This window comes from Colletotrichum navitas, assembly GCF_030913465.1.
Source record: "Colletotrichum navitas strain CBS 125086 chromosome Unknown LY79scaffold_150, whole genome shotgun sequence".
Lineage (NCBI taxonomy): Eukaryota > Fungi > Ascomycota > Sordariomycetes > Glomerellales > Glomerellaceae > Colletotrichum > Colletotrichum navitas.
This window is the reverse complement of record NW_026850696.1, coordinates 1-66046: the sequence shown is the minus strand read 5'-3', so window position 1 is coordinate 66046 and position 66046 is coordinate 1. Positions and strand designations below refer to the sequence as shown.

At 38.1% G+C, this 66046-nt stretch overlaps 13 protein-coding genes across 13 annotated transcripts; 9 read left to right on the top strand and 4 right to left on the bottom strand.

Annotated features, from left to right (window-relative positions):
* The first annotated feature begins 12389 nt into the window (after positions 1-12389).
* LY79DRAFT_572392 (uncharacterized protein) lies at positions 12390-13346 on the top strand. Its single transcript, XM_060559355.1, has one exon. The coding sequence runs from the start codon at positions 12607-12609 to the stop codon at positions 13159-13161; it is 555 nt and encodes a 184-aa protein (XP_060407456.1). The 5' UTR covers positions 12390-12606; the 3' UTR covers positions 13162-13346.
* A 376-nt stretch (positions 13347-13722) lies between these two features.
* On the top strand, positions 13723-15043 carry LY79DRAFT_529133 (uncharacterized protein; the record flags this gene model as incomplete). The annotated part of the gene is made up of 3 exons (XM_060556089.1): positions 13723-14133; positions 14198-14427; positions 14491-15043. 3 exons carry the CDS (start codon positions 13723-13725, stop codon positions 15041-15043), a joined length of 1194 nt encoding a protein of 397 aa, XP_060407455.1.
* Positions 15044-15275: 232 nt separating this feature from the next.
* LY79DRAFT_572383 (uncharacterized protein) lies at positions 15276-16057 on the bottom strand (the record flags this gene model as incomplete). Its single annotated transcript, XM_060559354.1, has 2 exons — positions 15473-16057; positions 15276-15393 (listed from the first exon to the last, which is right to left on the bottom strand). Coding segments are annotated over exons 1-2 (368 nt in total), but the record flags the coding sequence as incomplete, so codon positions are not given.
* Positions 15568-16348, bottom strand: LY79DRAFT_103451 (uncharacterized protein). Its single transcript, XM_060550643.1, has one exon. The coding sequence runs from the start codon at positions 16258-16260 to the stop codon at positions 15712-15714; it is 549 nt and encodes a 182-aa protein (XP_060407453.1). The 5' UTR covers positions 16261-16348; the 3' UTR covers positions 15568-15711.
* Positions 16349-34257: 17909 nt separating this feature from the next.
* LY79DRAFT_708121 (uncharacterized protein) lies at positions 34258-35145 on the bottom strand. The gene is made up of 2 exons (XM_060565069.1): positions 34546-35145; positions 34258-34455 (listed from the first exon to the last, which is right to left on the bottom strand). Exons 1-2 carry the CDS (start codon positions 34853-34855, stop codon positions 34277-34279), a joined length of 489 nt encoding a protein of 162 aa, XP_060407452.1. The 5' UTR covers positions 34856-35145; the 3' UTR covers positions 34258-34276.
* A 3972-nt stretch (positions 35146-39117) lies between these two features.
* LY79DRAFT_584901 (uncharacterized protein) lies at positions 39118-39480 on the top strand (the record flags this gene model as incomplete). The annotated part of the gene is made up of 1 exon (XM_060560445.1): positions 39118-39480. The coding sequence occupies one exon, from the start codon at positions 39118-39120 to the stop codon at positions 39478-39480; it is 363 nt and encodes a 120-aa protein (XP_060407451.1).
* A 174-nt stretch (positions 39481-39654) lies between these two features.
* Positions 39655-40550, top strand: LY79DRAFT_497202 (uncharacterized protein; the record flags this gene model as incomplete). Its single annotated transcript, XM_060553347.1, has 2 exons — positions 39655-40384; positions 40414-40550. Coding segments are annotated over 2 exons (867 nt in total), but the record flags the coding sequence as incomplete, so codon positions are not given.
* Positions 40551-41532: 982 nt separating this feature from the next.
* LY79DRAFT_674844 (uncharacterized protein) lies at positions 41533-42751 on the bottom strand (the record flags this gene model as incomplete). Its single annotated transcript, XM_060564371.1, has 3 exons — positions 41533-42291; positions 42352-42648; positions 42710-42751. 3 exons carry the CDS (start codon positions 42749-42751, stop codon positions 41533-41535), a joined length of 1098 nt encoding a protein of 365 aa, XP_060407449.1.
* A 465-nt stretch (positions 42752-43216) lies between these two features.
* LY79DRAFT_572377 (uncharacterized protein) lies at positions 43217-44299 on the top strand. The gene is made up of 2 exons (XM_060559353.1): positions 43217-43563; positions 43654-44299. The coding sequence occupies exons 1-2, from the start codon at positions 43372-43374 to the stop codon at positions 43996-43998; spliced, it is 537 nt and encodes a 178-aa protein (XP_060407448.1). The 5' UTR covers positions 43217-43371; the 3' UTR covers positions 43999-44299.
* A 248-nt stretch (positions 44300-44547) lies between these two features.
* On the top strand, positions 44548-45727 carry LY79DRAFT_674842 (uncharacterized protein; the record flags this gene model as incomplete). The annotated part of the gene is made up of 4 exons (XM_060564370.1): positions 44548-44659; positions 44720-44847; positions 44925-45512; positions 45569-45727. The coding sequence occupies 4 exons, from the start codon at positions 44548-44550 to the stop codon at positions 45725-45727; spliced, it is 987 nt and encodes a 328-aa protein (XP_060407447.1).
* A 464-nt stretch (positions 45728-46191) lies between these two features.
* On the top strand, positions 46192-46746 carry LY79DRAFT_674841 (uncharacterized protein; the record flags this gene model as incomplete). The annotated part of the gene is made up of 3 exons (XM_060564369.1): positions 46192-46257; positions 46380-46406; positions 46468-46746. The coding sequence occupies 3 exons, from the start codon at positions 46192-46194 to the stop codon at positions 46744-46746; spliced, it is 372 nt and encodes a 123-aa protein (XP_060407446.1).
* Positions 46747-50482: 3736 nt separating this feature from the next.
* On the top strand, positions 50483-53662 carry LY79DRAFT_663814 (uncharacterized protein; the record flags this gene model as incomplete). Its single annotated transcript, XM_060562852.1, has 3 exons — positions 50483-50498; positions 51005-51580; positions 51651-53662. The coding sequence occupies 3 exons, from the start codon at positions 50483-50485 to the stop codon at positions 53660-53662; spliced, it is 2604 nt and encodes an 867-aa protein (XP_060407445.1).
* Positions 53663-58265: 4603 nt separating this feature from the next.
* LY79DRAFT_681242 (uncharacterized protein) lies at positions 58266-59316 on the top strand (the record flags this gene model as incomplete). Its single annotated transcript, XM_060564559.1, has 2 exons — positions 58266-58289; positions 58642-59316. The coding sequence occupies 2 exons, from the start codon at positions 58266-58268 to the stop codon at positions 59314-59316; spliced, it is 699 nt and encodes a 232-aa protein (XP_060407444.1).
* Between the last annotated feature and the right edge of the window lie 6730 nt (positions 59317-66046).

Here is a 66046-nt window from a genome sequence, read left to right as displayed (position 1 = left end):
TATACTACTATAATAATCTAGCTAAATATAGTATTTACTTACTTACTCCTTTCTAGGTACTTAATAAACCTAAGTATATACTATATTTAAGTAGTAAAGTAGTATATTTAATACTTTTTTTATGCCTTATATCTATTAATATACTTTAGTATCTTAGAAGGTATATAACTTCTTTATATAAGTAATACTTCTTTTACTAATAATATAATTACTTACTAGTTATCCTAAAGGTATATTATATATCTTTTTAGTAGCCTAATTTATTAAAAAGTAACTTACTAAGTAATAGTTATAATATTAATAACTAAAGCTAAGCTTCTTACTCTTAATAATATAACTAAAGAACTTATTACCTTAAAATACCTCTTTTATAATATTTACCTTAAATTAAAAAACAATATATAGGTAGTATAATATAATAACTAGTAGATAATTTACTTAGTTATAAAGAAAAAAGAGAAGATTATAATATAACTTTACTATATTAATATCTAGAATATATAGCTATAAAAAGTCTATAGAAAAAAATAAAGTTAATATTATATATTTACTAATAAATAAAATACTAGTAAATAGACTTACTAAGAATCTCTTATAAGCTAAATTTAAGTACTTTAGAGTACTCTTTAACTTATAAGATATATAGTATATAGTAAGATAAGAAGAAACAAAGACCTAATTAATAAATAACAAGAAAAGTAAAAATAAAAACTTCTCTAAAAATTAAATAATAGCCTAGGGCTAAGAGGCCTAAGCTAAAGTAAAAAAAAGTAAAAATAGCCTAAAGGCTAAGAAGCCTATTATTAATAAAGAAAGATATCTATATAGTTATCTAAGAGATAATAAAATATAGAGTAAGTTCTTTATATAAGAGAGAGCTTACTAATAAAGCTATTAAGGTTAGCCTATATATAAGTAGTACTAAGGGTATAGTTATAATATATATAAGGACTAATAAAGAGGCTAAAGGAATACTTAGGGGTAATAGCCTTTATAAAGGGATCCTTAAGGCTACTTACTTTATTATATACCTCTTTCTCTTTCTTCTTCTCTTGCTTTTTCTTTTTTTTATTTTTTTTCTCTTTATCCTTATTAGAGGAGATAGTTATAAGTAAAGTAGCCCTTCTTTTCTTTAGGGTTTAAAGTAAGACTACCTATATATATAACTATATAGCTATAATTACTTAAAATAAAGATATATAAGTAAAAGTAACTATTATATAAATAAGAAGTAAGTTACCTTATATAAGGCCTTTTTATTACTTAGAGTATATAAAAAAGTATTAGCTAGGCTAATAACCTTAGGGGTAAGTAGTATATATATATATTAATATATAATATATTAGTAATATTTAAGGCTAAGACCTAAGATACACTTACTATTAAATTAACCTATAAGTGTACTTCTTAAGTAATACTTATAAAAGCTAATAATAGTAGGTCTTTTTACTATACCCTCTTAGTACTTTAGTGCTTTTATAAAGGTATTATTATTACTATCTAAATCCTCTTTAACCTTAGAAGATAATAGTAAGCTTTCTTTATTATTAGTATAAAAGTAAAAAAGTAACTATGTTACTACTACTTTATTATCTATAAAATAAGTTAATAATTAAGAAATAACTAAGTAAATAAGTAGTAATATACTAGTTAAAGGTAAATCTAGGCCTAAGTTACTTAGCTTCTTTTAACTAAAGTTAAAAAGGCTAGTCTTTAAAAAGACTACTTATTATTACTTTTAAGAAACTATACTTATTCTTTAGTACTAAAATTAATTAACTAGTAATAAAATAATACTTATAAGACCTATCTATAGAAGGTTCTTACTCTTTTATAGACCTACTAAAGGTCTTCTTTTTCTTTTTAAGAAGAGATAAAGTACACTTATAGTAACTATAGTAGTTATATAGTAATAAGACTACTATAGCCTTAAAGCCTAAAGTAGCTACAAGAGTATATATATAAGCTTTACTAAAGGTAATAGTTTTATAAAATATCTAAAAAAAAAGAGTATTAGTAATTAAATAAAATAGTATAGTAATATAAAAAAATAATAAGTTAAAATTAATTATAATAAAAATAATAATATAACTTATAATTATTATTATAGTTATTAAAAAAAAGAAAAAAAAGTAACTATAAATTTAGCTTTAAGGTAAATATTTACTAGTGTATAGGCTAGCCTTATAGTAAGTAGCCTTACTAATAAGAACACCTAATACTAATAGCCTATAATTATATAATAATTAGCCTTTTTATACTAAAAGAACTATTTTTTCTTTATATCTAGGTGTATAGTGACCTATACTAATACCTAAGGGGGTATATTATATAGGATATTACTAACTAATACTGCTTTCTAAAATAATGTTGCTTATTAATCTAACCTTTGCTCCTAAATATAAATACTTGTAGTAGAATCTACTAAGCAAGGTAATATTTAAGAAACATAGATTATAGTACTATAGATAAAAGAAATAAGCTACTTTTAACTATATAGATTACTTTCTAAATATACTACTTAATAATACTATAATACTAAGAAGTACTATATTTACTATAACCTTAGTTATTACTTAATAAAATATACTACTAATAAATAATATAATATATATTAATAATTTAAAAATAACTACTAGGTAAAAGACTTTTTACTAACTATATATTAGACCTTTTCTACTAGCTATATAGGTAGTTACCTATAAAAAGAAGAAGATAATAAAGATAATAATAAAGACCTTAGTTACTACCTCTAAGGTAACTATACTTTTAATAGTAGTAAAAATAAATAAAAAGGTAATATATTTTATACCTTTACTATACTCTTTAGTAGTACTACCTTTAGTAGTAATAAGCTTACTATTAGCCTAGCTAACTAAACTATTTATTACTAGTTAATAAAAAATAACCTTAATATAGTATTATTAGATCTAGCTACCTCTTTTATACTAGATTATTACTTATTAGGTACCTTTTAAAGTATTTTACTTAATATAAGTACTATAACCTTTTTTACTACTAGTTACCTATAAGTAACTGTATTATAATAAATCTAACTATTAGTAATTATTAATATAGCTACTACTAGCTAAGTAAAGATATAGTTTAGTAGTAGTAATACTATTTACTTAAAAAGTATTATTATAGTTACTATACTATTTAGGCCTATTACCTTTTATATAATACCTATAAATATACCCTTTTTACTTTACCTAGTATATATAGATTAATTATTTATTTACTTTAATAACCTTATAAATATCTTTTAATAAGGTAATATTATAGTGCTAGTTATATAAAAATAAAGGTATTTATAAATACTCTTTAGCCTACTTAAATATAGCCTTACTAGTTACTACTTAACTAATATAAAGTTATAATAACTTTACTAATAATTTAGGTACTTATTAGTCTACTACCTTTATAAAGTCCTTTATAAGGCTAGTTATAAGGTTAAGGTTAAGGCTATTAAGTACTTAACTAAATACTACTACTACTACTAGCTTTATAAGAAGGCACCTTTATAATTTAAATTTACTTTATATAATAAATATTCTTTTAACTATAAGGTTATTATTAATATTATATACCTTAAAGGTAACTAACTAGTCTTTTATATTATTAATTCTATAACTATTTTTAATATAGTATTTTTTCTTTATAATATTTCTATAAAGACTATATAGGAGGTACTTTATTACTACTAGATTAACGTCTACTAAGGCCCTTTAGACTAGATTATTATTAATATAAGTAAAAGCTTTACTATAACTAAATTTTTATATAAAGCCTATATAATAAGTACTAAAGTTAAGATTATCCTTATTAAGGTATACTATAGTATTATAAAGGTTAAATAATACTATATAGTACTTTAATAGGCCTATAAAATTATATATAAAGAATACTTAACTACTAACTATAAATCTATACTCTAAAGTATAGTTAAGGTAGTTAATAACACTATAGGCCCTAAAGGCCTTATATTAACCTTTTTAGTATTTAGTGCTTACCTTTATATAACTACTAACTTTACCTTATTACCTAATATTATTTAATAAGTAACTACTATCTAGAAGGCTACTAAAGACCTTTATAAGAGTTATATAATACACTAAGTTTATAAGGCTCTTAAGGTATATAATAGCCTAGATACCTCTACTATTAAGGACTTACTATTAAGTAATAAAGTATAAGTATAATATAAGAAAAGTAAATAGTTTAGCCTATACTACTTATTATTTATTAATAGTAAAGGTTATACTATTAATATTAATAGCCTATATAACTTCTATTTTACCTTAGTTAAACCTTACTATACTAAAAAAAAAACAAGTAAGCCTACTAATATAAATTCTTAACTTAACTAACCTATAAATACTAACTATACTAGTAAATATATAAAAAATACTATTATTATTACTATAAAAATAAAAGAACTTATTTAAATAATAACCTTTTTTCTTCTATAGTATATTTATAAGTAACTATATAAGACCTTAGTTAATATACTACTATAGGAAATAGATAAACCCTCTAGTGCTTTTCTTTTAGCTAAAGAAGAAGCTAACCTAGTACTTATATAGTAACTATATAACTAAAGTATTATTACTACACCTAGTAAGCCCTTTAAATAGTTAAGTAAAAGTAAGATCTAAGGCCTTATTAACTATAGTATATTTAAGATTATTATATATAATTCTTTTATTTACTAAAGCTATATCTTTAAATCTTACTTTATTAATAAAGTTAAAGGTAAAAATAATAAGCTATATAAGAAATTATAACTTATAGTATAAGGTTATAGTAATAATAGTAAAAAAAACTTATTAGTTTAGTTACCTATAATTTAGAAAGCTAGCTAGTATATAATTCTTATGCTTACCTTTTCTTTTATAATTAATAGTAAAGTAATATAGCTATAGAATATAACATAGGCCTATATATAATTAACTTTATAACTTAACTATACTATTTATATATAACTTCTTCTTTAGATTTATAATTACTACCCTTAAGACACTATTATAAAGGTAGTAAAGCTATTATATAGCTTTACTAAAGTAAGTACTTATTAGTAAGTAACTTATAACTACTACTACTATAAAAAGCTTAATATAGTTACTACTTTATATAACCTATACCTACTACTTTTATTTATAAAAAACCTTAACTTTATAATAATTAAGAGATAAATAAATAATATAATTAGCCTAACTAGTGTTAATTTTTTTAACTATAAAAATAATAAGCTTACTAAAGTAAAGCTCTTTATAAAAGAGAAAATTTTACTTATAGAGAATAAACCTCTAGTATTTAATAAAGGAATTATTTTATTAATATTAGCTAAAGACACCTTTATTATACTTTACTAGAAGGGCTAAGGCATAAAGCTAAGACTTATTAATAAGAAATTATCTATAGCCAGAGTATTAAAAAAATACAATATAAATATAATATAAATATAATACATGTATTTGTATTTTTTTCTAGTATAATATAATACATGTATTTGTATTTGTATTTTTTCTAAGGCACTATATAATACAAATACAAACACATATATTATATTTTATATATTATACAAAATATAAAGGAGAAATATAAAATTAATTCTTTTAATATATATCTATATTATAGTCTAATAATATATAAGTAAAACTATATTAGTAACTATATATATATATATTTATAAATAGTAATAAGTATTTTATTAATACTAATACTATTACTTCTCTATATATATATATAAAAGTAATTATATTATTATTTACTCTTAGTTACTTAGTTACTAATACTAAGACTTCTTAAATTATTACTATAAAAAGTATTTAGAATAATATTAGTAATATAATATTTCTTTACTTCTTTAATATTATAGTTTAAAACCTTATTTAAATTACTTTTTTCTCAGTTATAGTAGTTATAACTAATACTATACTTTATAGTATTACTAATAGTATTCTATTATATAGTATACTAGTATAAGTAATAGTTTAACTTTAATTAAATATAATACACTATATTAATACTATTACTATTATATATATAGAAAGTAATTATATTATTATTTACTATTAGTTATATAGTTATTACTCTTAAGACTTTTAACTTTAATATTATAAAGTAATTAAGATAATATAAGTAGTATAATATTTTTTACTTCTTTAATATAATAAGTAAAACCTTTATTTTAATCTATATTACTTTCTTTTTAGTTATAGTGGCTATAACTAATACTATATTCTATAGTATTACTAATAGTATTTTATTATATAATATATTAGTATAGGTTATAAACTAAGTTTAGTAGAATATAATAATAAAAACTATGAAAGTAGTTACTTTAAAGTCTTAATAATTACTATTTTCTTTACTATTTATTAATTATTATATTAAAGTATAATTAAATATATAAAGTAATAGTTACTTATTATAATATCTTTATCTTATATTATAGTATTATATTATATAGTATAAGAATAAAATATATTAAAAGTATTAATATTTTATTATTCTTCTATATTCTTATAGAAAGAAAGACTATATCTAGAGAAAAACCTTATTACTACTTAGTAATAAGTATAACTTACTAATAATATAGTAGTATCTATAAGTATAATAAAACCTAAAGAATTAAAAAGTAAAAAGCTATAAATCTTAAGATCTTAAATATTAATAATTATAGTATTTATAATTTAAACTACTTAACTAAGTATAATTAAGTAGTGTTATTAAATATAAAAATTATATCTTACACTTATAAGTTATAGCTTATGAGTTATACTTTATAAAGTATATAACCTAGAGTATAATATAAGTTATATATAGTTATATTATATATAATATACTACTAATCTACTATAAATAAGTTATACTAAAGTTCTTTATAAAATTAAAGTTATAATTTTATTAAGTTATATAGCTTATAACTATAGTATATATCTATTAGTTATATAAAGTATATTATAATATATAAATACTTAATATAATATACTAATTAAAGAAAGAAGTACTTAGAAAAAAAGTCTTATAGTTATATATAGTATATAACACTTAAGAGAATTAATATATATATTAAGTATTAATTATATAAATATTAATTAAGTTTATTATATTAATATATATAATTATACTATATAAATACCCTATAAAATTATTATTATCTTTATATAACTATAGACTATATAGTTATTTACTATACTTATAATAAATAAACTTATATATAACTATAAACTATAACTTATATAAGTACACTTTTATATTTATACGTTTATTTTTATACTTTTATAGTTATTATTCCTAGTTATTAACTATAGTTATACTTTATAGTTATACTTTATAGTTATAGTTTATAGTTATAGACTATAGTTATATTTTATAGTTATTATTTATTAAACTTTATAAGTATACTTTATAGTTATATTATATATTTATAGTTTATATAAATAGTTTATAGGTATAGTATATAGCTATATTCTCTAGAAATAGCTTATACTAATAGTTATAGTATATATTTATATTCTATAGTTATAATATATAATTAATATACTTTTTTATAAGGTATTTACTTATAGTAAGACAAGTATATATACTCTTTAGAGTAGTAAAAAATATTCTATTTTTACTTTTTTCTTAATTATTATTTTATTTTTACTTCTACTTATATTTTACTTAAAATATAAGACTATATACTATATTAGTTATAATAAACTATATGAATACTACTATTATTAGTTATTTTATAGTTAGTTATAATTTAGTTATTTATTATATTATAAGTTATTTTAAAGTTACTTATTATATAGTTAGTTATATTATTAATAGTTATATTATAGTTAGTTATTAAATAGCTAGTTATACTTTAGTTAGTTATTATAAAGTAAGTTATAATATTGCTAGTTATTATATAAATAGTTATTTATAATAACTTTAGTATAGTTAAATATATTAATAAATTATACTTATTATACTATATATTAATAAATTTAGTATTACGTTATATTTAATATTAATATAGTGCTTAATAGTTATTACTAAATCTTAGCTTTTAAGTATATAATATTTTAAGTAAAATATATAAATAATACTATACTATATATAAAAATTAAGTAATATTATATATAGTTAATTTACTAATTTTAATTATTTTTATTTTTTATATTATATAGTTGTATATTATATAAAATATAATATAAATATAATATAATATAAATACAAATACATATATTATCTCTCTTATATAATATAATACAAATAGATATATTATATTTATATTATATTATATTATATTTATATTATATTTTTATATTATATTATATTTTATATTTTTTTTAAACTCTATGCCTATAGCCTAGTAAGACTATATCTAATAGTACACTTAAGGTATATATGTTACTTTTATTTATTAGCCTAAAGTATACTTTAACCTATTTACTATAGCCTAGTATAAAGAGCTAGATAGTAAAGCTATTTAGTAACTTAACTAAAGAATCTAATAGTAAATAAATTTACTTAACTATAGCTTTACGTTTTTTCTTTTTAACTTACTTACTATAAAGCTCTTTATATTTATTAATAGATTTTTTACTAATAATTATAACTTAACTTTATAGTTAAGATTTATTATCTTTTTTATTAATTAAAAGATTAATAATAAGTAAAGTAAGTTTACTTTTTATAGTAATATCCTTTATTTTTTATTAACTAAATCTAAATAAGTAATATAAAGTATTCTTATATTAGAAGTCTATAGTATAATTATAGGTATTAATATAGTATATACTTTTTTTATAACTATTATAATAGTAGTAAATAAGCTTAGTAACTTATTAATCTTTATTATTACTTATACTAACTTATACTTACTATATAAGTGCCTAGTAAAGTTAAGTACTACCTATAAGAAGCGCTTAATAATTAATATTATAGTACTATAATAATTATATAAGTAATATAAGCTCTTCAAGGTATAATAGATCTATAGTAATAGTAACCTTACTAATAGGTTTATAAAGTCCTTACTAAACTAAGTACTTAAGAGCCTTATTTTTTATAATAAAGTAAAAATATAAATAAAGAGATAAGTTATATAAATATAATAAAAAATAATAAAAATAATAGAATATAGAATAATAAGTACTTAAAGGAGAAATAGATTATATAAACTATATAAATTAATAGTAGTTAAATCTATTTAATGTAAGTATATACCTTTAATAGCTATAGCTAAAGAGAAATATACCTAAATAAGATAGTATAAGCCTACCTTTACTAGGTAATAGATAAATAAATTTATTGTAGTATATAACTATAAAAAGTATAATACTTTTACTTTCTTATTTTTATTATGTTTTTTAGGCTTTTTAGGAGGAACAGGAGCACTAGTAACTTTTACTATATAAGAAAGTTACTAGTGTTAGTATATAGGTAATATAGCTAGAAGAGGTATATTATATAATATACTGTCTACTAGGAGTATCTTTTACTTTTGCCTATGCGTAAGGGTAGTACTACACTTATACTTTTACTTTACTTTATAACTAGTTACCTAATAATAATAATAATTAACTACTTTTTCTTAACCTTTATAATATTATAAGATAAGGATTCTTTATTAACTAACTAGTAGAAACTAATATATATAATTTATATCTATATTATTTTCTTAATCTTTTTACTATATAAGTGCTTTAAAGGGCTAAAATAGCTAATATTAAAAGGCTAAAGCTTATATAATAAGTAAAAAAGTATATATAAAGTAATAATCTTTTTTTCTTTATAGTAGTTATTAAGTTTAGTTAATTTATAGCTATTATAGCTATCTAGGATTAGAAGGTAGTAAGTACTCTTTATATAAGACTTTATATAGTAATTAAAGTGCTTTAGCTAATCTAGGCTAATTTTATTTATAGTTTATTTATTTTTACTTAACTAAATACACTATATAGCTAGAAATTTATTATTAAGGTACTATAATAAAAAGTAATATTTACTTTTTATAATAATATATAAAGGTATTACTTAGCTATTTATATATATACCCTAAATAATAAAAACTTATTTATAATTACTAGGCTACTTTATATAAGGCCTTCTCTTATAATTAGAAGTTATAATAACCTTTATATATAATAGTATTCTTATTAGGAACCTAGTCTTATTAAAATTATAGATATTATAATATTATATTTTATACTTTATAATTATATTTTATATAAGTATAAACTAGCCTTATATAATTATAGAATCCTTAGCTAAGGCCCTCTAATAGTGAATCTAATATTAAAATTATATTTTTAATTAAGGTTATTACTATATAAAGTTCTTTACTTATTAGGGTCTAATATATGTCTTATTATATATATTAAGGAGTTAATTAGCTATTTCTTATATATCTTCTTATTATAGAGAAAACCCTTAATTAATTAAGTTAATAACCTTTTTAAGAATTACTTTCTCTTCTAATATAGTTATCTTTATTAAATTTATATATATTTTACTTTATAAATATTAGCTAGCGCACTAATAATAAAGTATAGATTTAGGTAGCTAATAGATAGAGGCTACCTTTTATATAAATAGTTCTAAGTCTTCTTTAATAGCTATAAGTGTAAAGATAATCTAGGTTTCTTAAGGAGAAGATTTTATTATTATATATAAAGTAAAGTTAAGATAAAGATAAAGATAGTAGAAATAAGGAAGATATATACTACTTACTATAATATACTGCTTACTATATATATATGTTAAGTAAAAAAAAGTTTAATTATATAAGCTAAAGCTACTAAAAGATATACTAATATACTTAAATAATACTCTAAGATTAAGGATATACTAAATATTATAAAGTACTTATAATTATAATAAGTAAATTAATATAATAACCTAATTAATAAAGTAGCTTATAGTTCTAAAGATACTTCTTAGGTACCTTTATTACAACTAAATAAATAAGAGGGATAAGTATACTATAACACTAGATTAAAATAAGATAAAGTAAATAAAAAAAAAAAATCTTAAGCTAAAAAAAAGAAAAATAATAGAAAGTAAATATAGACTAATAAGTACTTAGTTAAGGTTAAATTCTTTATTCTATATATTCTTTTTTAGAGGCTAAGAAAAAAAAACTAAAAGATAATTAAAATAAAGTAAAGTAATTTAAAGATTAATTTAAGCTAATTAGAAGTTAAAAGATAAGTTAAAAAGAAAAGTAGGTAGTTTAATTAAGTAAAAGCCTATATAAAGAAGACTAATTATATAGATAAAACTTTAATAAACCCCTTTTTCTTCTTCCTAAACCTACCTTTTAATTAAATTAAACTATAAATCTCTTATTAGTAAGCTAATTAAGTATAATAATATAAGATAATTAAGAGTCTTACCCCTTTAATTATAATAAGACTTCCTTTAATTAGATAGTCTCTTCTTATAATTAAGGTATTACTTGCCCTAGATCTAAAAGACTTAATACTCTAATTAAGGTAAGTCTCTAACTAATTAAGGGAGCATCTTGTGTTACCTTAGAGGTTATTAGTGTTTCTCTTTAGACTACTACACTACTTAGGTCCCTTCTGCCTTACACCTTTCTACTACTATATATCTTAGGTATATAGAAAGAGCTATCTAAACTCTCTAAATTACTAGATTATTACTAGTCTTTTAAAAGTATTAATCTTTTTTTAGTATTATTAGTTAAATTAGTTCTTCTTTTAGTAATAATATTACTAGACTAGTTGAAGCTACTTCTTACTATAGTAGAAGTAGGAGGTATAGCTAAGTATTTTCTAGCTAATATAGATAAAATAAGGAATTATTCTATATTATTTCTTTACTACTCTAAAGAATTTATTTAAATAATAGTTAGTATATCTTATATAATATTATATAAAATATATTTTAAAAATATTATATCAATAAAATAATTCTTAATAGTTTTAAAAACTAGTTAAAAATACTAGTTAGTTATATAATCTTAGATTAGCTTTATCTTTTACTAGTAATAAATATTTAATAATAGTAACTTTCTTAAGTAAAGAGAGATAGCTATATAATATAAATACTAACAAGTAGCTAAAAAGTCTAAAAATATAATAAGAATTAAAGACCTATAAGTATTATATAACTTTTAGCTTATATAGTTTATTATATAGTATATAAACTTATCTCTTTATATTAATCTTTATAGTCTTACTACTAATAAGCTACTTTAATACCTTATTTAGTAATAACTTTATAACGCTATTAGCTAGATTATTATTATCTTAGATCTATTTAACTTTATAGACTTTATATTACTTATATAATTACTATAAAACTATAATATTAATTATTAGCCTTTTTTATTTATTATTAAAGTGTATAAATATAGTAGTTAATTATAATAGTATATCCTAGTTAATTAAGTATATATTAATTATATATTTGTTAGTAAGTTTACTGTGGTTATAGCCTTGAATTTATAGCCTTTTAACCTATGTATTTGTTATCTAAACTGCCACTTTTGAGTGGGGAAATCTATCCAGCCAATGACAGCAACATTTGCCTACTTTTGCTTATGGGCAATTGCCACACTTTGACAATATCCAAGCTGCGCACGCAGGCGACATGATCAAACGCAACGCCATCGTTTCAGGCACACTTACATTGCGAGTGCAACAACATCGTGTGATGGCTACTAACCTGACGTGTCCAACAGCCTTCTTACGAAAAATGGAATACTTTGGAGGTCTTCTGTTCCTCACCACCAACCGGATCGGACACATCGACGACGCCTTCATGTCTCGTGTCCATGCCATCATCGGCTTCCACCCACTCGATGGCGTGCGACGCGAAAATATCTGGGACAGTCTGCTGATGAAGCTCAACTATGGGCGAAATGAGACAATCCGTGTCGGCAATCGCGCCAAGAAGTTCCTTTATGACACGCAAGGTGGTTGGGGGTACGGATTGGAACGGTCGCGAGATCCGCAACGCCTTCCAAACAGCCGTTGCGCTCGCCGAATACGAGGCCAAGAATACCTCAGATTACGACTCTTCACAGGAGATAATTTTAGAGGCCAAGCATTTCAAGGACTTCATAGACATGAACAAGTCCTCCCGGCCATATCTAGACAGCATCAGGAACGAGACGGAGGGAGAGCGGGCGCACCGGGGGATTAGACACGGATAATATTGTCTCGGCCGGAGAAATGATGGCGCCGCCACCCGACTGCCTGTTATCGCTTATCAGACTTTGAGTGGGTCTCGGTCTATCCTTAATCCGGGAGCCGCGCCACACCTAATGACGTAAGCACAGACCCCCGGCTCGACTCGACGCGGCGTCGTCCCTCGCAACCAGTCTCTCGAGGGAGGGGCTATAAACAATAACGCGCCGCCTCCCATTGCGTGCACTCGGTCCAAATAGGTACAGCCAACATACATCGCCATCAACGCCGTAAATGTTCTAACCAGCCCCCAAAGCGGCGGCTATCACCTTTTCGGATTTCCGGCATGCTTTACTCCAGCACTGATGCGGTGGTTAACTGGCTTACTGCTGTTGCCTGCGCAAGGAACTGTCACGAAGCCTTCGACAGTGCTATTGCCCGTCCCCCGGCAGTCGAGCGCAAACGTGCCAACCTTAACGACGACGACGACGATAACGACAGCAGTCCTCCCCAGAAACGAATCCGAGTAGTTGAAGCGACCTTGCCAGCTTGTCTCGTCTCGCCCCCAAGTTCAGACATGGCGCCCTTGGCCAGCAAACACCCGCTAGACGACGGCGACGAAGAGCCTAGTAGTCCCATACAACAGGACCCAAGCGACGACAATATCTGGCAGGCCGGCGTCACAGACGACCTTGAGTTTGCAACGCCGCGGCCGTCTGCGCTCCAACGAAAGCTAGCCCAGGCTGCGCGGCGTGATGACCTTTCCAGCCAGACCAGCAGCTCAGCCAGCCGGGGGTCGCCATCGACCTCTGGCAGGTCATCTCCGAGCAAGAGAATCAGAAAAGCACGCACTGAAGAGACGGGATTCACTCGGGCCAACTTCTCGCTGCACAGGGACATGATGCCGCCGGCCCTTCAAACCATGTGCGATGATGTTGTGCACATTGGAAATGGAAGACATATTTTGCCTGGTGATGCCAGGGACGAGGTACTTGCAGCCACGGCGACACTCCTCAAGTGTGACATTTGCTGACTCGTGCCACCATTGACAGCTATCCTCCCTCGGTATACCCCCCGATGCGTTCGCCGTCGCCTCAGGCGCTAGATTTCAACTAACCCGGTATCCCTCACGCGGCTTCGTGGCTCGAACTCATCGTCGCGCTGTGCGATGCGATTTCGACCAAGAGGGGGAATCCTCCTGGAACCAAGAGGTTCACGGTCCGTTGCTTTCGTGGGTTTGCCGCCCAGACGATGAGGAAGGCTTCATTGACTTTAGATACTGGTGCGTGTCGTACTTGATAGTAACCTGTTGAGACTCGGCGAGACTAACATCAAAGGCCTGCAGTACATCTGCTGGAGTAGTCAAGCCGTGGAAGCCAGCCAACACCCCCTCTTCGATGGTGGACTACTGCATGGTCATCCGTCCCGACCCCACAAGCGCCGAGGCGAGGGCCATTGCTACGTTAAAGGCCGGCCGTCCCGGTGACTCTATAAACCACACCGACTGGGGCAATTTGATGCAAGACCCCATTGTCGTGTCCATCGAGACTAAGGCTCAAGGTGGAGATGCCGTCAGGGGGACATGGCAGATGGCGACTTGGCAGGCGTGTCAGTGGCGAAGCCTCCGGGACCTTGACCCGGCCCCATGGCGCGACGCGGTCGGCTTTCTTCCGGGCATATTTGTCCAAGGGCATGAATGGTTCTTTGTGGCGTCCATCCCCGGGACCTCGCCCCTCCAATCAGTATATTTCGACAAGATCCCAATTGGAACCACGAGCAACCCATATGGCATATGCAAAATCTTGGCAGCCTTGCATTATCTTCGATCATGGGCAGAAGAACTTTACTGGCCAATGTATCGTCAGCGTCTCCTGGCAACGACGCATGACTTGCCGTAGCAATGCTAGCATACTGATGATTCTCATATTCAACCTGCGGGAGACGTGCGGTCTAAGCATAATGTCGAAGATGGCAAGAGACTTATCTATACTAGAATCTCACGAGGCGGTCTTGGTCTTGTAAAGTTGCTATGCCGAGCAAAGACAACGGACGGCACCTGGTAGTACACACTACAAGCCTGTGATGATGGAGACGGGTTCCAGGGCTATATCAAGGCTATGAGATCACGTCCCGTCACATACGACCATACCCACTGGAGAACTCGGGATCCCGTCCGCTCTCCCATAGATAAGCCAGTGAGGGCTGGAGTAGTAGTCGGGTCGGTGACGACCGGCGAATGCCCAGTGTTGTATGTTTCTTATTTTGCCCCTTCTTTTTAACGTCTATGTTGTTAGTCAATACTAAGAGTTAGCTGACCTATACCGCAGGTATCATCCACGCTCCCCAAAGTCCCAATGACGTGTCAGAACCCCGCAAGTTAGCAGGCACTAGTGTACTTAAATGGATGCTCTTGTCCACTGACTCGTCGTCCAGAACTCGACTAGACCCGCAGGCCGAGAGGTATATGGCGTTGCAGATCTTACTGGAGTAGGCTCTCCTCTCCACTGTGAGCGGGTCCGGTCTCCAATCTGGCCGGCTTCCGTCCCTTTCGCCTGTGACGTCCAAGTTAGTAAGCATCCGCAGTTATCCCATGCTGCTCATGGGTCTTGAGAGCAGGGAAGACCTGAATGAAGCCCAGCCCCCCTTGTCGCTGGTGGTGATCTTTCCTTTCTTCTCTTTCGGGAAACGGCAATACAAGATATTTTACTGCTTCACCCTGCAGGACAGCTGTGCCCGAATACAAGCAAACTGTGATACCTACGGTAGGTCTTGTAGTGTAGAACGGACAATTATAACCTTGATCAAGTTTCCAGTTTGCATTTGGACGTCTGGTAGATCCGCTTTCCCAGCATCTTATTCGTTCAATACCTTTATAACCAGGCATTGGCATATCGCCGCGAGGATCAATAGGGGGTGAGCGGCAATAGCGGCCGACGTGATCAAAGGTCTCGTTTAGCCATCCATTCATGTAGCATCCCCACGTAGAGGTCGTTGCAGACACCCACCCAACATACCGGTGATCGCTGCCATCAATAAGAGGGTAGCCTCGTCCAGAGTCGTCCTCTTCTTCGTCATAGTCTTCCTCCCCATCCGCTTCCTCCGAAGCTTTTTTCATTCAAGCCTACAGAAGTATCATAAGGATCTATTGCCGGTTGGTGTTGAGTTTCGGTCAACAATAGCAAAAGCCATTTACTGTTTACGGGTTGGATAATTTACTTGTAAGACTGCCTAGTCTGCGCAATAGATATACGTGTCGTCGGAGTAAATTAGGTATGTGGGGACATGCTAGTAGGTATTCTAATTCCGATAACATCCCGCAAGGCTGTGCCGTGCCGTGAAGGCATCGCGACATGGCGACAATGAACAAGAAACGCACCGCCGTTCCTATCCACGAACATAACTTGTAGGTTTGATCTAAGCTTATCCTGGGACAACTGACCACGTCTCTCCTGTGAATTTCAAACCTCTAGCTAGCCTTAGTGTTTCTAGGTCAATGTAGACTTTGAGCCCTATGCTCTCTTGCCCAATATTGTAAACCCAGAAAATCGCGTACAATGTGTTGCTATCTTCTACAACAACTTTGTTTCTTATCATTAGAATATTAGCAGTATATTATACTTTGATGTAGGCATTGTAGAATAGCCTATAGAAGTCTTGACCCCAAGTCCTTTGGCAAACCAGGCACACTATACCATTGTCTAGTCTTCCAAAGCTGCTGGCTCATCTTGAAAGTATTCCCTGTTGAAGAACGCAAAGGGGTAACTAGCTGCATAATCTCTAGGGTTTACACCCAGGCTTATGGCTTTAAATACTTCCATAGCGTCGTGGGTGTCATCAGTCGCTAGGCATATTATCTGCTGACTAGGACTCTATGACATCTCACTATGGTTGAAGATAGCTGCAGCTAGATGACCAGTTACTTAGAGAAAACTAAGATAGTGCTTTGAATTTTGGAGTGTGAAATCTAGAGGTAAACCCGCGCAATAACTTTAGTAAATTTACTAGCAGACGTTTTGTGGCTTAGCGGTAGCAACACCTAAACACTTAAAGAGAAAATCCTCTGGTTATTCGTTAGTCTACTAGAAAGAATTTGCAGCCTAATATCAGTAGGGACATTTAAGCTATCAACCTAAGCCAAATTAATTAGTCCCGAAGAAGTAGACGCCTAGGATCTATCCTTAAGAGGTAAGTTAAAGCACCTACTTATAGGCCACCCCTACATATAGGCCACCTAAAAATACCGCCCAGCTACCCTATTAACCACTATATTACTATCTTTAAATAATTACTACTTTTTCTAACCTTTATTAATTTACTTTATCTCTTTAGGACATACTTTTCAATACTCTATAGTTGAATATAGTAAAGATTAGCTCTAGGAAGCACTAAAACTATTATAAATAGTATATCTTTCTAGGTAGCCTCTAAGGTATAGGGTATACTATAATTAATACTCTAGTATTATATAAATAGCTAGTAACAGAGGGTAGCTACTTTTAAAGACCTCTAGTAACTATTTAATACCTCAGAGGCTAGCTTAGTAACTTAGGTAACTACCTAGGTAAATCTTAGGCTACTACTAACCTATTAATAAGTTAAAGACTTTACCTAGTGTATCCTAAATACTATAGGGGATACCTAGTCTCTAGGTAAGTAATAGATTAATAGCATTATATAAAAAAACCCTCTCTATTAATATAAGGATATTAGTCCCCTAGGTTAATAGGTAGAATTATTAGTATTATAGGCTAGTTAACTAGAGGCAGTAAATAGTATATATTACTATTAATATAAAAAGAGGTATAAAGGTTAATATAAAGAAGTTTAAAGTTAGTAGTTACTATAGATATTTATAGAAGTATAAGTAAGTAAGCTACTAAGGTTAGTTATATAACCTTAGATTAGCTTTACTCTCTAGTAGTAATAAATATCTTAACACTAGTAACTTTCTTATATAAAGAGAAATAGCTAAATAACCTAAATACTACCTAGTAGCTAAAAAGCCTAAAAATATAATAAAAATTAAAGGCTTAAAAATATTATAATACTTTTAGTTTATATAACCTATTATATAGTATATAAAACTTATCCTTTTATTCTAATCCTTATAGTCTTATTACTAACTAGCTACTCTAATACTTTATTTAGTAATAACTTTATAAATCTATTAGTAAGCTTATTATTACCTTAGATTTATTAGACTTTATAGACTTTATATTACTTATATAACTACTATAAGGCTATAATATTTATTATAAGCCTCTTTTTCTTTATTATACCTAACTTAATAAAGTACTTATAAAGTAAGTATAAGTTAGTATAAAAAATAGTTAGTATATAAGGAATCTTAAGGTAGTTAGTTATTATTACTAAGGTTATACTAATTATATAAGTAATATTAGCACTAGTAACTATACTATAGATCTCTAAGGCTAATATACTTTAGGTTACTTATTTATACTTTATTAAGCTAAAGTAAATAATATTACTAGTTACTATAAAGCTATTATTATTATTATTACTTATAATAGCTTTATTTACTAGAATAATAATAAACCTTAGTTATAAGGTTAAATCTTTATTATTTATAAATAACCTATTAATAAAAATAAAGAGTTTTATAATATTAAGGTTAAGTAGGTAAAATAATAGTCTTTATTTAAAGTTATTTATTTACTAAATAAAATACTAATTAAATATCTTAATCTTTTTTATACTAAGTAATTAGTGTTATACTATAATAAAGTAGTTAAAGTAAGCTTTAGGTTAGTAAACTAATATAATATATATACTATAAACTTATTATTTAATATATTACTTTATTACTTATAAAGACTTTTTATTAATAAGCTAAAGTCTTTTACTTTAGCCTTTTTAGTAAAGTAGTAGCTTACTATTAGTAGTTAATAAGACTATACTACTATTAAATATAAAAAAGTTATTACTAGTAAAGATTTACTTCTCTTTAGCTATAAATATAGCCTTAGTAAGCTTATTAGCCTTATAGGTAAAGAAAGGTTTATTTAAAAAGGTAATAGTATTATTAGTCTATATACTAATAACCTTAAAGTCTAGGCTTTTTAGTAATATAATTAGTAGGTATAGGTTATATATTAAAGTAACTATCTAGAGCTTTTCTTTATAGTAGTACCTATATATTACTTACTAGTAAGTACTTACCTTTATAATACTATATAAAGGCTTTACTACCTATATAATAGTCTTCTTTAGGTAAAAGTACTAAATCTATATAAAAAAGTAAGTAAAAATAATATAGTTTAATAAAATAGTTAACTAGGTATATACCTAGGTAATATTATATAACTAAAGTAAAAAACTATTATTATATAATAATAATAAAGTAATAGTAAAAATAAGGCACTAGCTAGCCTATTAGATAATAGGTAATTATATAAGAATAGCCTTTTTACTATTATCTATATATCCTTAGATTATAAGTTATAATTTCTTATAAGGCTTTTTATTTTTACTTTTAACCTTATTAACTATTTATAATTTAAATATATATATATTATTATACTTGCCTTTATAATAGTAAATAAATTAAAAACACTATAGGTAATAAGTCCTTTAATCTTAGCTATATTAGCTTACTTAAAGGGTTTTCTTATAGTTATAATAATATATTTCTTATATAGATTAATTACTAATAGCTAGTTAGCCTTCTTTTTACTTATAATATATATAGTAGCTATTACTATAATATATATATATCGTAAGTAGCCTACTTCCTTCTACCTTTCTATCTTTTCTATAAGTTAATTAAGCTATAATATATAAAATTAATTAAAACTACTTATTACTGTTTTCTTTATTATTATCCTAAACTACCTTATAGGTTTATATATTATATCTAGTCTTTCCATTACGTTAGTAATAAAGTAAACTTTAGGGGACCTTAAAGATAGTAGCTACCTTTTATATAGACATTTTTAGGTCTTTTTTAATAGCTTAGATAGCAAGGATAATATAGCTTTTAATTAAAGAGGATTATATATTTATATATAGAAGAATATTAGTGTAAAGGTTAAAGAGGTAGAAAGTAAGAGGAAGTAGGCTACTTACTATATTAGGCTACTTACTATATATATATATTAAGGAAAGTAGCTATATAAAGCCTTGTTTTATTAGTAAAGTTAGTATACTTTTATAAGTAGCTAACTTTTTATTTAGGCTATTATTATTATAGGCTAAGGTTAACTATAATAGTATTATATACTTCTTTTATAGGTATATATTAAGTTCTTTTACTACTATTACTATTTACCTTTATAAATAGAGAATTACTAGCTTCTTTAAAGTATAGTTTAATAATAGTTAACTAAAAGGTCTTTAGGCTATAAGGTAAATTAATAGTATAGTTAGTACTATTATTAGTAATAAAGAGAAAAAGTCTTTATTAACTTTCTTTTTTATACTATATATAGACCTTAGATTTAAGAGAAAGTACTATAGTTATAAAAATATCTAGGCTATTATATATTACTATTATTTTACTAATTTACCTTTTTAGATAGATTTAGTATATAGCCTTTATTACTTTTTTTACTACTTTAGCCCTTTTAGTTAAAGTAAGTAAAAGTAGTAATAAGTTAAAGACTTATAAGTAAGCACTAAAGACTAATAGTATAAGTATAAGGCTATTTAGACTAGTAGTATTATTAACTACTTTATTAGCTAACTAAAAAGCTTTCTTTAGCTTAGTCTCTTTACTATATAAGATATTATATACTTATTATAGGGGTATATAGTACTATTTAACTTTACTAATATTATTATAGGCTTTAACTAGTATTTCTTTAATATTAATATAGAGTAATCTAGTAGACTACTTAAATTTACTAGTATAAAAGTTTAGGCTAATATTAGTAATAATCTAGTCTAGTAGTCTAAGGTAAACGTTAATCTAGTATATTTATAAGGCCTCCTAGGTATACTTTATAGTAATATTAATAAGAAAATAGGCTACTTAAAAAAAGATTATAGTATTAATAATATATAAAGCAAGGTAGTTATTATTAAGGTAAATAATATTAATAATAACTTTATAGTTAAAGTTATAGTTATTACTTTATAAAGTAAACTTAAAGTAACCTAGTGCTTTTAAATTTATTTAGTAATAGTAGTAGATCTTAGTTATTTACTCTAAGGCTATAATCTTAATATTATTACTTAACTATTAAAGTATATAGTAAAAGTATTAAATAGATAAATAACTAAAGTAATAATAAATCCTTTATAGTTTAATATTTATAAAGTAATACTAGGTAATACTATATAAAAGTTAATTTAATAGTATTTATAAGTAGCCTTATTTTTATATAATAAGTACTATATTATTACCTTAGATTAACTTATTAGTAAGATTATTAAATTTAATACTATAGAGATCTATATCCTTAAGGTAAAGTAAAAAAAGAGTATTTATAGGTATTATATAAAAAGTTAAAGTGCCTACTAGTGTTAATACTTTAATAGTGCCTTTTAAGGTAAAATAATTACTACTACTAAAGTAGATTTTTACTTAGCTAGCTTATAAGGTATCTATAAGTAACTTACTACTTATTTAGTAGTAAAAGATATAGTATTACTTATACTTAGCTATTAAGTGTTCTACTATACTAAAGTTAAGTATAATACTATAAAAGATTATTATTAAATATTACTTATTAAAAGTAAAGATCTTTATATTAGTAACTTTATTATTATTAGAGAATTAATAAGGACGCTCCTAGAATTAATATAGATACTCTAGCCTTATAAATACTCTACTATTTGCCCTTCTAATTAGCCTAAAAAACAGTACATCCCTATAAAGGCAGTAAAAGCAATTACACTAACATAGCTCTTCTACTATTCTATTCTACTATTAACTAATTAACCTACATAGTTATAAGAAACAGGCTCTATAAGGGGGTCTTTTTATAGCTATAAGAAATAAACTCTATAAGAAAGGCCCTTTTTATAGCTATAAAAATAACCCCCTTATAGAGCCTATTTCCTATAGCTATAAAGGTTACCTTTTTTACTAGGCCTATTTTCTATAGCTATAAAAATAACCTCTTTATAAAGCCTATTTCCTATAGCTATAAAGGTTACCTCTTTTACTAGGCCTATTTCTTATAGCTATAAAGGTTACCTCTCTTACTAGGCCTATTTCCTATAGCTATAAAGGTTACTTCTCTTGCTAGGCCTATCTTCTATAGCTATAAAAACAACCCCCTTATTAAGCCTACTTCCTATAGCTATAAAGGTTACCTCTCTTACTAAGCCTATTTCTTATAGCTATAAAAATAACCCTCTTATTAAGCCTACTTCCTATAGCTATAAAAGTTAGCCCTCTTACTAGGCCTATTTTTTCTTTACCCTAAGAAAAATAACCTTTTTTATATTTAAAATACCTACTACTTAGCTACTTTCTTATAATATAGCTATAAAGATTTATTATTACTACTAACTATTTTTTACTAACTTTATATTTTTTAAACACTAGGCTAATATAGCTATTTACTTATATAATTCCTTATTATTCTTTTACTACTAAGAACACTAGACTAGCTTTTTATTTATTACTAAGATAAGGTTAAAATTTAGCTTTAACTTAGTTAACTTTTCTCTTATATAAACCTAGTTACTATTAACTTATTTTTACTTTTAGATAAGTAACTTTACTTTTTATTACTTATACTTTAGCTTATATTAAAAGTATAAGTTTATTTACTTAAATAGCTTTCTTTAGGTAAAGCTAGTTATAATAAAATAAGTTATACTATATTCTTTAGCTTACTATAAAGAGATACTATAATCTTTAGATTAAAGATCTAGTAGTATAAATTAAAAGAAAATATCTTTTAAAGATACTACTAGAGGTATACCTTTTACTTACTAAATATTATAAAATTAAGTATTTTTATAAAGATCTTATAGTAGTATAAGATACTAAGCTTAGTTAAAATAGTATAATCTAGACTATATTCTTTAATAAAGGCTAAGAATAGTCTTTTACTAAAAAGTATTACCTTTTTTACTAGCTAGTATTACTTTTTAATTAGCACTAAATACTTTAAGAAAAGTATTATTTAAAGTTTACTAAAAAGCTTAAAGTAAGTATTTATATACTTTTAGCTTCTAAAGACTTTATCCTTAGTATAAGCTTACTTAAAGTATAATACTTAGTTACTAATTATATTTTATATAATATTAATAAGTTAATATAAGTTACTAAGACTATTTAGAAAATAGCTTTTAATATTATTATTACTTAACTTTATATTAAATATAATATAAATACTAAAGTTCTAGTATTTTTAGATAAAGTAGTAAGCCTACTATACTCTTAGGGGTAAGTATATTATATAAATATACTAGAGAATAAGGTATTAGTTAATAAACTCTTTATAAAGCTTAGTCTAGGCTTTTTTAAAAGTATACTTAGTCTTAGTAAAAATAACTAGCTTCTATATTATAAAGACCTTATAATATATATAAGAGGGTAGCTTATCTACTAGTATATTAATATAAGCCTAGTCTTTATTACTAAGCTAGGCTATTACTTATATTATTAGCTAATAGGCCTTATTATTAGACTTACTACTATTACTACTATAAGTGTAGTCTTTAAGCTACTTTTACTTAGCCTTAAGTATAATATTAAAGTTAATATAGTAAATATAAAGTTATTACTAGACACTAAAGAACTACTTATTTAGTATAGCCTTTATTTATTTATTATAGTCTATAATAATAATAGTAAAGTAATAGACTAAGTACTAGTTTATAAGTTAATAAATACTTACTAAAAGAAACTAGAAACCTTTTAGCCTTTTATTATTAATAAGGCTAAATATAGTGTTATAAATAGACCTAAGGTAGGTTTATCTAGTAGCCTAGAAAAGTAAAAGTTTAAAGTAATTAGTATTATAGGTATTATTAAAACTAATTACTTTAAGGAATTACTTTTATATTTAGAGATAGTAAAAAAAGATCTAGATAAGGCTAATAAGGTAGTCTAGCTTATTATTTACTTACTTTACTATATATAGGATACTTTACTTATTAAATAGCTTAATTAAAGCTATAGTTAGTAAATACTTATTTAACTTTTTTTAGTTTATATAAGCTTTAGTGTTATAAATATTTTATTAAGTAAATAAGGAATCTAAGAACTACTCTTAAATAATAATATATATATTATATACCTAAATACTAACTTATTAGCTTATTATATTAATTATATTTATTATAGGCTAAGTAAGCCTATAATAAAAAGAATATATAGAGGCTTTAAGGCTAAGGCTATAGTTATACTAACTATACTAGGTTTTTAGATAATAATATAATAGCTATTTACTTTCTTCTTAGGCCTCTATAATAATCTACTATTAATAACTATATTTTTAAGATATATACTATTAAATATTATTACCTCTTAGTAGTTTAAGGTTACTAAACTAATTATATTAGAGGTAGTATTACCTAAGATAACTATAGACTTTTCTTTTATTATACTTTATAATACTAAATCTATTAGCTTTTATAAAGATATTAACTTAATTAAAGAGGGCCTTAAAGGTTTATTTTAAATTACTAAGTATTAGTAGGTTTAGGATATTAGGTATAAAAAGAAAAAAGGATTAGTTACTTAAGGTATAGTATAAGGCTATAGTTTAAAAAAACACTTTACTTTAAAGAAGAGATTATTATTAAAGTAGTAAATAAAGTAGTAGATTAGCTTAAGGACCTTATTATTTTTACTATTAATAAGTATACTTTTATTATTAAAGAAGTACTATTATTAGCTATTAATTAGTCCTAATAACTTATTAAATAAAGTTAAAGGTACTATTAAACTACTATATAGTAAAATAAAAAAGTTACTAAGACTATTTATTATAAAAGAAGAGGCTATACTCTAGAGAAAGCTAAAAAAGAATAGTCTACTAAGTTTTTATTATCCCCTTAGGAAAATAGTAAGTAAAGTAAAGTATTAGCTTTATACTAAGGTAATATAGTTTATAGTATAAAAAAGGTTATATATCTTATAGTAAGCTTAATAAGAGCTTAGCTAAAAGGTTATATTACCCCTTAGAATTACTAGCTTTATAGAACTAGCTAACACTAAGATAGCTACTTTTAGAGAAAGAAGATAATAGTAGGTAGCTAGATAATAGTAGTAGGTTATAATTAGTTACTAGTTACTCTCTTAAGATATAACCTATAATAAGAGAGTAAACTAGTTATATATTATACCTTAGACTATATTATAAAGCTATTATAAATAAATAGTATAAATAAAACTAAGGTTAAATAAATTAACTTTATTATAAGGAGAAATAAGAAAGGGAGAGCTACCTTCTGTAGGTCTAGTAGAATTTAGTTATATTAATAAAAAATTTTTAGGCTAATTAGAAAGGTAAATAGTAGAGTGTCTATAAGGCTAAAGTATTTATATTAATTCTAGGAGTGTCCCTATTAATTCCCTATTATTATTACTATATATATTATCTTTTATAAAGAAGTAACTAGTTAACTAGTTATATAGTAATAAAAAAATAATAGGCTTATTTATTATAGTAGTACTAAAGAATAAAGTAAATATAAAAAATATTAATCTTATATTATTATCTTTATTACTTTTTATATAGGCCTTTTTTTTATTAAAGGTAAAAGGTTTATATTCTTTAAAGTTAGTTATAAAGTAGTTAAATACTTCTAGTAAAGAGTTAGTAAAGTACTACTCTTTATACTTATAGTATACTTATTACCTTTTATCTTTAGAGTACTTTATTAACTAATAGTTAGGCTTACTATATATATAGTACTTTTTTTAAAGTAGTAATAAAGATAAAAAATATACTTACTAGTAAAAATTATACTACTAGCTATAACTACTATAGCTATATTAGTTAAACTACTAGTAACCTTTTTAACTATTATATATATAGTTAGTCTAGTATTATTCTTTTACTTAATTAGTTATATATTAATAAGTAGGCTACTTAAATTATATTATATTACTAATTACTAACTATAGTTAGCTATATACACTAGTAAAAGTAAATACTAGGTTAAAGAAAGTAAAAGAGTATTCTTTTACTTTTTAGTAAAAGTTAAGTAGTTAGTTATAGAAGGCTATATTAGTTAGTATACTTACTTTTATAGTAGTTCTTATAAAGGTATTAACTTTTTTAATAAGTAACTTTAGGTATTTAGCCTTATCTTTATTAAGGCTTTTAGTAATAACCTTTATAAAGTTAGTTTATTATAGCTTTATAAGGTAGGCCTAGTAGGTTTCTTTAGTTTTAAAGTTACTTTTTACTTTTACTACTATTATAGTAAAGTTAAGTAGTTACTTATAAAGGTAGTTAGTATAGTACTCTATAGTTACTCTTTAGAGTATTATAAAGAAGGCACTAGTAAAGTATTTATATTAGATCTTAGCTTTAAGGTAATAGTTATAAAAGATAGTAAGTTTTAATTTAAGTAACTTATATACCTTTTTACTATACTTTATCTTATTAAGGTATAGTTTACTAAGGTCTATAAGTTAATAAAAAGTAAGTAAAAGTAATATTAATATTAAGTTAACTACTTAGTTATAATAAAAGAGAAGTAATATTAGGTTAACTACTTAGTTATAATAAAAAAAATAAGCTAAGTAGTAAAAAAATAAAGTCTAGGTTATTATATAATAAGGCTAAGTTAATAGGCTATTAAAGGCTAGTATTCTTTATATAGCTAGGTCTTAAAGAAGTTTTAATTAATAGTAAGCTTAGTTAAATATATAGTAGTAATACTTCTAGTAGTAAGTCTATAATATTCTTTATAAACTCTAGATCTTTTACTTTTATATAAAAGTCTTTATTTTTACTTTTATAGCTATTAACTTTTTCTTAGGTCTATACCCTAGGTTTATTTACTTTAAAGGTATTATAAACTTATTTATAGCCCTTAGGTATCTTAGCTATAGATACTTAGACTTCTTTATGTATAAGGTAGTCCTTAAACTCTTTAATTACTTTAGGATTAGCTTTTTTAAAGTATTTAAGTTTTTATTTATTAAAGTCCTTATTAGTATACTTTTATAGTACTTACCTAGTTAGCTTTGTTTTATTATAATAAACTATTTTATAGATAATAATAGTACTTAATATATTATACTTTACTAAATCTTTATAGCTATTAAAGGTAATATTTAATAAGTTAGTAGTACTTTATACTTTACTAATAATAAAGCCTTAGTAGGTCTCTAAGATAAAGTATAGGTTCTTAATATATTTTAAGTAAATATATTATATTTTCTTCTTTAGTTACTTCTTTACTATTATTACCCTTTATTAGCCTAATAACCTTTTAAATATAGGTACTTACTTTTGCCTTATAAGGTTAAAGGTAAATCTATTTATAAAAGGGACTACTACTAGTAGTATAAATAATAATAGAATTAAATAAATAAATAAATAAGTAATATAATAAAAAGTAAAATAAATAAAAGAAAGAAAAATATAATAAGATATAGGATAAATAAAGTAATAATAGTTCAAAGGTAACTATTACTAAAATTATTAAGTAAAGTAAAATAAAGTTAACTTTCTCCTTAATATAGATATATATAGGAATTATTATATAGTAATATTAACCTTTTTCTTATAAAATAAAAGGAGATATATATAGAAATTATATTTTAAAAAGAAAAAAAAAGGTTAAAAGGTATAAAGAAAGTAAAGTTATATAGGCCTTAACTACTTATTACTTAAAGAAAGTAAGCACTATAGTTATTACTTATAGTAACTTACTTCCTATAGTAATACTAGAAGTAGCTAGTAGTTACTTATAGTAGCCTAGTACTAGTAGTAATACTAGAAGTAAATAGCTTATTACTAGTAGTAACTACCTCCTATAAGCTATAATAATAGTAAATATAGATAATTATAAGTAAAAAAAGCTTACTTTAGGTACTATTTACTTTACTTTTACTATATTAGAAATAGCTTTAATAAGTAGTTCTTATATAAACTTTACTTTACTAGTCTTACTAACTAAAACTTATTTACTTATAATCTTATATAGGCTACTACTTTTATAGATAAAAAACTTTTACTTAGATAAAAACTTTTACTTAAAAAAAAAAGTTAAAAAATATAAGAAAATAATAATACTTAAAGAAATCTTAAGTATAAGTATAAGTATAAGTAGTTATACTAGGTTAAGTTAAAGATATTAGTAAATAAGTTATAAGTAAAAGAGAGGACTTCTTTAAAAGTAATAAAGTTAATAAGTTAATAAGTTATATAATAGATATAGGCTTAAAGAGTTATTTACTAAATATTATAAGATTTCTAGTTATTAATAATTATTAAGTTAGGTAGTACTTTATTATCTTTAGTAAGTTATAGTAATAAAGAAAATATTATAAGCCTCTTTTAAGATTTTTACTAATCTATAGTAGTAGTAACTATAAAGTTAACTACTAATTAGTGTTAGTATTATAGGCTAGTTAACTAGAGGTAGTAAATAGTATATATTACTATTAATATAAAAAAAGGTATAAAGGTTAATATAAAGAAGTTTAAAGTTAGTAGTTACTATAGATATTTATAGAGATATAAGTAAGTAAGCTACTAAGGTTAGTTATATAACCTTAGATTAGCTTTACCCTCTGCTAGTAATAAATATCTTAACAAGAATACTAAGGATAAATTTAGGTAATTAGTTAGTAAGTCTTTAGTAATATCTTAGGTATTATATATATATATAAACAGCCTAGCTAAAACACCTAGTTAAAAGGCTAAGTTAAATTCTAATAATATAACTACCCTTATCTTCCTCCTTAATTAAGGCCTATAGCTAATTTCTTTATAATTATTTAACTTTAACCTCCTAGAGAAGATTAGCCTAGAAGATAGATAATAAAGAGACACTAGCCTAATTAATACACTTATTAGTAACTACTTACTAACTAATTACTAAAGATAATAAATTAAAATCTAACTAATTTATCTTTTTTAATTTATTAATATAAAAGCTAGTATAAATAATTTAAAGCTAAAATATAATAATTCTTTAGTTTTAAATTAACTAGCTAGTAATTATCTATTATAAGTGCTTACTAGTATATATATATATAGTACTTTTTAAAAAAATAGTACCCTTAAATAAGTAGCTAATTAGTTAGTAGCTATTAAGATAAAAAACTAGCTTTATCTTATAGCTACTAATTAATACTTTATTAAATAGACTTTCTTAAAGGGAATCTTATTACTCTAGACCTAATATAAAAACTATTAACTAATAGTTAATATAATAGTAAGTGAAAAAGTAAATCTATAGATAGTATTTAAAGTATTTATTTACTAATTATATATTAACCTAAAGCTTTAAGTAAGGTAACTATATAGTTAGCTTTATAAGGCTAGCTAAAGGGTAAAGTAAAGTCCTTTATAATTCTTTACTAAATAGTTAGTAATCTTAGGCAAAAGATAAGGTCTAATATAGAGGCTAGCTGTTCCCTTAGTCATAGTCTATTCCTAATAGTGACTACACTTAATGTAAAATATACTCTATAGTAGTAATACTTCTTGTCTAGCTAACACTTAACAAGAGAAGTTATACCTCCCCAGCAGCCACACTTCCTTCTATTAACTAAGCAACGCTGTCCTATGTAGCAGTACATCAGGACCTCTTTAACGCGCTAGATAGCACATGCTATTATATAGTGGTTTTAGTTAGTAAAATATAATAGTAAAGTAGAACTACACTTGTTACTGCTACACTAGAACTTAAGTACTATTTACTAGCATAACGTAAAATAATTTATATTGTGATACCTAGGGGCAACTTAGTTAGCGCTGTGAGCTAAATACCCCCTCCTCACGGAGGGGGCGAAAAAATAGGGTTACCACTCCGAAAAAGGGGTTACTAACCCCTATTATAAATACCCTTACTTTTATGTACATTATATAGTATAGTTAACTTTTTATTTCTTAAAGTAATAATGCCTATAACGTTATATAATAACAAGAGTAGTATTAATTAATAGCCTTAATTAAGGGCTTTATAATAGTACCTTTTTTTCTTTTTTTATATAATAACTATAAATTTATATTACTACTATAATATAGGTATTACTTTTATTATTATTTACTATATATTACTAGTCTTTTTTTATTTATATTAATAAGGGTATAAATAAGTAATTTTATAGTATAACCTCTATAGCCCTCTAGCTATTTATTTTATTCTTTATAGTGTAATATTATAACTTATATTATAAGGGACCTTATAATATTAAAGGGCTAGCTATTAGTGTTATTAGTAGTAATAGTAATAATATATAACTATTATTATTATTATTACTTCTAGGTATACTAACTAATTCTTTACTTAATATAACTAAATTAATGTCCTTGTTAATAAGGTTATTAATGTTTATAAAGATCTTAGGGTTAAATTCTAGCCTTACTGCCTCTATAGCTATATTAGCTAATACCTAATTAATATTACCTTAACTAAGAGGTCTTACTATATACCTAAATTAGTTAAGTATATACTATAGTAAAGAAGCTAGGTTAAGGTTAATAGTAAATTTCTCTTTACTTTTAGTATTATTATTATACTACTATAGATCTAAAGGGTTAAATAAGATATATAGTTAATTTTCTTTAGTATAGACTAGCTACTATTTAAAGGTTAGTTACTTTATTTATTTATTTACCTTTTAATACTTAGTAGTACTATATTACTATTAGACTTCTTTTTTTTACTTATAGGCTATCTTTTTTACTACTGCCTATTAGTACTATATTTTTACTTATATTACCTTTATAACTTACTTATTATATACCTCCTTTATATTTATAATAGTAACACTAGTTATAAAGGAGTATTATAGTTTAATAGCTTACTAGTACTAGCTTTTCTATTACTATATTTCTAGTTTAGTATTTTAGTCCTTAAGGTATTACTACTAGTACTTATAGGTAAAAGATTCTTTATAAATTACTTACTTTACTACTTTAAATCTTCTCTTTAAAAGACTACTTTATATATTACTATATTTTTCTTTTATATAGTTAGTAATAAAGATTACTTTATTAAAGTAGTTATTATATAGTAAATAATAAATAAGATATAATAGTATATCCTTATTACTTTATTATATTCTTTTAACTAGTTAGCTAAGTATAATATTATTATATATAGGCTATATATCTACCTTCTTAAAACCTTTTATAATATAGGCAGTAGTAAAGGCCTCTTTAACTATAGTATTAAGGGTAGTAATAAAGTTACCTCTTATAAATATAAGGTTGTCTTCTTATATATACCTATAAAGCACTATCTATTAGGCCTTCTTAAAGTATTAAAAGACTTTTATATTTATTAGTTAAAAAAAGTATATTATATAAGGTAAAAAAAAGGTAAAAATAATATTAAAGTTAATATAATATTTTATAAGCTTTAGACTTATATAGCCTATAAATTTATTAAAAAGAAGAAAGTAATATAGTTACTTTAATTTTTTTATAGTATCTTAATAGTTATAATACTTTACCTTTTATTTACTTAGTTAACTATTAAGTAAATATAAATTATAAGTATTATAACTATATATATTAATACTAAAATAGTCCCTAAAGAAGTAGCTTATCTAGTAATACTTTATTAACCTTATATATAACTTTATATTAAAGTACTATATATAGTTTATTATAATCTCTTAGTTAAAGAAGCTAGTTAGTAAATATATAAAGTAAATACTTTCTTAGACTTAGTAATCTACCTAAGTAATAACTAGCTATATTTTAAAGATTATATATACTAAGATAATATTACTAAATATATTACTAGACCTAACTAAAGTATATAACTTTTAATTAGCTAGATCTATAACTTTAGGTAAGTAGTTATATTTTAGTAGCTACTTAAGAATAATTATATATAGCTAGCTACTAAAGTAGCTAATCTAGTACCTAGATTTATTAGTGTTCTATATCTTAGATAAGCTAATATTATACTTATAAAAAGTAGCCTAATACTAGGTAAAAAAGTCCTTTATTAAGGCTAGGTCTAACTTAGCCTTCTTCTAGTATAACTTAACTAGTTTAATAATACTTTTTTTCTAGAGCTCTAGATAGTTAATAAGCTAGCTTTAGATAAAGTACTTAAAGACTAGTAGTTAACCCTAGATACTATAGAGGTAGTTAGTTATTTCTTTAACCTAGAGTAATAAAGCTAAAAAGCTAGATTTATAAAGCTATATAATAAAGACACTAAAAGCTATATCTTTAGCCTCTATAAGTAACTAGGGCTAGCTAGGCTTATCTAGGCTAATATAAAGGTTATAGCTTTCTTAAAAGGCCTAGAGGTACTTCTAAATTACTATATAAGATACACTATAATCCTAGGTAGCCTAGTGTATAAAAGGTATATTAGTTACTAGCTTACTTACTTATTAGTAAGTTACTTATTAATAAGTAATATATAGTATCTTAGCTACTTTTTTAGTAGTAGTTATATTTTTATTATATTAGTAAAGTATATTAAAAAGTTAAAGTAAAGTAAATAGTTTAGTTACTATTAATATCTATTAATAATATATTTAAATAATTACTTGTTTTTAGTAAGAATATAATAAAAAGTAGGACTAGGTTAAGACAAGTAGTAACCTTATTTTCCTAGTAGTAACCTTATTTTTTTGCCTCCTCTATAAGGAGGGGGTGTTTAGCTTTGACAAAGGCTGACTAACACCCTTGGGTAGATGCACTTCTTTAAAATTAGCACAAAAATCAATATATAACACCAGGTATTTGCTGGTCGTCACTAACCCAACTACTAATCCAGCCCTCACTGGCTTATCTATGGGAGAGCGGACGGGATCCCGAGTTCTCCAGTGGGTATGGTCGTATGTGGTTGTTTGCGGAAGTCTCTGAACTTATCACAGCCTCCTTCAAGTCCTACGGCATCAGGCCGTCCAAGCACGTGGTACCAGTCGGTCGTGATGGCATGCTCGCGGCTCATGACCGGGCTATCGAAGTAGCAATTGTCGCCCTTTGCCTCCAGGTGGTTGAATCGCTTGCTGGATCGGCGAATAACTAGGACGCTGGTGTTGCTTTGCTCAAGGATAACTGTCCGCTCTGGGTAGAGTAATTCGGACGAGCTGTCCCATGAGCCAAAGCAAAGAGACCAAGTCAAACACAACCAATCTATTTAGTTCTAGACAAGGCACGCTAGAACAGCCGCCCCAACTAGATGTACGTTCGAACAAGACCGTTATTATCATTGGGTTGCGCCCAAGGGCAGCTGCTCCCTCGCCACATGGCGACGGTGACGTCGATGGCGACGACGGCGACTGAGGGAAGAGCTGGGGCAACGAATATGAATTGATGAATTTGATTAGGGCAATTGATCATTGATTGATTGGTTGATTGATGATGTTGGTGTTGATGTTGATGCTAGGTTCCGAAAATCCCATCAGCAGTGCATTCATCCGGCATCCGTCTTCTGGCAACGAAGCAACACGCCCATCCGTCCATGGCTTTTTTTTCTTCTGTCAGACATACCCGACCCAGATGCCGAGGAAGAGAGTTCGTTTTCTTCCCTTTGCAACTGCCGCCCCGACATTGACCTTGACGCCTGCCCAGCTGCTTTCCTTTCCACCCGCTTGACAGTTCCAGCATTGTCCGCTTTTCTGTGTACATTCCCAATCTCTTGTATCGCCGCCGTCATCAGGCGGGACCCGCAAGGCTTTGCAAAAACACGTGGTTATATGCTATACCCCCCCTCCGCTCCGTCCGCGACGGGCCCCTGGACTGGAACCGGAACGCCGGCGCGGCGCGAAGCCATGGCCATGCATCATGGCATGGGGCACGTGACTGATGTGCGCGATGCTAGCAGCATTGGCGCACGCGATACAGTCGCTAGATGTTGTTGCCGTTGGTATGGCCAGAACTTGCGCCATGTCGGTCAAGCAGCGCAGTAAGATGGATGGTGTGACTCGGCGGGTAGTCATGGGCTGCCCCGTTCTGTCGACCTTGTTCGTTGTCGTCGTTGTCGTCGCGTGACTTTCACTGCCATCATCGACGCCAGGCGGTCAGGCGACTTCGTCGTGGTCACCCATGTACAGGGAGGGGAGGGTTCTCTGGCCAGCGGACGTGGCGGCCTCTATCGTCTTGGGGTTGAAGTAGCACTCGACGCGGCCCTTCTTGACATTTGTCTGATGGCGGCGGCGCTGGTTCTCGGGGGTGGTCGGTGGTAGGAGGGTTGGGCATGTCCTCAGCCTTCCCGGGAACTGTGATTTATTTCATAGTGGTGATGACGATGGTGGACAGGTAGAAAGAAACGACGGGGTAGAAAAATGGACCGTACTGCTGGCGTATACGAGGTCGAAGTGAGGCCGATGAAGTTGCTTCGCCGTCATGACGTGAAGTCTGGTATGGGTGTGTGAGTGAGTGTGCGAGTGAATGTGTGAGTGAGTGTACATGTGTGGCTGGCAGGTCTGGCAGGCGATACTGGTATCCATCCCTCATTCTCTCTCCCCTTGTTTCTGTTCGACGCGGGGGGCACAGGCGGCGAGAAAACCTTTCGACTGCATGCTCGCATGTTACACACAGTCGGTCGAGTCGGAACGGACACGCGGGCAACGCCTCAAAAGCGACAGGCATCGCCGCAAGTGTCAGACATGGCGCCATCCATCACATCTCGAGCTTTTCTTAGTACCATACGCTACGCCCAACCTCTCGACCACATCGCGCCGACTGTCCCATATCTGCATATCTGTCGAGTGGGTCGTTCGACCATTGGTCCATCCCAGGTCTGCATTTTCCTACAGTCCGAGTCATATTCATCCCCGTCTATAACGGAAGCGGTTGAGGGCAGCGAAACTGATGCCGAAGAGGAGGCAGCGGCCGGCCATCCTGTTTTGGACCGTTTTCGTGTTGCATCCGAGCGACGACGCAAATTCGTCAACACCAGAGCTATGAGACATGCGGGCTTTTGAATATGGAGTGCCACGTGCCTTGGTTCCTCTACGATGCATCTGCTTATTCAGAGCTAGGCACGGCCCGACCCTCATTCATTGCATTCCCCACCACTCGCCATGTCCCTCATCATCCCAGGGTCCGCCCCGCCCGCCCCAGCTTTCGGCTGTCGGACATGGACACCATGACAATGCAACTCACTCACAGTGACGCAAGATAGACGGAAACGTGTGCGTGCGTATGATTGGCTTCATAATTTGTTATTACCATCCGGTGAAACTCAACCCAAGGCGGCAGGACTCATCCGTCGTCGTCCATGGTGCACGCATGCATACCCGGTTCGCAAATGCTGGCCTCATTGGCCATCGGCGTTCGTACGTGGGGCGGGGTAGTTAGTATAAGCCTAAGGATCAGGCGTGTATCTCCTAAACCCTCTAGGTCTGCACGTTTAGTAGATATTTACACCTAGAAAGGACACTAGTCTAGTAAGATTATACTGTTTAGGAGACAAAAAACTAATATTAGATGGATCTCTGTTAGATTCCTTATTGAATACTGTAACTTTGTTATTATATGTCTTAGACGGATGCTGGTGGTAACATAACATGCTTACCTCTTCTACTTAGGTTCTGGCCCCCCTCGTGTGTTTGGCTGCCTTGAGAGTATTTAGATTTATGACTGTGTGTTTTATAACGTATTATGGTCTGTACCTGGAGATGAAATATAGCGGCAGCATTGAATGGTGTGTAGACGAGGGACGGGTGAAACCACGGTACTAGGCAGCCTTCTCCGAGAGACATATGCAGCTTTTAGGCACGTTTATCGTCCCTGGGCTTGTATGCAGCCCTAACGGCCGGAACCTCGTGTACCTATGTGAGCACAGCTTCTGGGACAATCCTGTGTCATACGAGTCCATGGTATGTTTTAACCTTGCCATGGGGATAGAAAATGGAACAGCGAGATACGACAAGTTATCCGTACCGTATGCAAAGTATATAGGCAAATACTGCTCCGCCAGGATTGCTAAGTGTTATCTACTCAGCGTCTGCATAGGCATAGTAAGACTTGTAGTTGACTTCTACCCTGACCTGTAGCGCATAGGCTTTGATCTCTGTGAACCCCTGCTTCCCTAGACTATAGAGTAAGAGCTTGACCTAGCGATTTTGTTTATACCCTACCAACCTGTGGCTACTGACATGCTTCCACGAATGTACATATACCCTAGTAAGTCCACTATAATAAACTTTATGTCTATTGTGCTGGACGGCTTGCTTACTCGCAAGAGAGACGGGATTTCAGAGACAGTAGCGTCTGCAGTGGTGTCATCCAGAATGGTAGTGTGCTACAATGTGGACCTTAAGAATCGCCACATAAACTTAGGAACATTTGAGAACATTAGTGGCGGTGATTACGTTCAGATGTGGCGGACATACACAAAGTCTCGCTGCTCGCTTACGCTTGCGACCAATGGTCTTCCCGACGCTGAAATGTCACTTTGTACTCGTCAGACGCGGTTGTGAGAAGACCCCTGCAAGCAAATACTTAAAGGTTTCCCTGTGGTACGGAATCAGCCATACGGCAACGCTGCCGGTACATCTATGGAGGGATCAACAAGTATGTCAGTGACGGTATTAAGAAGATGGTTAAGGGCAAAGCGGCGAGGTTCACCATTGAGGAATCGTCGCTCATCTCTACGTCAGAGTGCCGGTGGAAGACATTCAACAGTCTTAACGGGACAGTGGGTACGCTTGACGCCCAGAGTAAGTTCGACCCCAAGGTGCCGCGACAGATCATGATTGCTAGACGGGAAGGTCTCTTGATGAATGGAGAAGTTTCCTTCCAGCTCCAAGCGAACAGGCAGGCCGCCGCTGACGACGATACACCTTTCTCCTCGGACGATATCGGAGAAAAGCACTTTCAGCGACAATTTCTGGCGAATTGAATCATTGACCATCATGGTGACGATCCAGCGAATGAGACCCTCGACCACCATCTCTGAGAAGAAGGCGAAGAATCCATTCCAGAAGATAGAGTGGTAGACTTACTGGCCGATTTGCTGCGAAAGATGCACGGCCCTCAGATGCTCGACGCGGCTTGCAAGGTCATTCAACGCGACCTTGTGGAAAACAGGAAGGCTGTACTTGGCGTCGGATTTGAATACCTGCTTGTTGGCAGGCATTCGACTGGCTTCTCTCATTGAGACTGGCGTTGGAAAGCTGGCGCGATGGTCAAAGTAGACATGGTGCGCACATCCTTCAGCGCGATCGGAGTGGACATGGGCGTTCCTGAACCCAAGTCAACCACGCAGGGTCTCGAGGCCACCAGGCCGGTCAAGGCGGAGATAACCCCGAGAGACGTACGGGCGTAGGAGCTCAAGCGACCTTCTCGAGAGAATCAGATACCTGGTCTTGGAGCAGTTGGTCAGAGAGAAGACGAACCTCGACGCCATTGCATTCACACGAGTCCACAATGAGACAGACCCCAAGCCAGAACACTCGACGAGATGCGGTGACATTCGACCTGTATTTCATTTCCATGGTTGATAAATTTGATAACACAAAGGTTGCCCTTCGTGATTTCGAGGACGTTAGAAGTCCATATTGTGCTTCTTGACGAACACCTCGGGAAGTGTCATGACAAAAAGAGGTAGTCCTCCAGTGCCCACTGCGGCGTTGATGACTTTGAGTAACTTGACAGACGCTTGTGTGCCTTGGAATTGCACACTGCCTTCCCTGGCTTCCAGATGTGTAGATCTGATAGGCGGCGCTACCGGGACCAGCGACGTCGTTGAAGTACCCGTGGTGGTGGTGTTATTGTTGATGTTGGTCGACGATAACAAGCTCCCCTATGGTTGCGTGACACAGCTAAGTATTTCGCAACAGACTCGAATTGAACACATGGCATCCTCCTCCGAAGACAAGAATTTCGTGGCTTTTGCATCCCCCAAAGTCCAATGCTGCCTGTTCTCCTGTTCTTGGGCTAGGCTCGGAGGTGCTGCTGACTACTGCTGACAGGGCGTCATTAGAAGTGCCTGTGAGAGCAGACTCGACATATTACTCGCGCGGATTGGCGGAACAAGGTTCGTAATGGACGATGCTGTGCAGAAAAGAGGGCAGTGGTTAGCGCAAAGCGACGGGAGTAGCAGGGAGACGTCGAGGGAAGAACGGGATGCAAAAAACAGAGAAATAGGAATGCTTAGGCAACTAGTTGTCTCGTGGCTGCTTGACAAGCCTAGACACGGCGGGGTCGTGTATGCTGGCTGGCGGACTCTCGTGGGGGCAGGTCGGAAAGCTGGAGAAGTGGATTTCCAGACGGCAACAAATGTGGAACAAAGGACGGTTGACAGTTGACAGTGTTGAATAAGAAACCAATAGTCGTAAGAGTGGTTGGGCCGGGTTTAATCAATCATGGAGGAAGAAGAGAAGAGAAGATGTTGGCGAACTTGAAGGTTGAAACGTTGTGGATGTAAATGCAAGGAAGAATCGGGAGGAAGAAGGAAGGCGCGGTGGTGAGTGAAGAATCGGGAAGGAACCCAGCCTGGCCAAGAAATGAATGACATCCAACAACAAAACGAACAAACGTGATGAACCGCAGCGTCTGGTGAACTGAGAGAGAAGTTGTTGTCTACGTACGAGAAGACTTCCTTGTCATGTGGGTCCATCTATTGGTAATCCGCATCTGTGGCTCTCTTACCACTGGTTCCAGCCACACGAAGCTGTTCCGGCTTCACGACAACAAACAACAAAACCGCACCGTCTTATCGGCGCATAAATCCACCGTTTCTCCCCCCCCCCCCCCCTCTCTCTCTCTCTCTCTCTCTCTCTCTCTCTCTCTCTCTCTCTCTCTCTCTCTCTCTCTCTCTCTCCAGCTTCTCTTCTTTCACACCAGCGGTAAACAATTGTCCACCTTGACTTTCTTCCCTACCCGCGAGCACCAAGCCAAGCAAACAACACAAATTCACCCTCACCACCACGATGCCCAAACGAAACCGGCAACTTGCGCCACCGCAGTTGGACAGCGCCCGCCGCCGTCTCGCTCGTTACGTCGATCGCAAGCATCGGGTTGAAATCTCCCGCTCCGCAACACCTACGCGCCCCGAGGCACTCGGAATCACCGGGCTCCCACGCGAGGTCCTTGGCGCCATCGCTCAACACCTAGTTGATGCCGACTTCTCTTCCGGGGGACTTCGCTCACTGGCTCACCTGACATCTGCTTCTCGGGCTTGGCGCGTCATCGCTAACCCTCTGCTCTACGTGCTGGCAGCTCAATCCGACATACACCACTTTTCACCCTCGTATCAAGACCCGTGGAAGGAAACCTCCTCACACAAAGAGTAGGCCGTCTTCAACAACCATAACATCCTTCTTGTTTACAATCAGAACCCAGAGCTAATCCGTGTGAATCGTCACTGCAGCCAAGACCCCATTCTTATCTCCGCAGCGCGGCAGGGAAACCTCCCACTACTTCGCCGTCTCGCCTCCCACCTTGCTTCAGGAGGATTCCCGCACCCCGCCTCCCTCTTCACACGCGAGTTCCTCGTTTCCTGGAGCTGCATACGCGGTGACCATGATCTCAGTTACCGGCCTGCTGGTGTGCCGCGCGCTACCATGCTCCATGCCGCAGCTGCCTTTAAACACGACGAGGTGGTGGAATGGATTCTGTGCCACCCGGGTATTACTGTCGACTGCGACGCGTACCTCTGGTGCCTCTGTCCGTCCACGCACATGCGCCTCACACCTTGGAGTTGCAGCTTGGAGCCTGGAACGAGTGTGACGCCTCTTCACCTCGCCCTCGCCCATGGTAACGAGTCGACCGCTCGAGTCTTGATTGAGCACGGCGCCGTCTGGGATCGTCCCTTGCCGCTCAGCAGGGGTATAACGGGTTTACACCTCATGGCCTGCAACGGACTGTCGCAACTCATCCACTGGATTGCTGACGAGAACGACGCCCGGCAACAATGCCAGACAGAGGTCATCGATCGGCAACGCCAACGACCCGATGGTGGCGGAGAACACGATTGGCCCGACGACAGGGGAAGGTCGGCGTTGCACTTCGCTTCCTTTGCGCCGGCAACAAGGACGGGAGCACACGGCGACGACCTTGCCGCCGCCGCGCGGCTGGTGAACGGTCTCATGCGTCTAGGTGCCTTGTGGAACACGAAGGACCGGGCTGCGATTGCACGACGGATCGCGGCGGCGAAGCAGCGTCTCATGGCGGAAGAGCCATCTTGCGGCGACGAGGGTTCGGGGGGGGCCAGGATGGCGATGGAGACAGGACGGATGGGAGATTGAGGTGGTTCCTTGCCGTCTGTCACGAACAAGAGCTGATGGAGGAACGGTGGGCCCTGAGACCTCTGCCAGTCGAATATGCGCTGTACGCCGGCAACGGGGCCGTTGCGGTGGCGATCGCGGCCTCGGCGGCGCGTCAGAGTGCCTGCGGCTAGTTGACCGACTGAGTAAGTGAGATGAGGCGTGCATGGCCATCTCTTGAGATGGGCCGAGCCCGTGACTCGGTGGAATTGAGCAGAAGCAAAAAAACGAGAGCAAGATTAGCACGGGTCGGAGTGTGTGCGGTCTCTAGGGCGATGCATCGCAAGTGGTGGCGATGGACGCAAGTGTGTTGAGATGATCCAGTCGCCAAGCTAGCGTAACCAATTGATTGGCAACGCAAAGTCACATTTGCCGTGTTAAGAATGACGTACTACCTTCGGAAGTCCCCCTTCTAGGAAATGCCTGTTTGTGGCAGGTACTGTGGACGGTGGGGCAGACAGTGGAGGTTGGTACGCGAAATGGGTTCCAACCCCCACACTGTGTCACACTATGTCAGAGGTCTAACCTGCCTCCCTACACAACCAAAGTCCCCAGCCGCCATTGCCACCACCGCCACAGATACATACCGTTCGTTGCATGTGGCAGATAGTCGATAAGTAGGTATGCTTCTGTCGTGGTCGGACCCACAAAATCGAAAAAGTTCGGCTGTCGAACCAATCCGTTTTGTGGGCCCGCCCCAATGGTCAGGTTACCTACGTCCACCAGATGACTCCCTCACCCGCTCGCTTGCATAGCCACAGTACCACCTGCATGGCATGTACTGCCGCCGATGTGTCTTGGCCAACACCATCACTGCACACCTACCTGCACCTCGCATCCTGCGCACTGGTGGGGAAGGCTGCTCTCATCAGGACACAGCCAGGTAGGTAGACGTGTAGTTTGTGCAGCAGGAAACAGACAGACGCCCCAAGGAGAGCGCTGGTTATCAGTTCATGAAAACTACAGAGAAAAAGAAAAAAAAGAAAGCCACGCGCCCCGAGCATCAAGCAAATATCAGCATAACAGAAGCAAACAGCGCCCAAGCAGTAACACAACAACACTCAATATGCCCCGTAAACCTCACAGAATCTTCTTGACCCTCTTCTTGACCGTGATGGCCATGTCCTTCTCGATCTCGTTCCTCTTGGCCACGGACAAAAGCCCCGCGAGCCGCTCCCTCCCCACCTTGCGCGCCGACCTGGCCGCTTCCACGGCGTATATGCTCGCCACCTTGTCCTTGTCCACGGCCGCAGCCGCCTCCTTGCGGGCCGCCGCCCTCGCCTTACGCTTCGCCTTTTGCGCGTTCTTGTTGCGTTGGCGCGCCTCGGCCTCGGCGACAATGGCGCGGTGCTTGCTTGTCGTTGGGGCCACCGGCATTCCCGGTCGGGACAGCATGTGGGAAATGACGCCGTCGACGGAGCATTCTGACTCGTTGCCGTCGTCCACCTGCGGTGGGGGCGAGTGCGAGATCTGCGGCTTTGGTGGCGCCGCGTCTCCCAGATGGACGGGGGAGAAGCCGGGGTATCCCTCCATGGACAGGGGGGGTGGTGCGGGCGCAGGCGAGCGTGGCGCTTCCTTGACGGCGACGGGAGACAAGTCTCTCTCTATAGAGAGGGCAGGCGGGGCGGCGTCAGGCTCGGCCTTGGCGTCGGCGCGGGCGAGCTCGGTGTCGCTGTCGTCGGACGGCTTGGGCTCGGGCTTGGGCTTCTTCTCCTTGCCTTCTTGATGGTGGGCTCGGAGCAGCTTGAGGGCCTGGCTCGGGATCTTGGCGCCAAACACCTGGCCTTTCGATGCGTTGATGGCCCGTATCAGCCAGCCCTGGCTCTCTTGGGAGTTGTTCTACATGTCCCAGAGAGGCCGGCCAGGCTCGAGGCGGAGATGGTGCCTCGTCAGGGCCACCATGCCGGAAACCAGGTCGCGGTTGGGGGTCTCGGCGTTGGAGAGGTAGCCTTGGGGATACCACACGCCTTGGGGCCAACTGTTGCGCAGGTAGAGGAGGTTCTTCTGGTACCGCAAGTCGGTGCTGGTAGCCTTGACGCCCTTGGCCGCGTATAGGCCCACGACGCCCGTGGTGGTCTCGTTGTTGTGGATCTGAAAACGAGCCACTTGGCGCCTGGTGGCGGGGGTGGTGTCGACGAACTGGGCGATGTGGGCGTCGGTCGGGTCGATGGTATAGTCATATGTGTTGACCAGACGCTGCATTTCGTGTTAGCTATAAACCTCGCAATCAAGATGATTGAGAGAGTTGTTGTCGAACCTTGTCATCGCTGGGAGAGGGAGAGGAGGGCGAGTAGTCCATCGAGAGGGAGAGGGAGGTAATCAGACAAGAATTGAAACGACGCGGAAATCAGACAGTAAGTGCACAAAAGAGGCTGAAAAAACAAAACGCTGGTCGGACGGTCGTGATTCTTGGCTCCCCGAACAAGAGGAGGGCGAAAAAAGAAGAAAAAAGGAAAGAAGAGAGAGACACGCCAAAGTACCTAGGGTTTGGTTGTGTGGGTGGGGGCACTCAGCCCTACCAGGCACATCTGCCATCGATTTTAGGATGTCTGCCGTAGGTACCTAGGTACGTACCGGGGTCTCTAAGTACCTAACAAAAATTTGAATTACCTAGGTACCTATGGGAACCCAGCTAGGCACTTAGATACCCATGTATTGTAGCAATTGAAGATAGATACGTACCGTTCGCAGTCACTTCCCATAACTCGTTTCACTTACTCAATCGCTTCGTGAGTACACACAACACACCACTGGCCAGTTCCCACACAGAAGCCATCATAACATTCATTTCCGTCCTTCGCAGGTTGCTTGTCCTGCCGTGTCTCTTCTACTTGGGCCTTGCTAACATGCTTCTCATATTAGCCACTCCCCCGTCTCGCCTCGTCTCACACACAACCTCGTCTTCGCTCCTCGCCCATCATGTCTACTACAGACCGTGACGACTTCGCCGGCCAGTCCCCCGCCCCCCGGCCCTCAACGCCCTCCTCCCAGGACCGCCAGGGAGTCCTCGCCAACTCGTCCCCTCTCTCCTCCGCCCGCTCCGACGTGTCAACGCCCTCCGGATGGAGCCCATCGTCCATCATGTCGGCAGAGCCACCTCGGCCGTCTCAAGTAGGTCAACAGCGTGTCCCCCTTGTCGACGCAATGCTGCATCATGTACACTTTTCTTAATCAAGCTGACGCCGAGTCCCGCCACTTCAGCCTCCCGAGACCTGGACCACCCATCATATCGTACAGCTATGCCGCATACTCGACACCCACTACGCTCCTTTCGCCCTCGGCGCGCTCGTCCGCCTGATGGGCAGCCGTGACTTTGCCCTTGTCGGCATCATGCTTGTGCGCATCCGCCAGTCGGCCCGTGCCGAGAGCGACAGGCGCCACTCGGGCATCGCTTACGCTTTCAACGTCCCAATCGCCCACCAGACCGGCGGCGGCTGCACAACCGTCATCAGCGGCGCTGACACCATGGTCCACCGGACCTTTGACTCTGGTGGAAACCTTATAAGCAGCCACGCCGTCGACCCAGACGACCTTTACCTTTACTAACCAGATGTTGATATAGCGTGGAATCATGCAGCAATCTACTTGTTCCCGAATGTTGTGAAGCTACCAGCTTGGTGTCGATGAAGCGCGCTGGGCTGTGTCCTCGTGATTGCATGCTGACTGCCTTGTCAGCGAAAAGAATATAGAGGACAACTCAAGTGATGCTGACCAGACATCTTCATCACAGTCACATGTCCCGTTGGCTATGGTGATTGAAAACTGTTCTTGTAGGCAACAAGTCTTGCCGTTTTGAGGACACGAAATGTCAACAGAAACTCCTGGATGTCTATAGACTATGTACTGAGTACGACCATACAAGATTGTTTCCTTGTGCACTCCCTTGATTCGTCAGACAGCCGGGTTTAGTTGTTATTGCTGTTGTTATTCTTGCCGAGCCCCGCCTTCAACTGCAACACCCACTTGCGGATTCCCATCGTGACTATATTTTTCTCGGTCGTTCTGCTTCTAGAGCCTTTTCTCACGTCTTCTCTCATACGTCGTTTATTTTCTCGCACCATCACCACTACTTCCTCTAGCAACAGCAACAGCAACATGTCGGGCGATAGATACAACCTTCGACGATCGGCCCGCCTCAAGGACCAGGGTGCCTCCAGTCCCCCGCACGCCAAGCGCCCCAAGGTCGAAGCCAAGCCAACAGTCACCGGTAAGTTGTCACTATACCTAAGACCCAACGAAGCGGATTCATCATACTTGGTGGTTTTAGATGGAGAGTCCAAGCCTGTGGCCAAGGCCAAGGCTGGAAAGCTACCTATCCTGTCGACCGACTTTCTGCTTTGGTCCCTGAGGGAGAACCAGGACGTCTCCTTCGGCCCTTCGCGTTCCCCTTCGCCCGTAAGAACCAATTCTCTGATTCAAGACTGCCTTATCTGTCATTGATACTGTTGGTTGAATGCTAAGCATTCTTTCAGGTCATCGCATCTTCGCCATTCCCCGACGACACCATCGACATCAAGGGCAAGACCATCGCCGTGGCTTCTGCGACTCCCAAGGCCAAGACGCAGAAAGAAGAGAACAAGGAGGAGAAGAGCCGTGGTGCCGTCAAGTCTCCGGAAGTCGTCAAATTCACTGATGATGAGCTTGTACTGGATGCCGCCATGGGCACTAGTGGGTATCACCACGCCCTCGTGTCCTTGGATCCCCAGACATGGCTCAACGACGACGCCGTCTTTGGGACCCTCGAGTTTCTGGCGAAGCGGGACGAAAGCATCGGAGTTATGAACCCGATCCACCTGAACGCCGCCTCGACGTGGGACGCGGCGCCTCCGTACTTTCGCCCTTATCACGAACGACGCCTCGGGGATAAGAAGACGTTGCTTATCCCGGCCTGTCGGGGTTCCCACTGGACCCTGTTCGTGTGGGACTCGGACGGCAGTATCCGCTTTTACGACTCGCTTTTCAGTCAGAGTCACCTGGTCGACGGCGCCGTCATGCTTCGAAAATTCTGGAGTGCCGCGTTTGGGAGCGGCAAGCCGATGCGTGAGCCCGTCCGGGCTGTTGTAAGCTTCCCGCCCCTCTGATGACATCTGGTCTAGAGACTGAAAGATTTATCAAGTGCGCACAACAATCAAACGGCTACGATTGTGGTCTTCATGTCATCCGAAACGGAGACGTGACCATCGGCCGGCAGGACGCCGACGGCCCCGAGCCCCCCGTCAGCCCCGTCCAGATGCGGAACCACTACCGCGACATCTTCAAGAACTGCATCCCCTGAGTGCGGTTGTTCTTTCTTGGTCCTGTTGTTGTTGTAATATTACCCTTTACCCTTGACCGGGAGACTTTTGTTTCTTGTTTGCTTTTCTTTTCTCGTCTTCTTTCTTTTTTTTCTTTCTTTCCGTTCAGCTTGACATTAGTTTGCTATTCAATCTGTTTGTGATGCCATGTGAGACCGGACGGACGCCTCCAACACGGAGGAAAGTGACGATACCTGAGTGCGCTTTGATCGTAGACACAGCCATGTCGCGTCTCAATGGTCAGGCATTCCCTCATCCAATAAGAGACTGTCTAAAGCAAAGCCAGCTGCATCAGACAAGGCGAGATGCAAGAGTAGGTCCTCATCACCCGGTACACCGCGTCTCTATTCCAACCCCGTGTCGGCGGCACCGCGAGGACCTCGGGTAACTCCAGCTACATTTCTCAAGACTCAACCTGCATTGTGATACCGGCCAGGCCTTTGACATGTCTCATTCCCGGGCGATCCCCTCACTGATCGATGCACCTGTCATCTACAATGACTACACTGCTGTGATGAACCGCAGTGTCTGAACACTTGCTTAGTTGAAAATAAGTTCCCTTTCCCTCTCCCTCCTCTCCTTCATCTTGAAGAAGAAGAAGAAGAAAACAAACACTCGAATGACCTCCCCAAGAAGCAGCCTCACGTCAGTCGCAAACAGGTATGCATGTCTATCCAAAATGGTCTCAAGACAAATGAATGGTCCTAACCACTCGTTATAGACTCACTTAATTAAAACCTGCTCCTGCTATCTCTTGAAGACCAAGCGCAAGATGCCTACTATTATTGCCATCACGCGTGAATCGGCGCGTAGAACCAACCGAACGCGCCTGGCTGACTACCCGGCTGGCAAGAATCTCATCTGGCACTGGAACGGCGAGGACAAGTGGGAGGCAGTCCCACAGTACAACCAGGACAAGAAACAAGAACAGGTTGGATCATACATTGCGGTCAAGCAGGATGAGGCAGAGAAGGAGGAGTACGCGCAGATGGAGACTTAGGACTGATGAATGATCTTCTGAATTCCTGTTTGCCGGAGGCTTTGCGCTGCGCAAGGGAAACGACAACCATGAGCACGCACGGTAACCATGGTTGAGTTGCAGCCTTCTGTCACAAGTTAGAGCACACAGCAGGGTATAGATAAATTAAGGTCTAAAAGGCTCAAATTGTAACAAGTAGAAATAAGGATATCATCCTGATATATATACATAAGATATAAATATAGGTAAGTTATATACTATATAAGAGACTATATAGTAAAGCTATTACTTAGAGTAAAAAGTATAAAGCTATTATAATATACCCCCTAATTATTTAATAAAGTAAATAATTAATAGCCTACTATCTTTTACTTCTGTAATACTATTAATAATAAAGTAAAGGAAATACTGTAAGAAGTATATTAATAGTTACCTTGTTATTATTATCAAAAGAGGAGGTATAAGAGTTTAACTACCTAGTAGAAATATACTTACTATATATATATAGTTCTTTTCTAACCTACCTAGTAACTTATTATTTTTTATCAACCTATCATTAATATTTAAAGGTATATAAACTATAATAATAAAATACCTTATAACTAGCTACACCTGAAGGGATTTTATAAGGGTATTAGCGACCAGTTAGCCCTTATAAGGCGTGTCAGCACACTTCTGACGACTTTTCTGTGATTGAAAGAGCCACGGGGCATGGTCTTGCGACTAGACTAGACACTGAGGCGCACTGTGGTTAGCTACTAGACACTTAGAAAGTGTTTAGGAGACAAGAAGACAAACCAGCTGGGCTAGATTGACGCACTAGCTTATCGATTGGAAAACAAGGCTAGGGTGACAGTGCATCCAGAAAGAGGTGATGGACGAGGTTTGAGTTGGTTTTGCCGGCGTCCCAGGTTTGCTTTGACGCGAGACAGCAAGAAGATGGACGCGTTTAGATGAGCCACGGCAGGCGGAAGGAATGAGAGGGCATGTGTCGCCACGAGGCTGGGATAATGGACTTGATGTCGTGTGACTTGTCTTGATGCCGGACAAGAGAGACACAAACGGTTGTGCTTCGTAAGTGAAGAAGACACACGACAGGCCGTCGAGGCTGTTGGCTGCGAAGGGGTCTGCAGAGCAGAGCATGTGAAGAAGTGATTTAGAAGGGAAGTAAGACACAGGCCTAAAGAAGGTACTATATGGCAGTGGATGGACTCTTTCCGTGAGAAACCGTGGAGGAGAGAGTGTGAGAGTGAGGCAGGTTGCGGGGAGATGGCTTCCTTCTGCTCCTCCTCTGATCTCCGTCGCAAATGTAGATAGCCAAGTAAGGTCTTACCTTGGGTAAGCACTTAGGGATGTAATGGATGGACGGATGTTGACAGACCAGATGGAGTGTCGCGGGTGATGGAAATCTGCGTCTAACAACAAAACTGCGCATCATATCCATGTCTGCGAGGATGACAGTGGACACAACAGCACCCAGCACCATCCACATCAGCTCGTCACGCAATACCGTAGGCAAGGGTGCTGTTCGGTGGTCAACTGGCAGGCCGAAGTCAAAGTCATCGTTGGCAGAAGAGCAATAACCAGCCGATTTCTATGTGTCGACTGACCACGATCGCAACGAAGATGGGTTGGTGTTTGCTTACGTTATGGACAGGCATTGAGTACCTATTCCAACCCTCATTGAGGACAGTAACCAAGTGTTGATCAGACTTATAACCACTAGCGCCAGCCGCCTTCATCTCAGCACTTACGGTTCTTTTTATTTATTGGCCACTTCCGATACCCTCCTAAGCTTGATATTCTGGTTGGCCGTCGCCCCCACATCTCGTGCTTCTAATTCATTGCAGCCACAGCACACGCAGCCGGCCTGATTTCCATTCAAACTAGGGATAGCTGCACCAGTGCAACAAACGGGACGATGAATACGAGTACCATTCCCATAATGTCCCACTTGGACCGGTTCGCCAGAGTGAGCCAGGACGGCCTAGAGTTTGGCTACAGCCGTCACGTGTTTCTGGATATCTCTGGACACGGAACCGGCGCCCACGTCTTAGGCGAGGGATTTGGCGTCTTGTTTCTATACAAGATAAATTTCAGGTACCGACTGCGGGCCTGAATCTCTGGCGCCCTTATGGCCTCTGGAAGTCGCAGCCGGGGTGAGACGGACGTGATACCCTCGATGTCCTCGGTCTTGTACGAGTGCCGCCTGTCGTTGCCGAAGGCGTCGTACCGCTCGCACGGTAGCCGGGAGTATAATTCGCGTCTCCACTGAACGCGCCTATGTGCCTATGTTGTCAGTTATCCACCGTGAACCCTATAACCAGCGACAGGAATGAACAGCTGCATGATGCCGTTGGACGAGTTCATCTTGAACGTCTATTGCAGAGACCACCGGTTGTCACCACCTTTGCGGCTGGTGGCGTCATTGACGGCACCGTGACATAAGGGAGTCCGCGGCCCTGTTGCTGTTGCTATATGGCCATTCTCAGAAGAGAAAGTACTACCACATGCTGAGCTATTTGCGGGCTGTGTTGGCTGTATTTCCGACTGCTGTAGGCAGCCCTTGTGCCGCCACTGGCTCCGGCACGCCGGTGTCGTCCTGGCCGCTCGAGAGTCCAGTTGACGTGATAGAAATGCAGGTCGGAGCGGAAGCACGGGTCATAGCGGCGCCGAAGATGCTCGTAATCCGCTGTTTAACAGGTTATGAGCGTTCAGTTGACGCTGCTGTGTTATCTGTCGATGCAATAGATTGACGCCGCCACCCAATATTGATTATTTGGAAGTAGTGGCCCGGGAAGCCCATGTCAAATAGCATCTCACTAAGCCGGAACCTTCGCGGTTCATGTCCCAGCAGCCGCCGTAGAAGAACCGCCAGCACCGACGCCTGCCCGTGTCTCGCAGTCCAACTACACTGCCGTGCCCCCAGAGGCGGAGCAATGGGCCGACATCATGCGCCACATCAACTCCATGCCGCCTCCCCGCCTCACCGTCCAGGGCCCGACGACCTGGTGGAATATTGATACCTTGGTTCATGCCGGCGACATGGTCGGCCTTTTGGTTGCAGATGCTCTTCCGAATCACATGAAAAGCTTACCTGACAACACAGACCGTTGTAAGAACAACGGCGAAGATTTCGCGGGCTGGCAACGAATGGCGTTTACTAAAATAATCCATGAACTTATTGGCAAATGCGGTTGACGACGCGTCGTTTGACAACGGCCAGCGCCTCACCAGGCTTATTGTTGCATTGCGCATTCTCAGTCACGGGCAGCAATAGGGACTCCATATCAATCACAGCTTGGGGTGCATGCATTGATCGCTTGAGTTAGCGCGGCCAAGACAGATAGTGGCGATGCTTTAGTTGTGGCGGTGGCTGTGGTGGCGGTGGTGGTTGTGGCGGGTCAGAGCATCCGTGATAAACCAAAACCGTCTTAGACCAACGACATGCGGCGGGATAATGCAACAGGAGATGGATTTAAATGCAGACTTTTGACAGCAATAGGTGTTCGGTTTTAAACAGGGTTCCGTTTGTTTTCACGATTAATTACGCTGGTCTTGAGGCAGCGTTGCATAATGTGCTTAAATTTCTAGCAAAATGTGCGCACATCCGTGTCGACACACTCATGATGCCCCGTTGAGAGCCGCCAACCACCCCTGGCTGCTACGGTCCAGAAAGTCTACCTGATGACTCGTACATACTTTATGAGCTTACCAGTCAGTTCACATCTATCTACTGTATTTGGAGCTCTCAAAAATGGCACATGTGCCTTGTAAGTTGCACTTTGGCTACACAGTGCAAATGCACAGCTGAATACACAGGGGACATTTGAAAGGCCAGAACTATCATGCAGTTTCTGGTTTCTTTCCTCGATATTTCTTTGAAGTTTGAATGCGTTAGAGCCAAACCTGTATTAATCCGGCGCGTTCTGTCTCTAAACATAGTGGTTTTGTCTATTGCCTGTTGCGCCGTGTTTTGTTTTTTTTAGCGGAGAAGGGGCGGCGATACGTGCCTGTTCCACCCCGGCTCCGCGCCGGTCGCAGCTGCCGCTTTTGTGGACCCATATTGGCAAACGGAAGCCTGGGACTTCTTGCAACCAACACAGTCTTATGCTCTCTTGTTTTTTTTTTCTCTCTTCATCATTTCAACATCTCAATTCTATCACCCTTTTTCGACACATCACAACAAACACCTCCGCCCACACCCTCGCGCACTCGAAAACACCACCGCTATCGCTCAATTTCACCGGCACACGCACACAGTCACGACAACTTATAGCCACAGCGTTGGTCGTTGCCATGCCGCCGGGAACCCGAGGCCGATCTTCTGCTGCGGCTCGTCATTCGACAACCCAAGCCCTCGTGGCGCAGATTGTGGAGGCCGTGAAAGAAGCCGCCGACGCAAGAGACGCCGCGGATGCGAATGTGCAGCGGCTTTGGCGCACCCTGTCCGACGCCTACGGAGAAGATCTAGCAGCCAACTCCCACCGATCTAAGCCGTTTCGGGAGTTCATCATGGAGGAGATTCCAGAAGAGGTCCTGCGATCTGTTCTAGAGTTTTCCTTCCAGACTTCCTTCAGAACAAATGCCGAAGCAAGGCTGCTGCAACAGGTCAGCCAGACGTTTGATCTGAATACGTGGGCCATTATCTACGTTGCCTTCGGCACCACCGTCTCAGCATCTCGCAGATCACTTCGAGCGTTGCACAAGTTAAAGAAAGCCCGTCCAGAATTGACGTTTGACGAAGTCGCCGATGCCGCTGAAGCAAGTCGTAAACGTCGTTTGGGCACCAAGTATCGTCCTGGGTTTCAGCCGCCCATGCAGCTCAATGACATCCTCACCGCGGTTGAATCTTGTACGGACTTTTCCCCTATTCACAGGCTCCACATGTATAATAATTGACTGACCCTCAGAGCTGGTGATAGTTGACGGCCCACAGAATCCAGAGCAGGAAGAGACAGGAGCCGACCAAGAGACAGAAGACGATCATGGGACCGAATCCGACCAAGAGACAAAAGCTGACCGAGAGAAAAAAGAGGAGGAGGCAGGGCAAGACGAGTCAGAACAGGAGGAACAGGGGCGAGGGCTCCTCAGAAACCCATCTGCCGATCAACAGACCCCCAAGGCCGCCGGCATAGATGCGGAAACGCCGTCACGTCTCATCGCCAGTCCTGCAAGCAACAGCACGCCAGCATGCGTCTCAAATTACTCCATCAACGATGGTTCAAGTCTTCTGCAAGTTTTCCAGCTAGAGGATGAGCACAACGCCGGAAACAACTCGGTGGAACCAGAAACAGGGCAAGGTGCCCATGCAGTACCGCAGAGCCCAGAGGGTCAAGAAGAGCTGGTGCCCGACGATTATTCCTGCAAACGTCTCTCATTCTCGTCTTTACCCAAGATCAGCCGCATTTTGCCGAGGGAAAGAAGCCTGGGGGTTAGTTTTGGCAACAACATGTTCGAAGTCAGTGATGATCTACGTTCACCCTCGCCAGCCCCTAAGACACCCTTCATCAAGTCGGACAAACCTCCCATTGATGAAGATGACAACCGGCACACCTCGTGGCTTCAGTCTGTTTCCTCAGGCTTCAAACTTCCTTGGAAATCTCCAGACGTCAAGTCGGCTTCGTCGTCAGGTGCTACCGCCAACGCCCATCTGGGAAAACGAGACTTGAAAGAAGAGTTAGAAGGGAATAAGCCGAAGCGCCCCAAACTACATGATTTTCATGATGGATCCACCGATCCAGGTCAGGACACGCCTCCGTCGATAAACAAGCCACCATCGGTTGATCATATCATTGATCTAAGTCCTTTGCGAGCTGGACAGTGGCTGAATGACAACATCGTGAACATGGCCACCGAGCTCGCAACGGCTGCCTCACCGAGCAGTTTTCTCTTCATTGAGTCATGGTTGTTTTCTAGCAACGCTCAGAAGTCAAGAGCGACCGAGATGAAACTTCAGGAGTCTCCCGAGGCCGACATACTGACGCCTATCAATGTCCAAAATACCCACTGGACTTTAATGCATATCCATCGAGCCACAAAGACCGCAATCATCTACGACTCGTTGGGACAGGGCCTCTCAACAGAGGAGAAAGCGCAGCAATGCCTCTGTCAGCTTCATCGCTTGTTCCCAAGTCATTTCCCGGAAGACATGGTCCTAGAGTGGGGGAAGTGCGCCAGGCAGCCAAATTCGAGTGATTGCGGCATTGCGACCATTATAAATTCCATATCTATTGCCTCGGGCTTATCGCCAGCACTCAGGATTCCCTGGAACGTCTATCGGCCATTGATAGGGTTTCTACTTGGAGTTCATGACGATGAAACAGTAGCCACTGAGCTGATTAAGAAGACAAAATTACAACCGCTTGAGACAGAATTGACAAGCATTCCGTGGAGAGCCGCGACGCCACCGGCTGAAACCTCACCAACCTCCCTTGCAGATGCTGTAATGCTCCAGCGGAAGATGAGTGAGGCCCTGGAGCGCGCAGAGTCACGCCGCCTGGAAGCTCTTGATGGCCTGATCAACGACAGGAGCGTAGAGGTCGACATGCTGAAAGAGATCTTCAATTCGTGCGAGATATTGAAGGACAAGGCAACGTGCACGGCCAACAAGGCCAAGGCAGATATTGATGCTACATTGAACGAATTCACAAGCCTCGTCGACAATGCATACCAATGGGTTATGGACCCCGCACAGTCAGAATGGGCGGTGGGAAGCGGCAGCCGGATGGATGAGCTCACTCAACAACGGCGCCGGGCGGAGAAGAGAAGCAGTCTTGCTGGTTTGGCCCGAAGGGGTTTTGAGAGAGTCAAGGATGAGCTAGCAACTCTCATAGACGCCTATCAGAAGAGCTTAGATGAGCTTAACCAGGAGAAGTCGCGCTGGGGGGTCATCGTGTCGCCTCAAGGACTAGCAACCGGCCGCTGTACGGCCTAGACTGTACATACTAAACCACAGGGGGACCGAGCAGAAGAGAAGTAGAAGTACCCGCCGATAGCTGCAGGTCACATACTACGTGGAAGGAAATCCATACGGGTTGAAACCAGCGAAGCCGAAACAAGTATCTTAATCATTTATATCACAGTAGCTGTTACTGATTTCTAACCAAATGAGACTAACAAGGAAAAAGTGCAACGACGTAGCAAACTTTACTTAAACGCGATTTATGTATCCATAAGCCTGGCACTAGTAGAGGACAGCATGATCGCGGATGCGGTCTATTTCAAAGTCAATCAAAACAGCCAAATCACATTTACGAAAGCATCTTGGGTACATGAATGGCACCAGTCAGGTCAACCAGGATGCTTCTGCCGCTGCACACGCCTAGCGCGATGACTGGTTGCTTCTAAGTCCAAACCCGAAGCGACTCCGCGTCAATTATGGCGAACTTGATGCCGATGCAATACCTCATACACAGCCTATGATGAAGGCAGAAGCAGGAGCCGCACAATATGAAACAACATATGCAAATCTTTCACATGCAGACAGGGCATCATCCTCATCATTCGGTGTTCGTAGTGACTCGGCTCTGCTGTATCAATCATCATCTCCCGTCAGGAGGATCGTCAGCAAGAATACATGGCGTCAACCAAGCCCACGATATCACGACATGATCATGAAGATGCTGATGGTGCTATTGTATGAATGAGCTGTGAAAATTTTGCTGCCAGAGCAGCTCTACGCCCTGGTGACTCGGGATGGAGGATTTGGCTGCTAAGGGCAAAGCTATTCTTTCCAAGTTGATCACTGTCCGTTCGCACACTTCTCTTTCTGCAGAGTAATATTACTGAACTGCTCTTGACTGACGCAATTTCATCCTCTGAGACATGGATGCGAAACACAAACACAAAAAATGGAAGCTTAAATGGGTGCAAGATACATCTTACGAGTCTAAAACAACAACTTCCCATCCCTCCTAGCCTAACAAGGCTACATGGCGAATGACACGTACACAAGAGCAGCTTGGCACCACGTCCAGTATACTTGATGCCACATTGATCTAGTCAAACGTAGAGGACTGCCACAGACTCGAGTGGTATGTTCTATGACACAGTCTAGATGGCAGAAGGTCTCCAACCACAATAAAAGGGCTGGTTTCTGCGTCTTCTTGAAGCAAGAAACGCCCTCTCTCAAAGACGCCGTCAAACGCTCACCTATCTGCTCCATGAACCATGCTGAATAGCCCGGGCGCTTGTTATCAGTATTGAGTATAAGATTCCGGGAGACAGATGGGTCGAGGCACTCAACTAGATCACCACTTGGCTGATTGCGCAGTGGGAGATGCTTAAAAATTAGGTCCTCGGGCACAGGTCGCCGACACCCTTGACGTCGCCCAGCACAAGTCCTTGGCAGCAGCCGCTTCCGGGCTCGTCTTTCTTCCAGGCGTCATTGTTCAAGGGCGCGACTGGTACACCTTCTCGAGATAACAAGGGCGGCAGATGGACAGACTCAGACCCAACGTTAAGAGAGGATAGTCACTCACTGCTATCAAGAGCTTCGAACCATCATGTCGACCTCAAATCGCCCGATATTGCTTGACACTGGCCAGCAATGCAAGAGCTGCGCTAGCATAACTCACCGACAAGTCAATCTGCAATGACGCTCCCAATCTGCTGATGACTTGTGGTCCACCCCTATTACAGACATCGCTCCAAGACTGCGCCATCACCACTCGCCCTTGCACCCAAGTTCACTATTGTCCTTCGGCCACTTTAAAGAGATCCACCAAACTTAGCTTTACTATGAACTTTGTAGCCCGCTCTCTAGGCTGTGGGCCCCTGAGACCCTATGTAAGGGAATAAGTGGGGTTTTCCTTAATAAGTGTATGTGTGGTGCAATGCTGGCACGAAGTGCCAACATTGGTTGATCTTTTGGGCATTTGCCTGAACGGTCTATGGACGGGCTTAGCACACCACCTGAGTTCCCTGACACCCTAATCCACTGTCCTCCTAGGCTTGGACTGACGGCTAAGTGCAAAGCTGGCTCTCGCTAGATGCCCATTTCGCTTGCTAGCAGAACCTAGAGCATGGCATACTACGCCCAGACGGCTAGGCTAGGTCGCCTGAGATAATTTAGGGTACCCGCCGCAGACCTGCACTGACATTACGGACCGCCTCTAACTGGTCTATGCCATAACACAGCCGGTTGCACCTTTAACCACATCTAGCAGCTTAATATAGTATTTCCTAATAGTTATTACTGCAAATTTACCTCTTTTACTATCCTACATGCCTAACAGCATTGAGTTTACTCTACATCCTTAGGCTAAGTTTGCCTATAGAGTGTATCTTAGTATTAAGAAGATAGGGGGCCCTTGATAACACATCTAGGATACTAGGCATAGTTGGTATAGATAGAAGACCTAGTATAAATTATTAGGCTCTAAGGGTAAGCAATAATAATTAATAGATATATTACTATTTTTATTAGGTAGCTTATACACTTGCTTTATAGTAATTAAGAGGACACATAAACAATAGTAATTATTAGACAGGTAAATATAAGCTAAAGAAGGGTGTTTATTTTAGTACTAAAGCTATATAGCTATTTCTTTTACAGGGTACACTATTAATAATACCCTACTGTTATATAGTATAATTATCTTTGCTTGCCTTATAGCATAAAGCTAGTAGTAATTAGAGCTTTAGAAATTTACTTGTTCTTTACTATGTCTAAAGTTCCTGCCTTTATCTTTGACTACTGCTCCTCCTTAGCCTCTATGTCCCCTCCTTCTTTTACTTTTTACTACTGCTTATATAGTTTAACTGCTAACTACTTCTTTACCTTGCTGTTCTAGTACTAGATATAGTTCTTGCCTACTAGGTAGTTAGGTACTTGCATTTAATTAGTGTTATATATAGATTTATAGGTTATAGTAATAATTAGAGCTATCTTATTTCTAGTATTTATAGAATTATATAAGTTAATTAAAGCTAATTAAGTCTATAACTAATTAACTGTCTTACTTAACTTATATAAAACCCTTACTTTTACAAATACTAAAACTACTATATCTGTCCCCTATTATTAATACTATTACCTTTTTAAAATTATTATAATTATTAATAACTACTTAATTTACATTAGTAAAAGCCCTCTTAAGTAGCTTTAAAGAAGGTTCTAGTACTAAGTACAAGTAAGGCCTTATTCTTAATACTTATTAAAGACTTAGTTAATTATATATAGGATATTACTTAGTTAATAATAGTTTTAATATTATTAATAACTATAAGGTTACTTATATTTAGCTTTAAAATATAAAAAAATCTTATAAATAAAATATTTAAGTTATTTACTTATAGACTAATTTAGCTATAAAGTAGTAAAGCTTATAGTTATTAGGGCACTTTTATATTATTCTAAATTAAATATATATAAAAGTAAAGAAAGCACTAGCCTCTATATATAGCTATATAAAGTATATTATAGCTATATAACTATATATAAGCCCTGGCTTAATTAACCTTACTAATTCTATAATATAAGTTATACTATAAGTAAATCTTATATTATAACAGGGGAGTAGTTGTATAAGCAAAAAGTGGCTTTTTTTATATCTACTTGGGTTTTGACAAAGTAAGCCCTGTAGGCCGCCGTAGACCGACCTGGTCTGGTGTAGAAGTGCTCTGAGCAACTGACTGTCTCCTCGAATGTCGGCATCTCCTCCGTCTATGATCCGTCGTGGCGACGCCTTGCTCATGGCCCTCGGAATGCCTGCTGTCCGTCATCGACATCTTCCATAAGCCAGGTCGTCGACCGCCGCTCTTTTCCCAAATGCCCTCCATACTCAAGACCATGCCTGCCTACTTGGCTGCCACGGCTACCCGGTGGCACAGGGCGTCAGCCACATAGAGGGGAGGGGCTGCTGCTGCACAAAACGCTAGTGAAAAGCTTAGGTACATGCTGCAACGCGCTCTGTCGCGTCAGTACTCCGTACCTAACTAGGTACATATTCCAATGGGGCATAAAGACCGTTTCAGTTAGTACGTATCACGGAAGCAGCCGCCATTTCTTTATCACTACATTGTTGTCACCGTATGGAATACTTACAAAGTACCTACTGGAGTACGTAGTGCCCGCTACACGTTATTTGTGGGGAACTGTCGGAGGTTTTTCTACGGCAGTTCCCCACCCCGTCTATCTGATTGGCTCATACTTTCTTGGTGGCAGGCCCACCTTCTGTGTCACAGCAAGAAATGGTGTTAGGTTGTCATGCGGCTCAATTCGTCACCATTATCAGGATTAGGCCCTGTAACGCGTACAGCAGAAACCCTGTGTTAACTCTACTTCTCCCCCCGTTTCCACAGCCAGTATACATTGTACGTTCTTGTAAACGGTGTATAGCTCCTGGATGTCGTCAGCACTCGGCCTAGGTCCTGCTTCTGTCGTGGCCTCGGCGTTGCCTTCGCCTTGCCGTCGTCGTCAGGGCACGGAGTCCGCGCAGACTTGGAACCAGGGCTGGCGTTTCTTCTCCCTTGGCCGGGAGCCTCCACCTCTGCAGCCCGAGGATTCGATGCAGACACAGCAGCCTTTCTAGAAGATGGAGGGCACTTGTCACCGGCAGGTTTGTCTTGGTTCTCTGTACTCTGTGGCAGACCTACATCGGCCAGCTCCGATTCAATCACATCGATAGGCTCGATGTTGTGGTGGGGCTGGAACGATGACGCCGCTTCCAACTCCCTTCTCAACGCCTCCTTTTCCACCTCGTCATTGGCACCTTCTTGGCCTTGGCTCTGGCCCCCGACAATCAAGCCAGAGGTTTTCCAAAGCGTTTAAACTAGAATCGCATCTTAGATTATAGACAACAAGCCTGTTAATGTAGCTAATCTACTATTGAACTTCTCTTAAGAACCAGTGAGTTAGCTGGACTCTTGGTAGCCTATGTGGTTTTTGACTAATATCTGGATGTCCTCTAGTGCGCCAGGCAGACGGACGGACACAGTTGCAGCATCTTTGCCATTCCAGCGACGGCTCGCGGTGACGCTGACAGACTGGCATCTCTCAAGCTCCTGGTGCCTTGTGCCCCTCCGAATGTTACATCGCACACACCTTTGGAACAGCTTGGCGACTCAGTCGATAATACGCCTGTCGATATACTAAAGACGGATCCGGACGGAAATGGGCACGCATGCGTCCCAACGCCAGTCCCATTCCAAGTTACCCAAACGCCAGAGGTCAAAATGCAACACCATCTGCCAGCAGTGGCGGCAGTGGAAACAGCCCTTGTGTCAACACCGCCGAGGGACAAGAAGGGTGCCGACTCTTCAACGGCAGCCTTCGCTCTTCTCACAGATATGGCGCCGGACTACGTCAATCATATGAAGGCCGCAGCCAGCCTCAGGCCTTCAGTCGCCGCCAAGTTGCAAGCCGAGAAAAAAGCCATCTCCAGAAAGTTGTCCCAGGTCAACCATTTGCGAGAGACGTACGACGGTATAGAGCAGCTGTGCGCCCGCCGCGTCGAGACGGACGGGGAGATACAGCGCTTGGACCTAGAGAAGACCAAGTGCGACAAAGACATGTCGGCGCTGTGGTCCGTGGCAACCAGCACTAATGGCATACCGTATCCTCTCGTGAGATTGAGAAAACGCTAGTAGGAAGGCTAGCTGCTAAAGGCAGTACGCTAGCCCAGTTACGCTAGCGTAGAATTAGCGCGCTAAGCTTTATATAGAAAGCGGTCAGTTAGCTGACCCCACCTACCTTTTTGCCAGCCAGCCAGCCAGCCCATCCAACCTATTCAACCCATCTAGATCCCTGTTTCTGCCAGCAGACTATACCCCTTACAGCGGCCGTCAAAGCGGCCGCCATACCCCTTGCCGATTAGCGTTTTCTCAATCTCACGAGAGGATACGGTAGTAACGGAGCACCTGAGCGGATGCCTCCGCGCCACAATACAGGCAAGTTATGACGGTTGGGTAACACAGGTTCGGTGTAAGGCAGCTAGCCTAGAGCGAAGACTTGTTGTGGCTCGGGAAGAGTCTGAAAGCCCGGGACGTTTGATGCAGTACAGGAAAACGGTCGATGAGGAGTGTACCATGCTGATGCAGAAGGAGGGTGAGTCACCTCTGGCCTTGAGAATGCTTGACGGTTCTTGCTGGTAGGCAGAGTAGGAATGTGGTACTGGGTCGCTGGGATCGGCGTGATTTAAAGACACGACGATGTACATGCGTGATAGCAGTTGCTTCAAAGACCATTCGTAGTATTCACATGGCTTTAGTATCAAACCAGGCAGGCAGCTTATCGTGAGGAAACACCCGTCACGGACGGCGACGTCGCCCGGGTGGGACTAACGGGCGATTTCTCCTAGGATGCCCTGCTGCGCGAAGTGGTTGTCGTGGCTGTCCCGCAGGGCCAGCGTCGGGCGGTCGAGGGGCTGATCTGACGACAATAGGAACTAGATTGATTCAAGATGCATGGCGACAGATTCATCCAGCCTCGCGTCGATGGCGCGGTTCGACCGCAGGGCATGGGTTATCTTATCTGTTGACTATCTTATCTACAGTCCGTTGCGCTGGCAGCGCGCAACACCACCATGTCAACTGATGCAAATTTGCGTTTTTGGCTAGCAAAATCAGAAATCTGCATTTTTTAACATTTAATAGAAGAGATAGTCTAGAATAGTAATCCTAGGGAAGAGTAATGTTAGCCTATCTAGATATCACTGTTGCCCATCGCAATATATCCAGATAGGGGCTAGCATCACCATTGATACCCATCGCAACATATCCAGATATATCCAGATAGACTAGCATTAATCTTCCCTATAGGGTTACTATTCAAGACTTTCCCTTGTATTAAATGTTCAAAAATGCAGATTTTTGATTTTGCTAGCTTGAAAAACGCAAATTTACATCAGTTAACATGCTGTTAACATGCTGTTGCCAACGCACGTACGAAAAGCTGGGGTTTAGACGCTGCTACGCAATAGACTACACTGAGGCCCTGCTGGGTCCTGAGGCCCCGCTAGGTTTTGGTGCGAAAAGTGACAGGGCCTCAGGTACGTACCTTCCTTCTCTGTTCACATCGCAGCCGTTTGTTTTGTCACCCGTCCAATCTCTCTTTCTTCCCACCTCCTTTTTCTTTTCTTCACATCCTCCGTTGGCCTTGCGGTACACTCTTCCTTTACTTTCACTACTTTTCCGTCTCTCGCTATCCACAAAGCCACACAATGGAACGCCCCAATAACGCTGCTGACGGAAGGGATGAGTCTGTAAACCTGTCATTCTAAGCCCTAACAAGATGTGTGCTAACCTTTGGAACGGGGGGGGGGGGGGGGGGGTTAGCAGCACCAAGCAATCACAGCATCTCTTCCCCCCTGTTGACCAGCTCAACGTACCGCTCCCTGGCCATGATCGATCGCCCACCTCCTTTGCGACTTTTCTCGAAAGCCGTGCCTTAACTTCCACCAAGTCTTCACGATGCAACAATGGCTATAATGCCTCTAAGACCTTGGTGCCTTTTAGCCTGCTATCTCCTTCTTGGTCTGAATCTTCCACGATTACCCTAGATTTTGGAGCATCTCTTGCTGCTACTCTACGACTTGATGTAACTAAGAACTTCTAAGCCAACCTTAAAGCCCTCTGCTACTTATAGGTAGTTAGCTCCTACTAATCCAATAACGTTACTATTTACCTCCCCCTAGACCAGCTTAACAAGTTTAAGGAGTACGTCACTAAGTTAACTGCTAGTTACTTCTATTACTAATTCCACACTAGTCGCGCTAATGTAGTCATAGGCAAGGCTGTTATCCACTTCTGCTCCTCTAAAGGTGTAATAAGTCTTGTTAAACACGCAATTAAGGATATAATCCCTACAGTCTATAAAGCCACTACCTACCCACCTGTCTCCCCTAAGGGAGCCAACATTACCTAGCAATTAGCCTCACGCCTCGCCAATATTCAAGATCACAGCACTGTTAATGTCAAAGCCTCACGCATGTGGAAAAGACAGCCTGACGCCCAGTTTCGCGAGGTCGGTCTCGGCATCTACTCCCTAGAGTTCCCTTGCTTTATTGTTAAGACCGCCTTTAGCCAGCCCGCCCGCGATGTCGCGGAAAGGGCCTAGTCCTATATCCAGGACTCAAACGGCTAGATATACGTCGTCCTCGTGCTCAATATCCAATATCCTGACGCCTTCAACGTTGCCTCTAGCCTTTGGGCTGCAGACCTGACTAGACCCGACGCCGCTCCGTTCCTGGCCTCGGCCGCCCAGCTGTGTGGCATCAGTGATGGAGACACACGAGTCCAAGACAATCAAAAACAATTGGAGGGTGGTATTCCCTTGTTTGCGTCTGATTTCCTTTGCGGAGACCCGCGTGAGGTTCCGGCCCATCTCATACACCCGTCTACGACAGAAACCATAGCATCTTGGTACACTTATCTGTCCCCTCCGCCGTGACTATTTTTTAACGTTTGTTTGCTAACTCAATTGGAAGCAGACCGGCCCAAGCTGAAATCAGCCTGGCGCAGCTCTACGACGTCTGCGTGTCGGCGCGCTGCAACCATCAAGAGCAATAAGCGGCCAAAAAGTATCGAGAAGAAGTGGCCAAGGGCAAAGCGTAATGGGCCCTGGGCGCCAAATGAATGGCTTGAAGGATGAAAAATTGGAACATGGGTCATGGAGCACTACGGAAGAATAGAACAACGGATGAAGGAGTATGGACCACGTAGGGTTTTAGTTAACTCGTATGATACCCAAGGCAGGGCTGCGCTTTTAATGCGTTTGACCACGGCATAAACAATAATTATGTCTGAGCATATTATATATTCTTTCATCTCACCTCTTGACTCGAACCTCTTGTCTGTTCAACACGTGGCAAACATGGTGCAAAGAGGACGGCGCAGTCGGGCCTCGTCGACGGCGCAAGATACTCGCGATATGATACATGTTACTTGGTCCGCATCTTGGCATATCCTTCACTGCGATCCATGGCGTTGTTGCTGTTGATTACAACCATCCATCCAGACTTGCCATGAGGCGAGGCCCCTTCTTCTGCCAGTATCCTTTGCCGTTAGCTCTGGCTGTGTGACAGACGAGTGTGACCTTGGCGGCCCAGTCACGTCAGGTGAGCTAGCACACGATGGGGAAATGTTGACTACCGAAGAGATATATTACAGCAGCAGACCGCTTGCTCTAGCAAATAGAGCAGGGAGATTTCTAGTGGCCCACGGCCATTGTCATTGAAGCGAGTGTGGGGGGTGCACGAGTCATGTGACATTTCCCTTACCTATTCTGGATACAAAGCTGCTGGCCATTGGTTACTTCGCCCAATGCTATATATTTCACACACAGAACCTAAAACCAGCCCAAGTTCCAAAGCCCATCTCCACCCCTAAAGGGGATTGGATTACCGTATCCTCTCATCAAACACGAAGTCCGCACAGGCCACAGGCTGCTGGAAAGGGGTAAGCGGGCTGGCAGAAACAGGGATCTAGATGTGGCAAATGCAGGAATTCATTTACGTCAGCAGCAGGTAGGTGGCAAGGGTTAGGGTTATATGGGTGGGTGTGTGTGTAGGTAGGTTGACCGCCTGTTATAATGGGACTAGCGTATGGCCTGTGCGGACTTCGTGTTTGATGAGAGGATACGGTATCTGTGATCCCCGGTCTACACCAAGCTTGATCCAAGGTTTCGTCTGTGTGTTGGCAACAGCATGTCAACTGATGCAAATTTGCGTTTTTTTAGCTAGCAAAACCAGCAATCTGCATTTTTTAAATCTGTCGCAATGCCTTCATAACATCGCGCAGCCTTGCGACATTTGGTCCGGGCCAGATTATCAGATAGTCCTAGCCAGGCTATTAGGTAATCCATACATCTGCCCCATATCTGACTGCCCAGCTCCACCACGACAATACATATTTCTACATGTCTAGCCAAGCAGTTTCACACAAGGAATAATTCAAGCCGTTTTACTATGACTTTTCTTAACCAAAAAGGTGCCTCGTGACAGCAACAGACTGTACTTCAACAAACCTTCGTTCGCGCTGTGTAGCATTAGCCACGACAGTTCAACCATTAGATTACAGACGAATAGAAACTTCAGTTTAGGGATTAATATTTATAGATTATAGGTATAGAGAACCTAAATACTATCCATGTACATACAAGCAAACTCATCTACAGTCAAGTTCTCGTACAAAGTACCACAGTGACGATCCGGAAATGTCCAGAGGCGTTCCATCAACCTGCCCGTTCGTCTACCGATGCCTCCCCAGCCCATCAGCCACCCACGCTAGCCAGACAAGGATGGTTGATGTTCAAGAGAGGCACCGGTAGTTGACAAGAGCTATTCCCTTGACAGGATTCCTACAACTGCAGACAAATTGTCAACTCATTCATCACTCCGTTGGCCAGACGAAAATAAAGAATAACGCAGACATGTGTACAGCAGAAGCACAATTCCCGTTTCCAATTGCCACCCCCGCAATGCCTTCACTCCTGGCGCAAATCCCGAGTTGTAGTCTCAGCCCCATCTCCCCTTCACTCAGTAAGGAACACCCCAAGCAGTAGCGTGCTGCCTAGGCATCCAGAACCGAGAGCGATGGGAGCAGAGACAAGGGATTGTGGAAAGTGAGGGAATGTTACCAAGTGAGATTTGGTGGTTGGTTGGGAGGTGGCTTTCAGGGTGGCTTTCAGGGCAGCTTTCCTCAGAGTTTCCCTAAGCCTCTACTAGGATTGCATAGGAGGCCCGGTGACATAAGAAGGAGGATATAGAGGAGGACCCTAGAAGTGGTGGAGGGAGACCTCAGAAGGGGTTGTAGTTTGTTTGTTTAATGAGGTAAGGGATACACTCAGGCTGTCACAATCCCGGAAGTGGTAGAGGGAGACCTCAGAAGGAGGAATAACAGTTATGGTTTGTTTGTTTAATAAGGTGAGGGATGCACTGAGGCTGTAGCCTTGGAAACAGGACATCCCGACTTGGAGACGTAGCCTTGTTCGGAATCCTGGTGGCTGCGCAGGTAGAAAGGGCGTCCCTCATCATCCTGCAGTGCCCCAGGAGCCAGGCCAAAGCGAGCGCTCAACACAGGGAATGAGATCCAGCGTGAGAAGGAGTGTAGGAGTTTGATAAGGAGTGGTATTAAGAGAGAGAGAGAGTGTGTGTGTGTGTGTCAAGCCAGAGGTTTTTTTTTTTTTTTTTTTTTTTTTTTGAGGTTTGTGGTTTGTGGTTTGAGTTTTGCTGTAAGGGGAGCAAAGGATTATCATAAAGTTTTCAACGTTTTCTTATCTCTCGCCGCCATCTTAGTTCATGTAGGAAGTGGCATCAGTTCATGCAGGACTGGAAAGATATAGAGCCAGCTTCCCGTCTCTCGCCGCAGACGACCGGCAAGAATCTGGCTGCTTGGTGCGGACATGACATGAGAGAGACAAGATGTGTGGAGATGGGCTGCAGTGTGCCTGGTGCCTCCTCTCATTAGTCAGAAGCCGGCCATCATGGTCATAGCTGAGGGCATCTGGTTCCAGGTTAAATAGGTCCTGTCTCTCCCGCCTGAAATTGGTATTTGTCACGGACTAAGACACACACACACACACACACACACACACACACACCCACCCCGCCATGACGGGAAGAGAATTTACTGAGATGAATCTCATCCTGTCCAGGAAAGCTACACCAGGAAAAGTCAACGGTGCTCACGCAGCCGTTTGTTCTCCCGCGTCATGCATGGGTGGCCATGCCTACAACAGTCAGTGGTTGGACCCCGAGCTTCCATTGAGCTCTCAAGGTCACGAATTCATCTCTTGATGCACATGTCAGTCAGACATACGAACCGCGTGGCAGAAACACTTTTGCTTGTTGTTGCGAAGGGGGATAGCTTAGCTATCAAACGTGACAGACTGCCTGGACCGTAAGACGTAGAGATGCGTATCCACGAAGGTGTTCCGGTTGCCTAAAATCTTGTGCGAGACTTACGAGATGCTAAGGCATGAGCTCCGCGATGCTGATGAGGGCATCGCGACAATGCACATGGCAGACATGGGAACCCCGCAGGAGAAACTCTTTTTACTTTTTTTGAACCGTTGAGGCTGTTTCTCGCTAGGAGAAAAAGGGTAAGCAGGCACTTAGATACATATATTAAAGGCACTTTGGCTGTCTACTTCCCGCTTTGCGAGGTACCTGCACCACCCTAGACACCCTTCTTACTACCCCCCCCCTGACTACGCCCTTGCCCCCTTGCCACAGATAGTGAATAAGCAGTGGCTACTGCCGCCAGCTCCGCCGCCGCAGGTGTCAGCACCGGTGCCGCCTAAGTGCCGGCGTCGCCGTTAGGCACCCCTTGTGGTTCCTTAGTTACCGCTTCGAGCCATTGGAGCTACAGCAGCCTC

Excerpts from the sequence above, each read along its gene's own strand:
- LY79DRAFT_708121 (XM_060565069.1), bottom strand. The coding sequence starts at position 34,855 with ATGGCGCCATGTCTGACACTTGCGGCGATGCCTGTCGCTTTTGAGGCG. Across the intron at positions 34,456-34,545 it reads ATCGGCCTCACTTCGACCTC|TTCCCGGGAAGGCTGAGGAC; the intron begins GTATACGCCAGC and ends AATAAATCACAG.
- LY79DRAFT_103451 (XM_060550643.1), bottom strand. The coding sequence starts at position 16,260 with ATGAAAAAAGCTTCGGAGGAAGCGGATGGGGAGGAAGACTATGACGAA.
- LY79DRAFT_572392 (XM_060559355.1), top strand. The coding sequence starts at position 12,607 with ATGATCAAACGCAACGCCATCGTTTCAGGCACACTTACATTGCGAGTG.
- LY79DRAFT_572377 (XM_060559353.1), top strand. The coding sequence starts at position 43,372 with ATGTCTACTACAGACCGTGACGACTTCGCCGGCCAGTCCCCCGCCCCC. Across the intron at positions 43,564-43,653 it reads AGCCACCTCGGCCGTCTCAA|CCTCCCGAGACCTGGACCAC; the intron begins GTAGGTCAACAG and ends CCGCCACTTCAG.